Below are 72,089 nucleotides of genomic sequence, written 5' to 3' on the forward strand. Positions count from 1 at the left end.
ATAGCCAGATGTTATTAATTGGTTTTGATACAGAAATGAATGAACTAGTTTTGCTATTTTGTTTCATAAAAGTAACACTTTTGGTTTTCGATAAATCTTTCCTGAAATATTGAGGGACGTTTCTATTTTTGCTGAGTTTACTAAGCTAGATAATCTTTCGTGTTTAGTGCTGTATCAGTGTATCCACAAGCGGATACAGGGGAGGCGCACCCGGAGCCCCATCCCCTAAAATCGTCAAAGATTACATTTTATTCAATTTAATTAGGACAAATTTGTACAAAATGCACAATTTTGGACTAGATATTGTTAAAATATTCTTGGGAGGTGTCCCCCTACACACACTTTAAACAAAATAATTTTGGTTCTGAGGGAGGAGCGCAAATCAAAAGGTTACGCCCTCTCAGTTACGTCCCCCCCCCTCTTATTTCAAATCTTGGAACCGCCCCTGGCATCTCACTATGTGTCGGGTCCGTTGCTCAGTTTACACTTCGTGGGTTCGCGTTCCCGGTATTGCTCCGTAATAGTTGTCATGAGAAAACAATTATCATGTTTCTCATCGTTTGACTTGAGAGAATACATGAAAATACGAATGTGTCGCTCAACCACTTCACAGCGTTGATTCCCTTAACAATACTTTGATGATAAAACACTTCACACCAGGGGAGGCAATTTGGGAGTATATGGTTCTTGAATTGTATACGAGCTTAAGATTATAAGTATCTTCCATGGCCGAGAGTGTAAGATAGGTTCATTCCGACCCGAGCGTAGGGTGTTTTGCGGAGACGAGGTTTACCGAGAAATAATTAATTAGCGTTCTAAATATTGCCACAAGACAAGCTTTTCATGATGCTATAGACGATAATCTTCATCAAGGGAGGTAATCACAATGTGGTGACCATTAAAAAGGAGTTCCATACGGGCATTTTATCTTCGCCCGTGGGCAAGATAAGAATTTCTAGCATGGTTAAATTATTGGATCTACTTCTCTGAGGTGAGAGAAAAGTACGTCAATTCACTTGTTGAATTTCAAAAAGTTTACAACGGGCCATAACCTTATCATTCATATAAGTGCGTTTGGTTTCTGACATCAATTGTACACATTTTGAGTAAATACCTTGAGTTGTTTCAATGTCATTATGGGAAAAACATAAGACATGTGGACGAACGGAGGGTCAGATGGACAGGGTGAGTATTGTAGGACAGACTTGTAGCGGGGTCATTAAGCTATACGATTACTTTAAATATTGGAAGAAAAGGTAAATGTGTGTACATCAGATATGTGTTCAATATATTTAAATTTGAATAAAAAATGTATTCATGTATGAAAGGATGTTTAACTAGATAGTCTTTCTTTTGCGAACACGTGAACTAGTGTAAATCCCAAGTGAATGCCTATTTATTTCGTTGACCTTTCGAATGAGGTGACACCAACATTCATTGATATTTCGATGCATGCGTGGTACGTTATGCGTCTCTTGTTTAGTGTATGTGTGGTGTGCTTAAGTGCTTTTGACCAAGGTCTTTGTTTGGCTACATGTCCCTGTAGATGCAATGGCATTGCAGCTCTTCCACTCAAAGCCGTAGTGCAGACATTTAAGCCAATTAGATATAATCTACATCATGATCATATTCAGTTTGAGGACTATGATCAAGCCGTGACACAATCTAGGAACATGTTGTTTTAGTGAATGTCACCATGACCTGAACTTTGTACCATTTTTCTCACCATGGCTTTTAAAGTTTGATTGAAAAGGCAGGTGAAAACATAAAAAGTAAGGGTATAACACCAGGATCGCTCGCTGTTTCTTCAACTCTGACACCTAAATATGACTGGAAATTGTGGTCACTCTTAACTCACATCACTTATGACATTTCAATACACTATGAAGTGATGGAATACCACGGGGTGAGGCATAATTTACATAATGGGTGAGTGCAAACCTTTATAAATGCTTAAATCAACAAAACATGGTTTGAGTACTCAACAGTCAGTCATTCACACAATTTATCATTCCTCAAAAAAGATTTCCACTTCATGGTCTTTGACCTTGACCTGTGACCTCAAATCAATAGGGGCCATTAACTGAACCAATATTTACTCAACGGTTTAGGACTCAACAGCAAGTCATTCACAAGTTATTAAAGGCAAACGAGCGTTTTGTGACCATGACCTTTAACTTACACCCCATAACTGTATTCAGTCAACCATGGCTTTCTGTGGTGAACATTTGTGCCAAGATGTGTTAAATTTGGTTCATAACTGAAAACATAACAAATGAATAGCAGAATGCAGAATCCAACAGATGTATACTCCGTAAATCGATCTTTGTATGTCAAATGACCAATGTAACAGCAATCATAAAGAACAACGTTAGAAGTTATATAGAGTTTATTAAAGCTTTCTTCCCTGCATATTTAAATGCAAAGTATTGCACATATGACATGACATATCAATTGGTCCCATTGTGGGTCTGGTCAGCATTTCCATTTTCAACAGTGTCTGTTTTCAAAACCTGAAAATAAAATGAAATGGGTCAACTAAAAGATACGAACAGGTTTAAACAGGTCATTACATTTTTAATTGTGATAACGGCATTAAAGCTTATGCTTAACTTCTAAGCTATATTCAAATACATTCACGAAGAGAGATTATTCAGAAGCACATGTAACATCCAAAGCATGACACATTGACAGCTAATAGATACAACACAGTCCAACCTCCTTACCACAGGCTTGAAGAAGTTTTACATTTCTATCACTCACTAAGCCTCACTTTTACTCCCAAATAAGCAGTACCAAAATTAATTCAATTGAAAAAGATGAATATATATTGAAAACAATGATTCTTATGAAGGATACCATGTTTAATTTGAAAGAAATGTCAGAAAACACCGTGTATTGAACCGTATGAGGTGATAGTTGATTACAGTAAATCTTTTAGGACCCATCAGTCATTTATTTGTGCGTTTTCAGCTATTAAATAAACAGTTACAATCTTGCTATCAGTAATTAATATTTTCCATAAATGCATTATTCAGTAAGTAGCTAAATGTTTATCAATCAAAATTTATGTTTGTTATACATGGGTATGTATTGATTTTAAATATCACTTTAAGGCAAGAGTATGTTATATGTGCATATTTGTGACACACACACAAAATAAAAGAAACACAGCAATGTGACGAAATCAGGTTTTCAATGATTGACAGAAGACCTTCAGTCTGCGTCTTTTTTTCTATTTTTAGTAACACTGACCTTGACCCTAGGGACCCCAAACGCAATCCCACAAAAAGGTCTCCATAAACTCTTCCTTCATACCAAGTCAAGATATGTGAACCCGCACTAAAGTTATTCAGTTTCAACTGTTTTTTTTTCTATTTTTAGTAACAGTGACCTTGACCCTAGGGACCCCAAACGCAATCCCATGAAAGGTATCCATAAACTCTTCCTATAAACCAAGTTTGGTCAAGATATGTGAACCCTGATTAAAGTTATTCAGTTTCAACCATTCTCCTTTTTTCAGAAACAGTGACCTTGACCCTAAGGACCCAAAGTGCTATCCCATAAAAGGTATTCATAAACTCTTCCTTTATGCATAGTTGGGTCAAGATATGACAACCCGAACTAAAGTTATTCAGTTTCAACTCTTTCTATTTTTAGTAACAGTGACCTTGACCTTGACCCTAGGGACCCCAAATGCAATCCCAAAAAAGGTATTTATAAACTCTTCCTTTATACCAAGTTGGGTCAAGATATGTCAACCCTAACTAAAGTTATTCAGTTTTAACTGTTTTTCTACTTTAAATAACAGTTACCTGGACCTTAACCCTAGGGACCCCAAATGCAATCCCATGAAAGGTATCCATAAACTCTTCCTTTATACATAGTTGGGTCAAGATATGTCAACCCTAACTTAAGTTATTTAGTTTCAACCATATTTCTATTTTTAGTAACAGTGACCTTGACCCTAGGGACCCCAAACGCAAACCCATTAAAGGTATCCATAAACTCTACCTTTATACTAAGTTTGGTCAAGATATGTCAACCCATACTAAAATTATTCAGTTTCATAGGTGAGTTTGACGCCGCCCAGCCGCCGGCTCGCCTTAACAACTACGTTTGTCATTCTAATAACCAGGTTATAAGCCTATATACTGATGTTTGCCAATACATCTAGCAAAATGTGCCTGTCAATCAGTTTAGCACAGCACACTAACATTGCAATTTTTAATTGATGACGATGTCATCGATGACTCGACATTCAAACAGTTTTGAGGTCCTGTTTGTTGTTATTGGCATTTGAAATTGTAGTGTGGACTATTAATCAGTTTTGTAGCCACCAAAATCTATCAGATGTTTGTCTAAGTGCAGTCTAGCAGTTCAAAGTTAGCGGTTATATCATGTGATACTTGTTACAGCAACTTAAATCTTTCAGCAGAAAACTATGGATAAGGGAACTCTTGTCTCTTATACCATTCGATGCTTCAATAACCCAAAAATGCTTAAGGCCATTTGCAAACAATATGAAAACTATTACTTAGCACCTACCTTTCTAGCAAATTCAGGCAGTATAAAGGCAGCCCTGTGTATATCACTGTTGTAATATTTGAGCTTCATTTGAGCCACATCTTCTGTAGACAGTTCTCTAACAGGGGTGCTGAACATGGTGTCCTGAAAACAACATACAAAACATTATAAATGTAAATCTGAGAGACTCTACATCTGATGTAGGTGTCAATCTGAGATGCAAATCTGAGACTCTATATTTCATGCAACTCTGAGAGACTCTACATTACATGTAAATCTGAGAATACATTTCAAAAGATATAACAATAGCAAGGCAGAGCTAAAGGAAGTAAATTGACAGAAGACCTTTCAAAATCACAATTAACAGATGTATGTAGCTGTTTTAACCCTATAGTCCACTAAACACCACAGGGCTTATCAGCCTTTTTTACTTGAGACTAAATCTAATATCTTTGTGTGTTCATGCTGTATGAAGCCAGAAGGGCACACAGGCAAATTCCATGAAGCGCTTTCTTGCAAGTGTGCCTTGTTTCGTTCATACATCATGAACCCAGGAAAATCAAAACAATTCTTATTCTTTTGTTATATATGAAGTAAAATCATAACTCAAATTTAGTTCAATCTTCTGGAACTGATTATATACTGATAAAGACATACTTTTTACAATATAAACTTATGGAAGTATAAAGAATAGCTGATATCAAATTGTGAAATCGTATAACATTGGTATATGAAGATATGCTTATCAAATCAGAGCGCAATACTGATATAAATAATGAAGTCATTAGACGATAAAAGATCATAATTATTACTGTAAAATATACGTAGGACTGGTGTTTGAAATCTGACTTCATTTTCTATCGATAATCGAATCGAATCGGACCAAGTATTTCGATTTACTATCGGACAATAATCGAAAGTTCATAATATCAGTTAGGAATACATATTTAAACATTGTATCATCATGGTCATTTACATGGTTATACCTGTACTCAGAACGTGTGATGCTATAGTCATGCTTTTTTCAACAGTAAGTTAATATCCATATCCTTTTTCTATCTTTAATAACTTAACAAAAAACATAACAACAAAACACATTTTTAATAATTACACATCATTTGCAGAACGATGCACACCGCATCAAGTAAGTTATCTTAGCATTTTATCCATGTAAAAGCATAATAAATATTTGTTAACCAGTTTAACATTCAATAACCTGTAATATCTAAATTTCATAAAACGTTCACAAAAAAAGTAAATTTGTTAATAACAAACGATACCAAAAAGAAAAATTGACATTTACTCTACTTTTACTGCATTTATAACAAAACATACGTAGTTACCGGAAGTAACATTAGCGACATCGATTTTTGACAACCACTATCGATTGTCGCCGACAAAGCATTGTCAGCGACGATTTATCGATTGTACTCGATAATCGTTTCATCACTAGGTAGGACATTAATATTTTATGGATTTTGTGGGTAACATGGCTTATCCACGAATTCAAGATCCCAATGAAAATTTTACCTTAAATTCTGAAATCATACTGGCTATGTAAAAAGGTATACATGTAATGTATTCATATGAATATACATGGTCGCGGTGTACAACATGTAATTATCTAAATCATTGTTTATTTTACTATTAATATGGTTTATATTATAAATTATTTAACCTCTGACAATTATAATGAATTAAAGTAAATTATTAGTAATTGCTTGTTGCAGTTTTTTGTATGACATTGCCAGTCATTGCAGAACATTAAAACAAGCTGATTGTCAACCTCCTGGTCAGCACATGTAAAACAAGCTGATTGTCAACCTCCTGTGCAGCACATGTAAAACGTACTGATTATTTACCTCGTTTGTTTGAGTGTCGCTACTTGATTTTGTTTCTTTGTTCAAATATTTAATTAATTAGTTAATTAAACGTTCTTCCTGTGTTTTAACAGTTTGCAAAAATTCTTAATTGACATTCAATGGCTCAACTTTATTATATCCTTGATTGGACCTTGATATTGTGCATCTTTATTTCTGTTCTTTAAATTCCCAATCAAGCGATAATAGACATGGGAATCTGGGCTAATTGACATATTGTCCCATTGTAGTGTCATAAACTGCATGACATACATGATACATAGCACTAGTTCAGCGAATTTGCAGACATTTAGGATCAATGTTTCGACTTTTTTATCAAAAAATGAAAATCCACAGATTTAAGTACCAACGAAATTGTCCTACTTTGACAAACGACAAGCCTATTTAAAGCCCATGAATATTAATGACAGTGACTTACATTTTGTACTGTGATCAGTAAGATATGACAATGTTGCAACACACTAACAGGTATTTTGTTGCAAACAAAAAAGCTAATTTGCCGTTGGTCAAGTGTGAATGGTAGTCATAGTATAGTCTGCCATTGTTGTAAGTCGTTTTAGAACAATCACACTTACAGGGTTTTTACTACACAGCACAAAGCCTATTTGGCCACTGGGGTATGTGGGTATAGTGGTAAAGGCGTAGTCAGACACGGGGAACAGGGATCGACAGAACGCCAGCATTCCTTTGATCAGTTCCAAGTGCAGCCATAAACATTCCCCTGTGGAATGAAATCAACAAGAAAATTAACACTTCTTCCGCTCAATATTAAGTTAATCATAAAAAATATTAAGTTGGTGAAATTATTTCCATTTTGTAGTCTTCTCCAAAGGCATAAACCAGCATTGGTGTCCAAGGTGTCTCAAGAGGCAAGGAAAAGGATCCCAATGTCTGGGAATTAACCTAGAAACATAGAGCGTCCTAGCTGTGGAAGGATATTTACACCAATAGGCTAGTTAAGTTATCACTTAAATTGCAAAACAAGTCAATTGCCACAAACTATATTAAAAATATAAGAATAATGAAATCATTTACAAGTGCAAAAAGTAGAAATATGTGTCATTTAAAAAGCAATATAATGCATAAAGTTAAAAGAATGTGGCTAAAAGAATGCAAGATACCTTTTGTGTTGTACTTGTAATCAATAAACACTAATGCTACAGAGCCCATGCTCAACTGTGCTTTTGCCAGTAGAACAAGGGGCATACAATGTAACTTGACAATTATTAATGCTAGAGTTACGGGCCTTCCTATATACTTTGTATATATGTTTTTTTTTAGTTAATGGCAAAGGTTCAAGTTTTTTGAATGAAGCCAACATGAAGCCAAAATCTAGACTTTTTCTTCCAAAAAAAAAGCTTTTTTTTTTTTTTTTAAATCTATTGAATTCAGACTTAATAACTAAATACAAATCTATCAACAGTCCATACATAGCTTGCATAAACAATAACTGGATCAATAAGAATATACCTTCAAAAGGTGCTTTCAAAGTGTGATTTCAGAATGCACCAACCTTGACAAGCTAGAATGCCATCTGGTTTGAGCGCAGTTTTCATTAACTCATAGTAGGACTTCTGAAACAACGTTGACGCTGGTCCTGTAGAAGAAAGATTATAAGAATATAAGATCAAGCTCCATGTCTCCACAGCGACTACACAGGCTGAGATCAACCCTATTTTTTCTTAATGAATAATTAAGGGGACATAACTCAATTAATTCGGTGCAAGTTTATAGGTCAAAATTCATTCATAGCATTTGCCAAGCAAGATAATTAAAACAAATACATGTGTTAACACAATGTTCAAAGTGGAATGATAGATGAGATTTCTCATTTCTGTTTTGTGTGTTTTCTTTTTCAAAAAAAAACCAGATTACTGAAAAGCATTTAAAGCCTCATCAGAAAGTTGTTGATTAATTCACAAGATAGACATAGAACAGCAATAAACAGCAACTGGTGTGTTAGTTAGCCTTACCCACAGGGTCTGAGGAGTCTGTGATGATGACGTCGTACTGACCCTGGTGTTTCTTCATAAACTCAAATCCATCCCCAACGAGGAGATTGAGCTTGGGACTAGAAAAACTCTCCGCCATCTCAGGAAGGTATTTCTTTGACACATCTATTACCATCTGAAAAAGACAGAGTAATTTAGTTTTATTCTATTTACCAAGAAAGGTAAAAAAACACTCCTATTCTGACAGACAGCACTCAATTTACTTTTTACTTAATTGAGGAAATATACACATAATAATTGATGTAAATTTTTTTGTATATATGAAATGTTATTTCACATATCATTACATAATTATACAGTAAAAATGCCGTGGATCGAACAGGCGGTCGATCAAGAACCGGCGGTCCCTCGAGGTTGGAGCCTGCTCCTGAACATTTTTCCTTCTATTTTCTTATAAAATATACTGACGCTGCATCCAAACCTAAATAAGTCGAGGAGTCAAGCACTATAACCGGTCCCAAATCATGTACAAAACCTTATGGCTCCCTCGAGGTCATAATTTCACACTTTATCCCAGTGTTCCAAAATAAACAAACAATTGCTAGGTATTTTCGCAAGTTGTAAAAAATCCAATGATAGTTTGATAATGTGTGAAAAAACGTTTATCACTGTTTACGCATGACCGATGGTAGTTGATAAAGACATTTTAGAGGATAATTATGAGTTTGAACAGTTTCGCAAGACAGACAAGATGCGCCAATCATCAATCCTTGATACTCGAAACTTAAATCTGACTAATGCCATAATATGTACTGTCATATTTAAATGTTGCTTTTTAGAAAATGTGCTTTTTGTAAAGATAAACTTAACTATTTATTCATTTATAATTGTTTTTCTTTTACATTTCATATATGACAGCCTTTGAACATATGAGCAAATTCCACAATGCAACACATAATTGGTGTCAAAGTAAACAGTTGGTTTGACTTAAAACTTAAAATACACTGAAAGATATTTCATAACAGACTTGAAAATTGAAACTCGGGTTGTTTGAAACATCGGTTCCCTCGAGGTTTCAGCTCAGACCCTGGCGTCCTTGAGAGATCACAGTTTTACTGTATATAGGTGTGCCCTAGCCTACACTTCAAGTGCAACATCAATTTTATTAATTTCTGCCTGGTTAAAATCCACAGGCTGCTAGAAACATAACAGCTTTGAACTCTTGGATGATTTTAAACCGACAATAGCAAACTGGCCAACTGAAATCTGATCACTACAGATTTTACATGAAGAAAGAATAATAATATCTATCATGAGTACAGTCTGTATTAAAAATCCAACCAGAGGACACAATTTTCTATCCTAACTGGGAAACACATGATAAATATTTTTTCGTTTCATCTCTGTACAAAATAAAATTGAAGTTTTGAACATGTTACCCATGTCAGAATAATGCAACAGGATTATAAAAATGAAACATTATTCATAGAAGCAACACCAAAAAGGTTTTAGAACCATGAATGCTCGAAATTGTTAAAAAATCACAGCCTGGAATACCATTATTTTTAAAAATTAAAGTAAACTTTACATAGAAACCCAATGCCTATGTTCACCTGGTCTATCTCACACTGGTCCACTTGCTCTACATCTGGGTGTTTTATTACTTCCCGAAGTATGCCACCATCCCCTCCCCCTATAATAAGTACCTGAAAATAACAAAGGATGACTTCTTATTATATGCCTAAAAAGGATAAAATATTAAATCAAATTGTAGTTTTACAGAAAAACTTTTTAACCATTGATTTGTGGGCCTTTAAAATATCAACAGTAACAAATACAGTTTTGCAAACAGAACTTCTTCAATTGACAAAACAAACACAGAACATCCAAACATCAGCTATAAAATTCATAGAAAAAACACACATCCTGTGAGAATTGACATCATATTCAAATTATTTAAAACATGCCATCTGACATCGTTAACAAAGGATTACAACAATTTATTGAATGCATTTAGGCATTCATCGACATTTTTTATACAAATATAACACAAGCAATATTTATGGCAACCACAAGGTTAATGAGATTAATATACAAACCCCACTCCTGGCAACCATGTTTTCATATAATTAACATGTTGTTAAGGAATTTGATAGTGGCTCTCCTGTAGAACATTTACGAGAAATTATTTTGAAATAGGACCAATTGTTCAATGTGCTAAAACTATAATTTTGAAATAGGGCCAATTGTTGTGCTAAAACCCTTATAAGTTATTCATTATTAGTTCCTAGTGCACGAAAAGTCAAAATCCAACGATAAGATACAAGTTAATGGTTGTTGTTTTTTCATACTGTCAATGCATAATGGTAAGTACAAGAAGGGCACCTACAGTTCACATATGCAAAGCTGTCGTCTGTGTCATTAGCAGCTTTGTTTACCCAATTTAATGAGAGGTTAAACCGGGGGGGGGGGGGGGGGGGGGGGGGGGTATGAAATTAACGCACATTTTGTGCAAAATACTTATAAAAGTTACATGGTCAAATATGCTATATTTCAAACATCAAATACTTCTCTAAATTTATAAGTTTTAATATTTTTGAAAACACCCTGTTTTTTCACCAACCCATTTAGATGTTCATGAATTGAAAGAATCCAATTTTGAACGTCTATTATTTTAGACTAGGCTGCCCTCAAACCACAATAACTCAAGCCGAACACATATAAGTCACTATTATACCTCAACATTTTTAACCAGAAAACAATGAACCTTTATAACAACTTACCTTACGAGGCTTTGGATGTGAATTTAAAGGTATAAGAGCCAGCATCTCCTGATATGAGAACTCGTCCCGCTCCGTGCATTGTATCACTCCGTCCAACACGAGCACATTGCCATATGTTTTGCTGAAAGAAATACAACATGAAATTCTTAATAATGAAAAAGCAGTCATACATGCCAAATCCCCCCGCGGGGGAAAAAATCCCCCGGAATTTCGATCCATCTCCCGGTCTCCCGGCGGGAGATAAAAATCCCCCGGAATTTAAATTAAAAAAACAAAACAAAAACTTTTTTTATTTTTTTTATTTTTTTATTTTTACATCAGGCAATAATGACAAAGAGTGAAACCACAGTATGTGAGTGAAACTGAATGTTAAGAAACAACTCCACAATGGTGAAATGCCAAAAGGAAACTTTTACAACAAGTGATCAATTACTTTGTAATAATTATCAAAGGCAAAGAAATATTACTATTTTGGAAGGAAGAAATTAATTATATTCATTCTTTTCTCTTATTGTCTGAAAGTCATCAAAACTGATAGAATTAAGCACAATTTTTTAAAAGACTTTGGAGGAAGGTAAATTTAATTGTCTCGAAAACATATTTTTCCAATAACATATTTTGTTCTGCAAGTGCATTACAGTATGACATGACAGTGTATCATAAGAATATGATAAAAACATAATTACATAAAATAATTCTGTATAATGAAAAAGTTAAGAGGTTTTCAAAGCAAACTATATGTGAATACATTTTTTCGTACTTGCGTCTTAAAATACTTTAAAATTTCGCCAACTTAGACCTGCTAAAAAAATCCCCCTGAATACAACCAAAATCCCCCTGAATTTTCAGCCTTTTGAACAAATCCCCCTGAATGGTCTCCAGAAAATATGGCATGTATGAGCAGTCTATGTTGATATCTTTTCCGTAAACAAAAGAATTGTTTCAGTTACCATCAAATTGAGACAAATAATAATGAACACCTCTATCATGAATTTATATATTAATTAACTGTCTATTTTACTGTTCTTGTCTGTACAAGGTCTTGGAGATCCCTGAAAAGTATTGTTTTATGCATGTTTTTAAAAATTTTAATTTAGAATACATACTGAACTCTTAAATCAGCCTCGGTATAAAACATACGAAATATGCAATTTTTTGCGTCCGTAATAATTTAATAATTTGATAATTTGCGGCATCAACATTTAAGTTAGATCATGTCTCTGACTGTGACATGGGGGCAAAACATAAGCGTGTATGACACTGCAATTTAAGTAACTATGCAACAGTCTTGTACAAGTTACATAGTGTTACTGTTTGCAAAAAAAAAAAAATGCTTAAGGTCCTTTTCATACCAGTATCAATCAATTGACATTTAAGACAAAAAAATGCCTGAATATATGCATGAAAAGAATGTATTTATTTAAAAACAACAACACTGAATTGAAACAAACAACAACATATTTTACAATAAAACATTAAAATAATAAATCAAAACATCTCTCAAAACCAACCCTGTTACAGTTAATGATGCAACTGAGGAATAATGCATTTTAGTAGTTGGTTCGTTGAGTAATAAGTTTTTTGCATTTCAGGTTTGAAATTGCATTTATTTTCGGTATATTATAAGAGTACATTTTCTTAAAGATTGGTATTTACTCTACGAGGAAAGTGATGGCCTCATGAACAGGGTCATCTCAGCACATATGGGGAAATACAGGGGCAAGTAGTCACCCTTTACAAAGATTTATAATAGAATAAAAATTCCATTTTTTTTTTGTACGTTATCATTAATAACAGTTCCCCCATCATTATAAATACGTCGATGCTATTGTCTATCTCAGATTATTATACGACCTCTTATTGGGCATCACAATTATTAATATACTGTAAATTAATGTAAAGTAGCTCGACTACCGTAAATTGGTCGTTTTAGGTGATACAACATGGCGGCGACCATGCAAAAAACGGCAAAAAAGTTTATTGGAGGCTCTGGATGCGATTCGAACACATGAAATTGAAACGACAACTCGTTTTTTGTCATGGTCTTCGCCTAAAGGATTTGGAAATCTTGGTAATGGTTTTAATATTGCTCTAACTTCGAGTTTATAGACGAAAGTCAACAAAGGAGAAACACATTTTTGGTGTCTATCTTCATAATCTTGAAAACAAATTATGAAAAATTTATAGTTGAAGCATGAAAAAGTGGTCTTATTTGTCATATTATCTATCATTCATGATCAACGCAGTTCCTCTTGTCTATCGTAAAATATTATTCTTGAAATGTTGAACTTTAGCTGTTTATCCAGATTTTTTCTTATTATCTATCGTAAAATATGTTGTTGTTTTTTAAATTTATGATAGACAATAAGAATTATTTATATTTTTCTTATTTGTCCTATAATTACATGAAAACACAAGTAGTAAGTTTCTTACAGTCAATCATGGTTTTTGCTTTACTGTAATTATGTATAATTTGTTTTCGTATTGTCTATCATAAAATATATTTATTAAAATTTATGATAGACAGTAAGAAAAATATTTCATGATAGATAATAATGAAAATAATTCCTGATAGACAGTAAGAAAAAAAATTATGATAGACAATAAGAAATATTTAATTTAAACATATGTATTAAAATTGATGATAGACAGAAAAATATTTCATGATAGACAATAATAAAAATAATTCATGATAGACCGTAAGAAATATTTTTCATGATAGACAATAAGAAATATATAAAAAAAAATTCTTATTGTCTATCATAAAATATGATAATATTTATGATAGACAGTTAGAAAAATATTTCATGATAGGCAATAATAAAAACAATTCTTGATAGACAGTAAGAAATATTTTTCATGATAGACAATAAGAAATATATATTTCATGATAGACAATAAGAATATTTTTTCTTATTTATCATTTACATAAAAAATATTGTCTATCATAAAACATGGTTTTCTTAATTGTCTTTCCTAAACATATATATTTTATTTTCTAATATAAAATGAATCTTTCATACTGGGATTAATCTTATCAATAAAAAAAATAGAAATGAACATTACTGTTCATTTAACTTTAACCATTGTTTATCTGCCATCATATGGCTTCAAGATAAGTTTAATGAATTTTATTATAATAATAAGGTAATAAGTGATACTGGTTATGAAAGTTTATCTTAAAAGCAGGGGAGAGTTCAGGAATAGACGTTAGAGAGGGCATACCTAAGGGGCGTACTCCGCTCCCCAAGAAAGGGCATACCTAAGGGGCGTACTCCGCTCCCCAAGAAAGGGCATACCTAAGGGGCGTACTCCGCTCCCCAAGAGAGGACATACCTAAGGGGCGTACCCCTCCCCCCAAGGGTCCGCTAGACGTAAGCAATTTGTGAAGACATCAGAAAGACATACAAGTGAACATAACACATTGGTGGCCTTCAAGTAGTGGTGATATTGACTTCATGGCATATCTTGCACATGTTCAAGGATTGCGTTCTGCTACAAGACTGGAGAAAATAACTTTTTTCTCAGTTTTATGGCATGTATGCTTTTCTTGTTTTCAACAAATATCACACGGATGATGGATACATTTTCACCAGTATTGGAAATTGTTGGAAGACGTGGAAACTGTTGTTTATATACGGATGAAGAAACATCAAGAGGACATAATTAAAGGAGGTTGCGCTGTTTGAATTTGTTGTTTTTATGAGTTCACATCGCCTGCACATGATGGCATTTGAAAGGTGTAGTTTATTAATTTCCACTCCTTTGAGATAGAATGCAAACTTTGAAGACTTTAGTGATGGGGCATGTGCCGGGTGTGCCATCCCCCCTCCCACGGAAGCGTTTGTGTTAACTGTTGGTCATTGCAATTGCTCATTGATCTGTGATAGACTGCAGACTGTGAGCAGAAGTTATTGATTGGCAATTGAAGCCAATTCTTTATATTATCAAAGAACATATTTGATGCAAAAATTAAAATATATCAATTGATTTTGTTAATATGTACCTTCAAATGTCCATAAAAGAAATGGTATATGATAGGGTTATTTTTGTATGACATACATAAATATCAATTAAAATATTTCTTTGATAGAGACTAACAAGTTCGTATTAAAAGGTACATATTATTGAGATGCGGACAACAGTTTCATAAACGTGATACTTTTAAGCCTAAAATCTGTTTGCTCAATAGCCTATTTCGTCAAGCTAAATAATCTGTGATAGACAACAGTTTCAACGTATTTATAAACGTTGCATTAAAATAGTTCATGATAGACTCCTAAAAAAGTATGGAATATACTATAATATAGTAATATTGCCATTCCTTTTATAACATAAAAGTAAAAAAAATATCACGACAAAGATGAACGACATTAATAATTCTGATGGCCTCAAGCAGGTCCGATCATAATTTAGGATAGACAACTGGGCCGACCTTATAAATAAGCCTGGGATTTTTTTTAATGGGGGGGGGGGCGTGGTCAAATGGATGTGTCAAAACAACGCACCCCTGTGCATTTTACTCGTATTTCAAATCTTAGGAACAACTTATCATAAACAGCAAACGAATCCCAACCCAGTCTTAAAATTTGTTTCAATTTTATCATTGCAATATTTAATGCCATCATCGTAAATCTAAATTATGCCTAATTTTAACTTTTGTCCGAAATTATTTGTCCGGATGTTCATTCAGTTTCTCATATCTACCTCTTAAATACGATAACATCTTGAAATTTTGACTTCTCATGAAAGAGGATTTCTTCTACTTGTAAAGACATAGCTTGTCCAGGCCATAACGCGTTGATCTCGCTAAACCAACCGTCTTTTATCTTGTCCATTTTGACAGCCGTTTAGCGAACACGTTCCTTCGCTAGGCGTTACTTCCGGTACAAAGATGATTTGTTCAATTCGGCCCAGTAAATACTCGTCCCAGTTACCAATAAGGTCAGTGTCCAAATCGGCCTGTTCCAATACGGCCTACTAAATGAAAACCATCTAACCAATACCGCATGAGCATATTGAAATACATTATTTGAATTGCTGGATTCAGTCACCTGTGACTGAACAAGCTATTGGTCCTTGGGCCCACAACCAATAGGGTCGGCCCAATTACCATTTCGGCCTGGTCCAATTCGGCCTACTCGTTTTCGACATACTTCTATATAGAGAAGCGTGCTTGTGGAATGCCGGTGTTGCTATTATGTTGATCACGCCAAATTTACGGATTATTAAGCGCCGAAACACATGTTTGTTTTTTTTATATATCTCCAAGGATATTAATAATGTTTTAGTGGAAAATATTGAAATAGCATAGCATATTGTCGTCCTTTCCTAGCAGCTTTCAGAACAACATTTTTTTCGCTGACTGCGACCTCTGTACGCAACCACGGCGATTCTGTGACGTTGAAGGAGACCTAACTGCGCAGCTACGGCGAGCTCACCGCGATCCCACTGCGCTCTTATCAGAACGCCGAGCAACGGCGTTTGTTTTGGGCATGTAACGCATAGCCGCGTTGCCACTGCGTTTGCACGGCGTTGTTTAATTTCACAGAGAGCCGTGAGATCGCAGGAATGATATATTCATGAAGCCGGCGGTGTCATGGCGGTCTCACGGCGACCTTTGGAGCTCCATGGCGTTTTACTGTAAGTGTTCCTACGGAGTTCCAGTTGGTGAATGTGTGCGCTCTCAAGACGCTCGCATGGCACTGTGCATATAAGTGCGTGCATCGAGTTGTAACGGCACGCGAACTGCATGTGCACTGCGCTTTCACGGCACTCACACTGCGCTGGCGGCGTACGTGTTGTTTTGCACTACCTATAACAACGATATCTTCATCAGTTCTCCATTTAATCTCTCAATTTGCTCTCAAACAGTTGACACCATGCCCGTAAAAAGAAGTGGAAATGTGAAGAAGGCAGGGAAATGGTAAATACCCACCGTAAATTCGTCCTCTAGGAATGAGGTCTACATAGTCTGAATCATCCTGTCCAGATCTGCCTGACCTTCATATATATATATATTATATATATATGAGTGGGACTCCATCCTGAAAGGCGTACGACAAGGAAAAATATAAGGACCTTTAATTTTTTACATCTTCCTAAACGACATCTTCTACTTTATCAATAATGCAGCCTTTGTATAATTATGCAGATGACAATACTCTTTCTGTGTGTGACAAAAAATCTGATGTTGTTAAGACCACTCTTGAAGAAATTAACATTTTGATAAACTGGTTTACTTCCAATCAAATGCTAACCCTAACAAATTTCAGGCAATTTCAGTTGGCTCAAGGTCTGTTAAAGAAATAAAACAATTCAATATACTTAATCACACCATTGTTTGTGAAGAGCAAGTGAAACTTTTAGGTGTTGAGGTAGATAGTTTATTAAATTTTGATGCCCAGATTTCTAAAATGTGCAAAAAAGCTGCTAAGCAATGGAATATTCTTCAAAGACTAAGCAAATTTTTGACAACCAATACTAAGCTAGCTTATTATCTTTAAAACTTTTATCAGATCCAATTTCAACTACTGTCCTGTCGTTTGGCATTTTTGTAGCATTTAAACCAACACAGAAAAAATGGAAAAGATTCAATACAGAGCTTAAAAAAAATGTTTTTAATGATTACACCTTAACTTACGAAAATCTTCTTCATAGAGTTCAATTGCCAACATTACATTTGAGTAGGGTAAGATACATTGCTATTGAAACTTACAAATGTCTGTATGGTATCTCACCGGAATATGTTCAAAACCCTGTAACTTTTAAGACCTGTAATTTTAATCTGAGATACGAAAACCGTGTAGACGTTCCATCAGTAAGAAAACAAAATATGGAAAAAACTCTAACTCTAATTATGATTGTTTACATTTATATAACATCTGTCGAACACATTCAACTACTTGTGTTTTTCTTTCGGCAAGTATTTTGTTTAGGTGTTACGAATTTACTTTTTCAATTAACATTCTTTTACAGTGATAGGTGTAATATCAAAATAACATGATACATATCATACCTCCTCTAAGCAATACTTTCAAAGGATTTTTCCTATCATGCTGGATTAATTATAGGTTTTGTTTTACAAACTACATACCGATGTACAAAGCTATTATTCCCCTGTATATTTTGCTACTTACAATTTTGCTACTTCAATGTATATGACCCTTTAAGTTATACTTTTGAAACAGCTATAACCATTTTTCAGTGGTATATCAACTATCAACGTGTGGACTGGCCGTACAGCCGGGAAAACTTGTTGGTGTTATTACTGTTCTCGATGCTCTAATCCTATTTTTCCTATTTGTTTTTGTATGCATGCTCCAATATGTGTTCAGTTTAACATATATACTTTAATTTCCAGGTCACAAGCTCATTGTTATTTTTATTTTGATATGTTATGTATGTTTGTTATTCATGTCGGAAAATAGCTCATTGGGCTAATTGCACACCAATCATGATAAAATGAATGTTTATTTGCATGTATCATTCGTTTAATTATTTTTTGGTTAGTTCATTGTCATGCAAGCGCCGATTGAAGTGATAGAAGTGCATTGGCAGCGCAATGATCGCCGTGGTTGCTCTGTATAATTGTTGTTAGAGCGCAATAAGAAATATAAGACTTATATATGAAGACGCGCCGTATAAGCGCAGTAGAGACGCAGTGTAATCTCAGAGAACGCCGTACGATCGCCGTGCAAGCGCCACCGAAAACTATCGCGTTCACACTCCAACCTCTGTGTGCGCCCAAGGCGATCCAGTGGCGTTGCAGGAGATCTAACTGCGCGGTGGTCCCATTGCGCTCTTATCATAACGCCGAGCGACGGCGTTTGTTTTGAGCATGCTCAAAGTGCGCGTCATCGCTCGGCGTTCTATACGATTCCACGCGTTAACTGGCAATGCCACTGGGTTGCTATGCCGATGCTTGCGGTTCCAATGCGCTCAAATAGGCGGTCTTGATTTTTCTTGAACGCCGAGAGAAGGCGGCCCTATATGATAGGTGTTTAAGGCCGATGGGAGACTGGAAAAAAAACTTAATGAGAACAAACATGTATAGGCGGACTTTTAATGGACCTCTTAAAAGCATTCGACTGCATGCCCAATGATCTCTTAACAAAGCCTAATGCATATGGTCTCTCATCCCCAGTATGGACTCCATCCTGTGCGGGCATACACAGATCAATATAAGGACATCTAGTCTTCAACATATTTCTCAGTGACATCTTCTACTTTTATATCACTAAAGCAGCCTTGTATAATTATCCAAATGACTATTTCTGTGTGTGATAAAAATCCTGTTGTTGTTTAAACCACTTTTGAAGAATTAAGTAGCATTTGGTAAACTTGTTTACTTCCAATCAGATGTAGGCTAACCCTGACCAATTTCAAGCAATTTCAGTTGGCTCAAAGTCTGTTAAAGCTTCACTCTCACAGATTTACCGTTTTTAAACTTTTTTCTTTTTGTCTTGGAATGAGGAAATTTGTGCGAAAATATCTGCAAACTAGTGATCAAAGACTGCTAAAAAAGATCAGATCGCAGATTTTCATATTTCCGTTCGAAAATTAATGTTTTATGGCTAAAAGCGTTATTAACGGTTTAAGAAAACGGCATAAATCATCAATTTTTGAACTTACATATAAAATTCTGCGATCTATTTTTTTTCAGCAGTCTTATATGACTGGTTTACATGCTTTTCACATAAATAGGCTCGTACCAAGAAAAATACAAAAAGAAGCTTAATATTTTTAAATCTTTTATCTGATTTAATTTCAATTACTGACCTGTTGTTTGGCATTTTTGTCACAATACCAATATATAAAAGGGCTGACACAGACTGATTAAACGTGGTGATCGTTGAAGTACATACCTCCAATTGGACGAGACTATTAATAATATGTTTAAATTGGGTATAGGATATCAGCATATTGTAGTTGTCAATCGGACAAGCTATTTTTGTCCAATGTAACCGCAATATTGACCTCAACCGGTACCATCTGCTTCTCTTGCATACTCTATTTATCAAATGGACAAGCTTTTTTGTGTCCAAGGTCACCGCCACTAAACCTTTGTCCTACAGATCTCAATAGAGGCCATATGCTGGCCATGACCAACCTCGCTACCAATTAAGTTTAAGGACAGTAAAAACAAGTGTACCATAGTTTTCAATCGGACACAGTTTAATCTGCGTACGTAATGAACGATCGACATGAGCAAAGCAATGTATACCCCTTTTCTGTTTAAAATACAAGTACAAGTTTAAAGAGTAATTTCACAAACAAGTACACGTACGCCTGTGTGGCAACCTTACTATTGAGATGAATGTGCAACCAGAACACGTTTTGATTTGGGGACGTTTTTACAGTATACCAAGCGTCTCATGAGATGGTATAACAATGCGTCTTGTGACGTAGATGAGGAAAACATCTGAAAAAGAAAATGAAAAATGTAATATGATCTATGTATTTGTAATATTTTTTGTTGCAGCTCGTTCTACCATTATAAAATATTGCATAACACTATCGTCATTGTAATGTAGTTTGCTTTGGTAAACAACCTTTAATATTTAAATGATAAAAAAATATATATTGGGATAAGTGTCCGAAATGTTTTTATTCGGACAAGAAAGAGTTTTAACACGAAGCTCTTTGTTGACATTTGTACAGAAGGCTTAGTTGGAATACAATATTTTTTAATTTGTCTTAAAAATCTGTAAGGGTATGAAGTGAAGGTCTGTGTCCATGTAGACGACCAATTTTGCTCAAAACGACACTGTAGTGTAGCAACAACCGGGGTTTTAGAACCCTAAAGAATTCTATGTGAAATATAAAAATGTTGATAAACTAGTTGTTTGAATAAAGAAAAAGCATATATATAGTCTTTGGACTTTCAAACCAAAAATGATTGAAAAAGGAATGATTGCTTTAAAAAAGAAGACTTTAAAAGTGATCAATGGAAAAAAGGCTGTGCAAGTACAGTACACTCAACGAGTTAGACCCACTTTCCGTTTTCCTCCGCGGATTTTCGCAATGAACAGTGATGTTCTTTACCAGGGTTACACAAATCATGTCCCTCGGGTCAAACCTAGCTCCACCCAAGGGTCAAGTGGCTGCTTAAACTTGTAAATTGAAATTTTGAAAATATTCAATTAATCCACATGGCCCTAACCATTGATAATTAATATGTTGCCTTATCCAGTGGTTCTTCAACAAAATTGTTCAATTAATGCCTCTGTGGCCCCGCCTGAGGGGTCTCGGGGTTTTTTATATACGTATATAGTAAAATCTTTGAAAATTTTCTTTGAAAGACGTAGACTTATAATTCTAAGAAACTACCTCAGCAACAACTTACTTCCTTAGCAACCAATGTCTTCTTATTAACCAAACTCTTCCTAAGCAACTACATACACCCATAATAACCAATGATTTCCTAAGGAACCATTGACTTCCTTAGCAACCAATGACTATCTTAGCATTAATGATCTTCTTAGTAACCAATTACTTCCTTAGCAACTAATGCCTTCCTAAAAAGCTAATGTCCTCTTTAACAACCAATGACTTTCTTAGCTACAACTCACTTCCTTAACAACCAATGACTTCCCATAACCATTGACATCCTTAACAACCAGTGACTTTCTAAGCAACCAATGATTTCCTTAGCTACTACCTTCATCGGTAATTACCATTGACTTTCTATGCAACAAATTAGTACTTTAGCAACCAATTGCTTTCTTAGCAATCACTTACTTCCTAAGAAACTGATGACCTTCCTAAGAAACTGATGACTTCCCTAGCAACCAATGACTTGCTTAGCAACCACATAACTCCTAAGCAAACATTGCATTCCTTAGCAACCATCAACTTCCTTAGCAACAACTTACTTCCTTAGCAACAACTTACTTCCTTAGCAACAACTTACTTCCTTAGCAACCACTTACTCCCTCAGCAAGCAATGACTTCCTTAGTAGCCAATGAATACTTTAGCAACTAATTACCTCCTGAGCAAACACTAACTTCCTTAGCAGCCAAGGACCACTTTATCAACATGATTTTCTTAGCAACTGAAGACTTCTTAAGCAACTAATATCTTCCTTAGCAACTAATAAACAAATGTGAACCTTAGCAAAAAATTACCTTTTTAGCAAACACTGGGCCGATTGTTCAGAACGTTGTTAAAGTTAACAACGGGTTTAACAACATTGTTGTTAACTTTTAAAGGTGAAACATTTTATGATGGGCTCATATATTTAAATAAAACAAGTACAGCTGAAAGAGTTGTCTCACCTCTTGTTAGGAATACTGAAGATCATAAGTGTGTCTGTGAAATTTACAGAGTAATATTGATTTGAAAGTTAACAACGATGACGTTAATAACGATATTAACTTTAACAAAGTTCTGAACAATCGGCCCACTAACTTCCTAAGCCACCAATTTATTTCAAAGCAACCACTTACTTCTGTAGCAACCATTTACTTCATTTGCATATCAACAGTCTACTTTATTTGCAATGAAAGAAATCGTGAGCACTGTCATCCCTGGGAACAACTTGTTTAACTCTGCTAGCAATACTTTTGGTTTCCCTTAACAACGACAGACCTTATCAACCATCAAATTACTTACTGCCTCAGCATCTTCCTTAGCAATCTTTGATCATTTTAATCAGCTGAGCAATAATTAGCCATTTTGGCCCTCTTGTTTTCGTATTATTTGCAATTGTTTTGTTTGAAGAAAAGAAAATGTAAAGTCACTGAAAATGTTTTTTTTTCATAGCTTGAAAAATAGGTCATTTTACATCTGATTTCAAAATAAAGAGCAAATATGAACTTTAAAAAAATCTGATGTACACATTGTTTTCATAATAAATTTTCCATATGGGTAATCTGCAAGCAAATACCATTCAAATTCAACACTGTATAGGTCCACCTGAGGCATCAAAATTAACATTAAGATTAATGGAGCTATCAGGGAACTAGCATATCTGTAAGTCGGATTCTTACGGTCAGTGGTCAAAATAAGCACAAGCCCACAAACTCTGCACCAGTAAAATGCTTTCCAGGCTTGCTCACATTCTTTCTTTTATAGCAGGGCTTGTTAAAAATATTGATATTAAACAATAACTTAAGAATTTGGACTTGTTCATCCAAAAGTCTAATTTCGATGACTATTAAGTGCTCACAGAATAGTCACAGACTCAGTCAAAATACACACACATAGACTATTTGAGCATTGGTGTCTACTGTCTATACAGACAAATACGGTAACTTGTATCATTATACCCCTGTTAAATGAAGTTTGAGGGGGTTTATTGGAGTCACAATGTGTTCGGTTGGTTGGTCTGTTGCAATTTTTCTTGGCCTGAGCATAACTTCAAAGCTACATGATGGAATTCAATAAAATTTCATACAAGAACCCTAACCACATTTTCGCTTATTACATACTTTATGCACTTTTACTTTATCTTGCCCGTAGCATAACTTGAAAACTACTGGATGGAATTTAAATTGACTTCATACAATAGTAAAGCACAATGATAGGAATTGCAAAGTACAAGAACCATAACCTTATAACAGTTATTGCTCTAGGCACTTTTCTTTGATGTTTGTCTGGAGCATAACTTAAACTACTGGATGGAATTTTATTAAACTTTATACTTTTGTAAAGCACAGTGAGGGGAAGTGCAGTGTGCAAGAACCATAACTCTATTTAAGCTAACTAAGTAATTTGTCACTTTTTCTTTTCCGGAGCATAAGTTGAAAACTACTGGATGGAATTCAATTAAACTCCATATAATGGCAAAGAACAATAATATGAAAAGCAGTATACAAGAACCATTCTCTGTTTTAACTAACTACAGAGTTATTGCCTTTTGTTACTTTATCTTGTCAGAAGAATAACTTGTAAATAACTCAATGGATTTTAATCACACAACACACATTGGTTAAGCATGATAAGTGGAAAATGAAGTGTACAATAACCGCTGAGTAATGGCCTTTCCTGTGTCCAGGCAGAATTCACGGGTATTGGTCACCTCTGTGAGAGCTCTTGTTATTTAAGTAGGTAAGGTGTATGATTGTAACAATAGTGTTGATTTTCAAAGAATACTGTTATTGATCGGTTAATGTAGTACCAGGTTTTATTCCAGCTATATCACAGTTATTTGTAAGTACTTGAAATCAAAATATGGAAAATTCAAAGACTTTGTGGGTTTTTTTAGCTCCACTGGCCGAAGGCCATGGAGCTTATGTCGTCACAGATTGTCCGTCGTGAGTGCGTGCGTGCGTGCGTGCGTAAACTTTTACTTTAAACGACATCTCCTCTGAAACTGATAAGCGGATTTTGACAAAACTTCACAGGAATGTTCCTTTGGTGGTCCTTTACCAAAATTGCTCAAATGGTTCCGGTCCATTGCACAATATGGCCGCCAGAGCTAAAAATAGCAAAATCTTTAAACGACATCTCCTCTGAAACGGTTCGGCAGATTTTGATGAAACTTGACAGTAATGTTCCTTGGGTGGTCCTTTATTAAAATTGCTCAAATGGTTCTGGTCCATTGCACAATATGGCCGCCACAGCTAAAAATAGCAAAATCTTTAAATGACATCTCTGAAACGGATAGGCAGATTTTGATGAAACTTGACAGAATTGTTCCTTGGGTGGTCCTTAACCAAAATTGCTCAAATGGTTCCGGTCCGCTGCACAACATGGCTGCCAGGGCAAAAAAATAGAAAAACCTTTAAAGAACATCTTCTCAGAAACCGATGATCAGATTTTGATGAAACTTAACAGAAATGTTCCTTGGATGGTCCTTTATCAAATTTGCTTCAATGGTTTCGGTCCACTGCACAAGATGGCCCCCAGAGGTAAAAATAGAAAAACCTTTAAACGACTTCTCCTCAGAAACCGATGATCAGATTTTGATGAAACTTGACAGAAATGTTCCTTGGGTGGTCATTAACCAAAATTTGTTAAATGGTTCCAGTCCACTGCACACCATGGCTGCCAGAGCTAAAAAATAAAAATAAACTTTATACGACTTGTCATCGAAACCGATGACCTTTTTTCGATAAAACTTGACAGAAATGTTTGTTTGGTGCTCCTTTACTCAAATTGCCCAAATCATTTCGGTCCACTGCACAATATGGCAGCCAGAGCTATTAAAGTAAATTTTTTTTTTTAAATAACTTCTCCTCAAAAATTGATGATTGTATTTCTATGAAACTTGACGAAAATGTTCGTTAGGTGGTCTTTGCTTGAACCTTTTGGCCAGTGGAGCACAGGCACTGATGTGCCTCTTGTTTTTAAATATATAGGCAAGATTGAAATAGGGCTGATATTTCGCAAGAGGGTCTCAAAAACCTGAGTGCCTATAGGTCTTACTCTAGTAACATGTACATGAATCATGAAATATTAGAATTGCAACACGGTCTTACCACATCACTTAATCTTCCAATTATATTTTCAGAAAAAAGAAAAATGGGAACATATCGGATATTACTGGATGTGAACAAAGAACAAGAAACTGCCATCAAGGAGCTATTTTCTGTCAGAGGATGGCTGTTTCTGTGTCAGACTTTGTCAGGTACTCCAGCAATAACATATATTATTATGTATAAATGAGCTAATCATTAATATGAAATGCCAAAACCAATGTAGTTTTCTTTGTGTTTTAATTTGTTCGAAACCCGCATGTTTTTTTGATGAGTTTCAACACTGATTGCTATGCAAACATGGATGCAAACATGGATTATATCCAAACTTATTTTGGTGGCATTGACCGTACCAGATTGTTAAAAAAAATGGAATCCTAAATCTTTTATTTATTATGTCTCCCCCTCTCTGGGGAAGACATATTGTTTTTGCCCTGTCCGGTAGTCCGTCAGTCCGTCCGTACGTCACACTTCGTTTCCGATCGATAACTGGAAAACCGCATGACCTAGGATCACCAAACTTGGTAGGGAGGTTGGTCGTGAGGTGTAGAGGATCCCTATTGTTTTTGGGGTCACTAGGTCAAAGGTCAAGGTCGCGGCGACCCCCAATATAAAAAACATTTCTGCTCAAAATCTTGAGAACGGTTTGACCTAGGTTCACCAAACTTGGTAGGGAGGTTGGTCGTGAGGTGTAGAGGATCCCTATTGTTTTTGGGGTCACTAGGTCAAAGGTCAAGGTCGCGGCGACCCCCAATATAAAAAACATTTCTGCTCAAAATCTTGAGAACGGTTTGACCTAGGTTCACCAAACTTGGTAGGGAGGTTGGTCATGAGGTGTAGAAGATCCCTATTGTTTTTGGGGTCACTAGGTCAAAGGTCAAGGTCGCGGCGACCCCCAATGTAAAAAACATTTCCGCTCAATATCTTGAGAATGGTTTGACCTAGGTTCACCAAACTTGGTAGGGAGGTTGATCATGAGGTTTAGAAAACTCCTCTATTTTGGGGGGTCACAAGGTCAAAGGTCAACGTCGCTGTGACCTCTAATGTAAAAAAATATTTCCGTGCAATATCAGGAGAATGCTTTGATCTAGGTTCACCAAACTTTGAAGTGAGGTTGGTCATGATGTCTAGTTGATTTTGCGATCAGTTGGTCAAAGGTCAAGGTCACTGACCTTGAGGTGAAGAACCGGTTTCTGCTCTATAACTCAAGAACGTTTACACCCAGGAACTTCATACTTGGTATGCCAGTTAGTCATGACTAGTTGATGGCCCCTATTGATTTTGGGATCAGAAGGTCAAAGATGAAGGTCACAATACTGTGAGGTAAAAAATGGTTTCCGCTCAATAACTAAAGAATGCTTCCACCCAGGAACTTAATACCTGGTATGCCAGTTGATCATGACTAGTAGATGACCCGTATTGATTTTCAGGTCAGTAGGTCAAAGGTGAAGGTGACCTTGAGGTAAAATAACAGTTTCCGCTGATTTACTTAACACAACTTCGGCCCAGGAACTTCATACTTGGTTTGCTAGTTGGTCTTGATTATAAGATGACCACTATTGATTTTGAGGTCAGTAGGTCAAGGTCAATTTCTTTGTCACCAGTACGTACGTCACACTTCTTTTGGCTCAATAACTTATGAAAGCTTGGACCCAGGAACTTCATACTTGGACCCAGGAACTTCATACTTTGTATGCAGGTTGGTCATGACCAGTAGATGACCCCTATGTTTGTTCGTCTCCAGTCCAAAAGTACAAATTTCATGTCCATCATTGATTATTTCTCACCTACGACCACACAATGGGGGAGACATGCGCTTTTTCAAAAAAGCAATCTCTAGTTTGTCTTCCATAAAGATTCTACAGTGGCATAGAAGTAACATGTGTGATTTTTTTTATGAACTCGTTCCCAGGACTAAATAGGTCCTGGCCAAGACTAACTCTCATTCCATTGACTTACATTCCACGCCTATGTTATCCCCTCACAACAACTTACTAACACGTTCACACAACTAAGTAGTTTTTAAGCAATGTTTTTGGAATGGGTAAGTGTTGGCCACGAGAAAGTACTAATATTCACGCATGTCACCTGTAAAATTCCATGTTGGGATAATAACGAAATTTATAAGCTAGTTAGACTGTTGTTAAAGATGCATCTTATTTTGATAAATGTACTTTAATAATGTGATGAGATACACTTTTAAGTATTTTATGATCAGAAATATATTCCGAATAGTAACAAAACAAACTAAGAAAAGGGCATTACAAAACTGTATGAGCAAAGTAACAATGTACTTCATTAAAAATATATCTTTCAGACCAACACTCCCAACTAGAGAGTTTAAGCAGCCATGGCAGGGGTGATGTGAAAGATATAACCAAAACTCCAACTACAGACCGTCACATTTATGTGGACCGATTTTCTCCACTCACTCAGACACTGGATAAACAACATAAGAACAATGAAGTAGAAAGCTTGGAAGTTAAATGCGCTGATAACATCGAGGGTCAAGAAAGTCAAAGAGTCAATTCGAAAGAGAGTTCTGTTGCAAAAAGAGTAAACATTGTAAGAAATCCCACTGGTCTTATGGTTAAAAAAAGGGCCATACCTTTACCCATTCAAAGTAAAAATACAAATATTAATAATACAGCAGTAACATCTAGTACTGACATCGTACAGGAAGTCAGAGCTCCAAGATTAAAGACCAGAAAACAGAATCTGATACCGAAAGTCGATTATAATAGTCATATTGAAGAGCTTAATGATAAAGCTGATGAAAGACGTAACCCTAGTTCTACTGAGATTGAAAATAAAGAGAGAGGTAAATATATCAAACAAAAACTTATCATGAAAGTAAATGGTAGAAAACATACAGAAAAAGTTAGTGACCACACAGGAATTGCTTTACAGACTAGTTCTACTGAAAGTGGAAACTCCAAAAGAATTCCTAAAATGAAGGTTACAGGACAGAATTTGATAACAGTAGCAGATGGACAGAAATTGATACCAGTAGCAGATGGAATTAAAAAAGTTGAAGCAATGAGTGATGGCACTGATGTTCGATACAAGATAGTTCATGTTTCATTGTCTGACTCAAGATTAGGACCCAAGTTAAAGAAATTAAGTGTTGATCAAAACTTACATGGACAAAAAATCAAGCAAGAAAATGTTATAATAGCTACTCTGAAAAGGGATTTTGCGATCAGAAAAGAGAATGCCAGACCAATAGAAAAAGATAATGTGGAAACTGAGAAAAACATGGTCAAATTAAAAGAAAAAATAGTCAAAAACATTGTTGTTCAATCTAAAAAATCTAGTGACAGAGTCTTTAAGGAAATGGATCAAATTGTTGATAGTGTTTCACAAGGCAAGCAAAGATTAATTAAGGATTCTAGTGTTACAAGAATGCGTAGGCCTGCTTCAGGATTTGTAGAGCAGAAAAAGAAAATGGACAATATCCAAATTGGTATAGAAAAGTGTTCAATACCAGAAACTGATAAAAATCACAGTGCTCTTGGTTTAAAGACATGTTTGAGTAGTGTTGAAGAGCCTTCAGAAAATGGTGTGTCTAGTTTAAATAGTATTTCATTTACAAAACCGACTTACCAACACTGCCTTTTTAGTAATGGCAATAAACTTACTGTACCTGTAGACATTTTGAATAGTAAGGCATCAGCATCAGTAAAAATTGACAACAAAGAAACAGAACAATTTCAAAGTCCAAGAAATATTCCTTCAGTTATGAATGATGCAGTAAATTTTGTCAGTGAAAAATCAGAAGAGACCTCAGGCTCACTATGTATTACAAATCTTCAGAGAAAAAAGAAACTATTAGAACAAACAGCATTATCAAAAACAATGAGAAATAAAGTGCTGCAGCAAGAGGAAAAGATTGAAAATAGTGCTACAACAGATCAGACAGATATAGAGGGAAATGATCAAAACTTAAAGACTAAGGATCAATCTATGTTAGGAGGACTGTCTTTAAACACTCTGTTATCACTTACTGCATTGAAGGAAAAAGCTGACCTTCAGGCCAGACAAGATATTGGAAACACACTGGGTCAAAGGTTTAGCAGTGTCCAATTCAATACTCAAACAGAGGCACATAGTGAAAATGAACACAAAAATGCAGAAAGCTTCAGCAAACTGAAAGAAAATCAAAATATTTACGAAGCTAAAAAAACATTTAATTATACCAACAATCAAAGGCTAGTTAATGAGGCTGAGAGATTCAATTTTGCACAAAGAAGAGAGGAACCTAAGTTGCGGAGAAGTTTCAGCAATCCTGAAAGGAATACAAACAAATTTAGCAAAACTGCAACACCCGCTAGTGATAAAAATCTCAACTTAGAGAAGTCAGTTCTGAGCTTACTTCCGAAAGAAATTGCAGCAAATGTCCGAAACCAGTTAAAAATTAGAAGAACCCAGTCAGGTCCAAAGTCGGGAAGACTGATTTGCCCATACTGCCCGAATCATGGACTGGTTAATCCCATTAGTTTTATCAAACATCTTGAAAGACATGCAAAGGGGGATTACAAATGTAAAGGGTGTGGGAAAGAATTCACAGACCAAAGAAACCTCAATGCGCACATGTACAAGTCCAAATTTCAGACGTTGAGTTGTGAACTGTGTGACTTTGTTGCAAAGACAAAATGTATGCTGAAAACACATCACAGAGAAACTCATATTGAAAAGGGGATTCAGTGTCATATTTGTGCTAAATTGTTTAAAGCCCGATCTTACTTCAATGTTCATTTGCGGGTCGTCCATAAAGTTGCAGATAGTAAGACATTAGAGTGTGGACTATGCGGGACGCTTTGCAAACGACCCTTTTACCTTGCAAAACACATGAAGGAACATCACCATGGGCAAGTAGAGCCCTTGAAATGTCAATTTTGTTTAAAAACATTTAGAACTCGGAGGGATTTGATAGTACATGGGCGAATTCACAGAGAAAGAAAGTTCAAATGCACATTTTGCGCAAAGAAGTTTATGTCCAATGCTAAACTGCATATTCACATGAATGTTCATTTGGGTAAAAAGCCATTTGAATGTCCAAAATGTGACTACAAGTCGACACAGAAGGGGAATATTGATCTGCATTTAAGACGTCATGAGAGGGAAGAAGAAAAAATTGAAAAAGATAGTAGTTATGCACCAAAGAAGAAGTATTTACCAGCGGAATCTAACAATTCAACGGACAATGAGCTCATCCAGAAATCAGGTTTAACTAATCTACCAAACAGAAAGAGGTCTATTGAGCCTCTTCCAGGCATTAAAACAATGAACAGAATGATTCATACTCTAAGTGAACAGACTGAAGTGTTTGATGACTGCAATGATGAGACATTCCAAACTGAAGGTTTTAGTATACAACAGTTTTCTTCTCCCTATGATGAATATGATGAATTGGAGGATGAAAGTGAAAGTGATAATGATTACACAAGTGAAGATGAAAACTTTGATAAGGAATCTGACGGTGTCTCTAATGGTGTAAATGAACAATCGGATGAGATGCATGCTGCATTCACTGCAACCAAAGTTGTGGATCATCCACACTATGACCAAAACTTGCCATACAAGCCAAATGCAAGTCATGTGCCTCATGTTAATAGTGTTGCCAGTAATTATGAGGAAAACTTCAAAACAGAAAAATATTTTGATAATCATCAAGCCAACCAAGCTCCAAATATTGAGAATTTGAGCACATCTGACATTATTAAACAATTTGGGCAGCAAGGAGATTTAGAACTAGACACAGAAGTGTTACTAAATATTCAGAAATATGCTCATAGCTTTGAAGAACTTTTAAAGAACACTCCTTACGATGTAAACAGTCAGTATGGAAGCAAACAAACTAAGCAAGACTTTGGTGATAGCGGTGCAAGTAATGAGACTGTACCCACGCAACCTGTGGACAACCAAAGCAATTGGAATTACAACCTGCCAAATAATTCTGCCACTGGAGTAGATTATGACAATGTCGACTTGAGTGGATTTTACCAGGCAGTTCAGAATCTGGCTTATTCGGACTGTGCAAGTTACTTTGATTCAAATGGGCATACAAGTGCAATGACGAATCCAGGGGGTTCGCAGATGAATACTGATCAACAAACTAGTAATACTCATGATTACTACAACAGCATGCAAGACCCAAACAATTACCAGCCGTCCATGGGACCAGCAGATACCAGTAGTCAATTCAACAATCCATCAAACTATCCTGATCAGTTTGACTACAATACAATGAACTATATGTATAACAACCAAACTTATCATGATCATTTAAATCAAGTAGGCAGGCATCCACCTCATCCACCTCAATGTCAAGACCAGCTTCCTGAAGGGCAAGGTCATCAAGCCCAAAGTCAGGATACAAGTGAAGGTTTCTCATCTCAAAATCTGTCTCATTCATCAACAGAGCAGGATCATGCCCCTCAAGGTCAATTCCATAATCATCAATTAGAAATCCATCCCCCTCAGGGTCATTTTCAAGCACATCAGTCCGGAGATCAAGTTCAAGGTCATCTGTCTAAAGGTCAAGGACAACCACAGTTTGACCAGCAAACATACATGGACTTGCACACAAAGTCTTTCTTAGATCAGTTCCAAAGTAACACTAATTAGAAATGTAAGATTTAAGGACATTATATAATCTTACCCTTGCTAAGTTTGCATTACAAACTATATATTAATAATATTGGACAAGTACAAGGAGAATATGAATGATTTGATGAGGTCCCCTGCATTACTTTGCAGGCATATTATGATATAGAGCTCATGTTATCAATGTCATCGTCAACTGCAGCATCACACTCGTGTCTACTTTCTAATTATTCTTTTTCAATCTTGACCAAACTTGTTTACAATGTTTATTGGCATAATATCTTATCTGAGTTCGGTCAAAAGCCAGATTGCATGGATAACTCTGGAGCTATAGCCCTTTGTCAAGATATTACAGTATTTGCTTGACCACTCTTATTGAGCGTGTCTGATTCAATCCTAACCAAATGCAAATGTAGTCACAATGTGTACATGTGCATAGTATCTTAAACAACCTTATCACTCTTGATCCATTCCAGTGTTACAGCCCCTTTACTTGTCAAAAATTGACTTAATTCTCCAAGTGTATGGACCCTGAAATACTCGATCCATTTTCATTCAATCTGAGTTTTTTTTACCAAACTTGATAGTAATGTTAATTAGCATTTATAATGTTTGGAAAGGTTTGAAAACCTGGCAGATTGCAACATTCACTTCGGATTAAAGGCCTCTATTTTTTTTCAACCAACTCTACAAATATGCATAAATGTGTTTCAACTATAAACTTCAAGTTCAATAGTGACACATATCATCCCCGTAGTAACTTCATTCCCATTCTCACAATTTATAACATTTTCATTTTTCATTCCACAAACCGGGCACTTTATGCAGGTGACATATTAAATACGCAGAATTCTAGTCTTGAAATAATTAATTGCGATATAAGTGTTAATGATATATAAAAGATGTAAAATAAAAAGAATAAAAAATTTGTTCAGTTTATTAAATCCCATCTTTAAACCAATTCACCAGAGCTATGATAGAATGACAGAAATAGAGGTTTACAGTCACAGTAGCAAATAAAGAGAGGGAACAAAGGTATGACATCAAGATGAAAATATTGTGTGATGAGTTGCTTTAACAATGGATGATATTAGATCGGGGAACCTTTTCCTTGAATTATACAGTAAATAAAGTTGATATTAAATGAGGGGTCATACCATTGAAATGAATCAGTTGAATAAACACTGGTACATTGCTTATGCGGTTATATACTTACACTTTATGACCAAAATCTATACAATGGGGAGATAAGAGCGCCCCATTATATATATATAATGTCCGGGTCTAGAATTTTGCTGTCTCATGGAGAGCTAGATTCAGGTTGTTTCATTAAGAATCAGCTTGTTAAAAATCGGATGGACTTGATATGTCGGCAGGGATTACACTTTTCCACTCTTTTTGATCTTTATTCATCCAGAATCAGTGCTTTGTTGATTCATGCCATTGCTTTGGTAATACCTGGGCCTTACTGTTGTTACGTTACAAAGCACTAACTGGTAAATTATTGGCTTAATTAAAGTTAGCCTAAATGATCATTGATTTGTCAGTAATTGCCCAATAATTCTGCCGACAAATCAAATGCGTAAACTAGCCAAGCGTTAATCTATGGATATCTTATCCTGTTGTAACATTTGGCTGCTGAATTACAATAGGTTATTAACTTGAATATTGCTCCGCTTGAATGTTGGTCCAGTCTGTAGATAAACTTTGTGTGTCATTGATAATAAACTATCGGGGCTTATAGATCTTTGGTCAAAGTCGCAGCAACTGGAAATGTGAAATGCTTGTTACAATTTAACATGCTTGCCTATAGTAAGTGCCAGGTACAAGAGCTTAATGAGGTTGTCACGCTTTGCTGGTGACATTTTCATTTCACAGTGAGGACATGACCATGCTTATGGGGATTAGAAATAACATGAAACACATGTACATCACATTGAAACCAATAAAACAGTCACACGAAGTTCTTGGGCCCAAGAAATTTTTAGTTATTGAGCAGAAATTATTTTTCAGCTTAAGGACAACCCAAACATCTTTTTTTACCTATAAGATACCACAACCTTAACCTTAACCTACAGCTCTCAAAGTAATAGGGGTCATCTACTACTCATGACCAAATCATTATTCAAACACTTAGTTCCTCGACCCAAAGGATTTTCAGTAAATTGAAAGGAACTGGGTTTTTCACCTCGATGTCACCGCGACCTTCTGATCTCAATATCATAAGATGTCATCAACTGGACATGACCAACCAGCATACCAAGTATGAATATCCTGGGTCAAGCATTCTCTAGTTATTGAGTGGAAATGAAGTGTGACATATGAACTGGCAGACAATGTCTTCCCATGAATGGGGAGACATAATTATTTAAGACACCTCCATTGCTGTCTTAACTTTTTTACCATTGTATGGAAAACTTTCATAAGTCAAGAAGCTTTATGAAAAGCACTTTGGAAATGCCTCACTAAAGTAAACATCTTATCTCAGATGGTTTCCAAGTTATGGCCATTATTAGTTTTCGCAACATGACCGCTGCCACAACAATACCAATTATGAAAAATCTTTTGTTTTCAAAAACAAAGGATGAAATGAAAATTTATTCTACATTAATTACCACATACATCATTTAAAAAACTAATTTATTCATTCAATATTCTATACAAAACATTTACAATCATTATATATATCATCACACTAAATAAATAATACATTTCAGAAAAATAATGTGTACTTGCCAAACTAGTACATTCAAATATCAAATCCGAATCTAATGTACATACACTTAAGTTTAAGTACGAGAAGTACATTGTAGAAGAATAGTGTGTACAAAACATATTCACAACATGTTTTTATTATGAAAAGTTTGTTCAAATATGAAAACTTCACAATTGTGTATCGTACAAAATGGCCCTTAATAAATAAACAATTGACAAATTCATAATAAATTACAATATCATTTTAATGTGTCCGCAATGATGAGATAATGGCAAACACTTCTGTGACTCCAGGAAATGCGCTACATAATCCAAAGATGTACCAATACCAGCTGCACGGCCAGATCTCAAACAGGTAGAAAGATAGAGCCACAAATGCGCCTGCGTGGGCTGATGTAGCTGACAGGTCGTCAAGGAGTCAAATCACATGTTGAGATTCTATTTATGGAATTCTGTTTCCTTGTGTGTATTGTAACTCTGGCCATACAGTAACACCGCAACAAAATTTTAGTTGTATATTTTAGTCCCCTTATTCTAGTACTATCCTTTATATTCATTAGTACACACAATGAATCATGAGCTCTGTTAAACAATAAATTATACTACAGTGTATAACAGATTTTGAAATCTTTAATCCATATAGGAATGCTATAACTGAGTATGGCCACAACACAACACAAAAGCCATTGTCAAAAGTTCAGTGAACGCTGGAAAAGCATTACATAAGCCAAATATAAACCAGAACCTATCGCAGGGCCATTCCCTAATGATGTAGTAGGCCAGAGCTACTGATGCCCCACAGTGTGCAGACATAGCTATGTGAGAGTCAAGGAGGCAAATTTGTAACTTGACACTGATGTCCAAAATCTAACCAACATGTATCACCAGATTTATTCGAAGAAATACCTGGCAGTGGTATTTAAAACATTCATAGGGCTGGTTTAAACTTTTGCTTATACTTACAAAGTTTCAAGACCATACAGCCATGTTCAAATACATGTAAGGATTTTAGGATTAATGATCGTGCTAATTATGAAGACTTGATAGACCAGTCCTGTTTAAATGTAAATGACATTTTTCGTTCACCTCCTTAATCAAATGGAAGTCTGAGTCCTAAATAAAACATGGAAGAATGATCATAAAGATATACACGCCATCCACATTATCCTCATCTCAAATGATTGACTGACACTACGCAAGGAGAATATTTTTAATCTCAATTTTACATGCAATATTTCAGATATTTATTTCCATAAATAATTTACTGTATACATGTTGGTATTTATGTAATACAGTTATTGGAATCAAGAGTTTCTTGAACAACCTTGATTTCTAAAATTCTATGTTTACATTACACTATTATAACATTACTGGTATACACCACAAGCCAAAAAAGATAAACATAAGCTTCATGAAGGCTAGTGATCACTGGTAACATGAACTATTTCAGAACTCATACGATCAAAATTAAAACCTAATTGAAAATACTTACTAAAATTGAAAAATTCAGCTTATATTTCATTTCCAAAAGGATACAAAGTAGAGCCTGGAAGGATGAGAACATTGTCAAACCTCCAAGGAATCCAATCAACTCAATGGCAAACAGCCCCAGTGAAACGGACAGGGCAATAATCATCCTGAAACACAAAATTTGTTGTTATAAAAAAACTATAAATTCAAACAACAATTTCTAGTGATTGGTCAATATTATCAAAATAATAGTCAATCATCAATGAATTATCAACCTGCATCTTGATATCATTGATTGCTTTTGGTTTGAATTGTTAACTCATTTTGGTATAGAATATATATGATGATTCTTTTACTCGTTTCAAATTTTCTAAAATTGCGTAAAATATATAAATAAAGCATTTACGGTACATACAAGAAAAACTACAGCTGACAGAGATACTCATCTTAAAAAAATAGTAATAATTCAAAACTATATTAAAGTACATGTATTTATCACAAGTATACTCACTGCAGGTCTTTCTCATCATACTCTGCCTGCGTGTAAGATCGTGGGAGGCATGACTCTATGTTTGGTTTCTGAAATAAACATAATTTACATGAAGTACATGTTTATTAGTATTTAGTACAGGAAAAAAATAGGCAAGATTTTGAATTAATATTAACAGAACAGAACAGAATTAATATTAACTTTAAGCTAACAAGTCCCTTGCACCGGCTTTCAAAAAATAAACTATTGAAATTAGTGTCTTGTTACTCCCCCCTTAACTCATTATTTAAATGTTTAATGTCAAGTGTAAGTATTTATAACTCAGTAATCATTGTTAACAATTCTTATATATTAAATACATCCTTTTTGTATTGTAAGGCATTGATTGTATTGTAACTGCTATAATTTAATAATTACAATAATAACAATACCTTAGAAGACATTCCAAGTACTAAAGCAGGGTCTTGCAATAATTCAGTACTTTACTTGAAATTGGTTTCGTTAGGTTGGCATAATAAAGAACCTTCATTACTTAATACTCCATCATCCGAATTTGAGATGATCAATATCAGCAGAAAGTAAATTAACATATTGTGCCTTTTGTGGTGAATTTCCCATTTGTTCTGAATTTACCAAAGAAGCTGTGAGGAAGAATTTGGGGCATTAAAGGTTTTTATTCTAGATCAGTTTTCTTGTAAATAACACTATAAGGAAAGTGTCCTTATGATGTTTAAGGAATTGTAATTGTAATGTATGTAGGTAAGAACCAGCAGCCCAGTTAGCTCATTTGGGAGCTGTGATAGTGTTCCAATGGAAGTGGTTTGGAGCCCCACACCAGGCATACTTCTCCTACCAGGTTTACTTCATAATGTATAATAATTAAAACAAGAGCTGTCACAGAGACAGGGCGCTCGACTATTCCGGCGCTTTTCAGTGTAAGCATTGAAAAGTTTTGGCGAAACATGCATGGATCACTGTTAGATTAGATTTCAATGCAATACATGATGTGCTGAGATATTAACATAAATGTGGCTACATGCAAAATTTTAAGTGTAATAATAAAGGGCCATTATTTGCAAAATACAGTTATCTAACTTGGTTATTCAATTAGGTTAGGTGGTTGAATACCATTGTATAAAGTCTCAATGCAATACATCAAGTAGTTGCTGAGATATTGTCCTATGTGTGCTAACATGCAAGACCTTAACCAGAATTTCTAAGTCGCATAATAAAGGGGCAAAAATTATATAATATGAAAGATAGAGTTTTCTTGCATACCAGACATGAGTTTCCGGTCATGTGACCAGTGCTGGAAAAACTCATCTTACACCCCCCCCATGTCAGATGAGTCATGCGCAACAACTCGCCACTTTTTATCTTTTATTGTATGATTTATGAAAAGTATAATAATTAAAATTGAAAATAAATAATAGTAAAAGCGCGATTTTTAAAGGAACTATTTGACGTCAATAGTGATTTAAAATTACTGCGCTTTATGACGTCAGTACACAACGTCACACACGCTTTTTGGTGAAATGTACAAAAGTACGTTTTCTACGTCAATTTTCCCACAAATTCATAATTTTAGGTATGCAAGACTTACGCGCGTGCCCTCGAGTCAGATTTTTCGAACCGTACCGGAAACACTTGATAGATACTTATAATCTTACTTGATTAAATAAGAAGGTAAAATGGTTGGGAGCCTGTTTGTAAAGTTTCAATGCAATACATGATGTATTCGCTGAGGTATTGACTTAAAAGTGGTATGATGCAAACTAGAGTTATCTTACTGGGTTATTTAAGTAGATTGGATGGTTGAGTACCATTGTATAAAGACTCAATGCAATACATACAGTAGTTGCTGAGATATTAACCTATGTGTGCTTACATGCAAAACCTTAACCAGAATTTCAAAGTCAAAAAATAAAGGCCGATAATTTGCATTATATTCAAAAAAGTGTTATCTAACTTCATTAATTTAGTAGGTTATATAGTTGGGAATACATATCTAAAGTTTCAATGCAATACATGATATACTTGCTGAGATATTGACTTAAATGTGGTTACATGCAAAACCTTAACCATAATTTCTAAGTTGAATAATAAAGGGCAATTATTTTGCATTATATGCAAACTAGAGTAATCTAACTTGATTAATTAGGTAGGTTGGATGGTTGAGTTCCATTGTATAAAGTCTCAATGCAATACCTCAAGTAGTTGCTGAGATATTAACCTATGTGTGCTTACACGCAAAACCTTAACCAAAATTTCTAGGTCAAATAATAAAGGGCAATTATTTGCATAATAAAGGGCAATTATTTGCATTAAATTCAACCTAGAGTTATATTACTTGGTTAATTAAGTAGGTTGGATGGTTGAGTACCATTGTATCGAGTCTCAATGCAATACCTCAAGTAGTTGCTGAGATATTACCCTATGTGTGCTTGCATGCAAAACCTTAACCAAGTGGTGACGCTGACGCCGACGCTTGGGCGAGTAATATAGCTCTCCTTATTCTTTGAATAATCGAGCTAAAAAAAGGGATAAGGTTTAGGCAAGATTACAAAACCCATTGCTGATTTATCACCTCAACATCAAAAGAGCAATTTGGTTTATAACCCCAGGCCAGGATTTTATTAAATGCCACAACTCATAACCAGTCAGTTTATTGTATGCTTCCGAAGAAAATAATCTTACCCGTGACCAAAAAATTACAATAACAAGAACAAGGTGAGATATGATCGTCAGGAATCTGGCGGGTACGAGTCCTGTCACTTTCATGGTTGCTTCTTTTCTCAAAAATCTTGAAAGCTTCCCTGCCGACGGTTTTAATATGCTCTAAAACTGAAAATTCAAGATACAGTCACAGTTGTCAGTTCGTTTTATTGACAGTTTATGACAATCAAACATGTTGTATCATTATCAATATGAGGGTTGTTGCATATTTCATAAGAAAATTCAATATTATTTCAAATTCTACCTTGTTGAGTCTTGTTATGCGGCCATTAGTGTTATCGTCTCGTGCTCAAACGAGATTTCCGGTTGCGCTTGCGCATTGAGGTGGCCACGTATTTTGGGACAACATAAACAAATTTGACAATATTTAGCCGACAACATGGTAAGTATTAAGTGATTGTGTTCTAGTAAATTATAATCGAAACATTTTTCCTTCTTCTGTTACCTAGGAAATATTATAAAACATTCTTTGATTATGCACTGACTGAATTTTCGATATATATTTTGACGTGACATGTTGTCATATGTGGGTGGGGTAAAATGCTGACAGCTTATTTTTTATTCATATTGTTTCTTCTATAGTGATTAAATAATAATTTTGCTATTAAACTGTAAGCGTTCAACCATATCATGCTTAAGTAGTTTTGATTCTATGTTTAATACCATGTGTGCCTTGCTATTGGTCTGAGGACAGAGTTTCTCATGTTTTTACCCTATATATAATCAATTGACAAGGGATAGAGCACCGATTGCCCAATCGTGACACATGTTGCTAAGGCGAAATACGTATATAAAAGTATCCTATCAACCGAAAGACAAATATTAATTTTATCATTCAAATAACATAAAATAATCACATTGGATGCATATTTCTTAATTAAGCATTCTGAACAACAGCTTAATACACTGCTTTTAACCACAGCACTTTTTTTGACATTTTATGTGACGGCAGTCATAAGCCAATGAAATTGCTACTCAGAACTCATAAATGGCTGTAACAATCCCGGAACAAATCTTGTCTGGTGACTTTCGCCAGTTTTAGTGGTGAATTTCCTTCATAAACAACATAAAGTAGCCAGAGTTAATACTTATGTATCTTCACTGATCTGGATATTTATTTGCGTACAGCATAGCACACAACATGAATTTAGTAAGGTTAATTCTCATATTGGATTTTTGCCATTGCGTGTCCAAATGCATCAATCAACTTATTTTGATAGATAACTCAATACTGTGCTGATTTTGGTTACTCAAAAGTATTATTTCAGTGTTTCGAGAAATGCCAAATATGTCTTCACCCCTTGTCAATAGATTATGTATAGGGTAAACAAATCAAGAGAAACACCTGTGGTCCCGAAGCTTAGAAACCAACCTTTATGACGGGTACAAGTCCGTACAACCCAAAAAATCACATTGATCAGGGCCATGAATCTGGCATTTTGGTGCATAGAGTGATTACATTTACTGTTCTACATAAACAATAACAATGTTAATAGAATTTGAGAATTGAGTTTTGTTGCTGTTATGTTGTGCTAATTCTACTGCCAATTTCAGCCTCTTAGACTTGATATCAAGCGAAAGTTGTCAGCTCGCTCAGATCGAGTGAAGACAGTTGACCTTCATCCTTCAGAACCATGGATGTTAGCTAGCCTTTATAATGGCAATGTTCATATCTGGAACTTTGAGTCACAGGTATTTTTGTGGTCACATGTAAGAACTGAAGCAAGTGGAATTAAATACATGTGCAATCTTGCAGAATCCTTTAAAATACTGTGATATGAATTAAGTCCATTCACTGTTCTTAATGCTATTTAAACTTGACAGATAATTAAAATCAAAATGTAAATTATTTTTTAATGCATAACAATTACATAAAGTGATATGCTGGTTTGCACCTGAACCTTCTGTTGTTGAGGCGTGAAAGATGGCACATGTTTGATTCCACTTGGTTCTTTATGTTTACATGCACAAGCACTGTATCCTTACTGGAGATATAACTTGCTTTTTGTAGCATTACTATTGTTGTTTTTTGCAGCCACTTAGACTTAACACTACCCGCTTGCTAACTACTCGATCTGACCGTGTAAAATGCTCTGACCTCCATCCGGAACAGCCTTGGGTGTTGGTCAGCATTTTTGCGGGCAAAGCTCAAATTTGGGATTATGTTAGACAGGTTTGCATTTAGTTATTTTTTTCTTTAACTAATTTTAAATTTCATCAAACCAAGGTGTGTGGGTTAATCATGTTTTTCTATGAAAATACCAAAAAATGAGAACTTTTTAGATTTTGTTAATGAATTTTACTTTTAGTTTGTTATTGTTAATTTTTGTTATGTGGTGGAGAGTGTAACAAAAGTACTGGTAGTGTGTAATGGACATGTATTCGTCCATATTAAACTATTAAATAATTCTTCTGACATAATCATAAATTAATGTTAATTATAAAATCATAATGTGCACATAATTTAATTTTCATCTGTAAAAACATCTTAGTTAATGTATGATCATCTCAACTTACTAAATAATTTATCCAGAATGACGTATCTTTTGATTAGATATTGATAAACCATCAATACAACTGAACTATTATAGTTCTTGTTCGAAATATATTTATTACAAAATGTATATATAAAGTATTCACTAAATTAATGTCAATGAATAACTTGCAGTACTGATAACAAATTATGAAATACCTATTTTTCTTTTAATTAAGGATGTGTTTCTATGTTTGTTTTAACTGAACTTACAACATGTATTAGATTTGCATACATGTGTTGGCTTGCATGTGTTACTAATAACAACAGTTTATTGCCATGCAATTTTCAAAGTGCATACTTCTCATCAACTGCATGTATTTCTTAATCACTGTTTGCTACAGCTAGTATATGTTTTGATTATTTTTTTTGTTTTGAAAAGCTCTTTTAGGATGAGTGCCCTAGTGTTTAAGGTGTCTGCCTCTCACCCAAGAGGTCGTAGGTTGATCAACACAAGAGCTACTCTTTCGTGGTGTCTTAAAACAGACACCAGAACTCGTTTTTAACCAGGGAGTGGACTCAAGAGTACTTTGTATTAGCTTTCATCACCATGCATAGAAATTAGACTTTTATATAAACTAGTCCGAATTCTTATAAATTCTTGGCATCAATTTTTAAAAAAAGCCCGGAAATCATTTTACCAGTGCAGTGCTTACAGGCTTGTGCTAATTTTGACCACTGCATCGCCATTAGGCTAAAATGAATTTGTGTAAATTTAACCATACATGTAGAACACATATACATATTTATAAAGATCATATTCTGGCAGTTTGAAAGGCGCCCATTTTCGGATGCAAACATAATCTCTTTGTAGCATCTGTTCAAGATTTCAAGCTTTTTTTTTGTAGAAGATAAGTAAAATATTATGTAAAAATGTTCTTGATTGTGAAAATACAGCTTTAGTTACTAAGAATACCATATTAATAAACTTTGAAAATATATGTAGAATTAAATATAAATTAAAGCTTACAAATATTAATTAATTATTTGTTCTATTTTGAACATTCAAGGAAAGTAATACACCAGTAAGTACATTATTAAAATGTGTGCAGAAACCCCTGTTCCTTTTATACACGTAGAAAATACCCATAGACCTGGCTCAGAGTATAAACAAAATATAACAGTATATATACTAAGTTTCGTTTTAAAAATTATTTTGCGTTGATTATGGTGCGGGCCGTGAGGCTTTATTGTTATTGGTTTTATTTAATGAAATGGCTTTGGTCAAATACTTTATTTTGAGTTTATACCAAGGAGGTATTCTAAAGGTGAATTCTTGACTCAATACATGCCACATGTACAGTACATTTTGACTTTCCTTATTTCGGAAGTGTACCTGGTAATATATTATACCTGTTAACGGCATTTCTGTTCATTTTTTTTCCAAATCTTTGAATACTAAAAAAATCTTCTCATTTGTGGTTTACAGAGTTTATTCTGATAGGTATTTCTCCGTTGTACTTTTGAGCTGAACAATAAATGGTCACTTGCAAGGTGTTTGAATAATGGTATACTGGTACAAATAAAATGTGTTTTTACTGCAGCTTAAAAACCCTTGTAGGGTGAATCAGTTTTGTCTACATATAAATAAATAATGTTATTTTGTAAAAATAAAAAAAGAATGTGCATATCTCAGCTTTGTTCATGTATGATTTATAGGGTTAATTGTCAGAACTTGAAAATAAAATTACCTTTAAATTTCTCTAGCTTATTGAAATGTTCCCTGTTTCAGCAACTGATAAAGTCGTTTGAAGTATGTGACCTGCCTGTTCGAACAGCCAAGTTTGTGGCCAGGAAAAACTGGGTGCTTACTGGCTCTGTAAGTATATCATTGTCAAATGTTTACTACAAAACTGCAAGTTTATCCAAATTTGAAGTATACACTGATTTGTAAGTTCGTATTTAGACTGCTATGAATGACCTTGATGTTGATAACCTACAGGATGACATGCATGTCCGAGCATACAACTACAACACTCTAGAGCGAGTCCACCAGTTTGAAGCTCACAGCGACTACATCCGCTCAATCGCTGTCCATCCAACCCAGCCATACTTTCTCACAAGCAGTGGTAAGTTGCAATTCTCAAGTTATTATGGTAGTTGACAAGGTACAACCATATACCTGTTCAATGGAGTACAGTGCTCCAGCCAGGATTTGAAAAGGGCAGGGTGGAGTTTTGAAAAGGGCAAGCTACATGAGTCGTGTAGGGGCGATTGGGGGGTGGTTGTGGGAGGGGTCCACCCCTGTTACAAGGTTTTTTTTTCGGGGGGGGGGGGGGAGGAGGTCTCACCCTAGAATTTGTTTTGTTTTCATACTCATTTTAAATCATTTTACATGATTTTCAGACTTGAACAAAATGGGGCTTTTTCTCAAAATTTAGAAGGGTGTGTTTTAATATCAAAATTAAAATTTGTCTTATTGTCTGTGGTATAGTGTGATTGTACTTGACTGGAGTCTTCTTTAGTGCAATGTCACATATTTCTCCTAAAAATCATGTAAAATGAAGAAAAAAACAAAGACAGTTAAACATTTGAAGCAATCAAATAAATAAATACACAAAAAACAAATTATGTAAGGGACGAATCTTAATTTGGTACGTTCAGGATTGGGTACGAATGTTACATTCAGCCTGGCTGTCATTTAATTGTCTTTGGTAAAATAATGTTTAATATGCTCATGTTTTAGAATAAAATGACAATTAAAATCACTGCCCTTTCTTAAAAAGTCACTTATAAAACATTGATAAAATAACTCCTAAATTCGGTCTGACAAAATGGCGGTTTCGGCGAATTTTGACAAGATCGTGGACATGATAGGTAAACACTAGATAAAGCATCAACATATTTTTGTGGGTTACAAAGAAATTTTCATCATCAATATTTTACAAATAAACTTTCAAAACATTTACTGAATAAGTGATGTATTTGATTGTGTTAGCGCCACTTTTCCTGTGTTTATAAATCGGCAGTGACCGTCTGCTTCAAATCAACACTGTTTAAAATGGCAAGTCTCGTCTGTACAATACAATAAACAATTATTTAACAATATTTAATTGTGCTTGACAACATTTTTCACCATCCCCTCACATTTTCTATCGCATTTTACGAACTTTCATCATTGAATAAACGAGTTCTCAATGTATATTCTGATTGGCTGGTTTTCAATAGCTCCGCCTCCTGCCGATGTTCCCTAGTTGGCTTTTCCTAATTATCGGATTAAAAGATGACCGGTTATGAAAACACATGTCGTCTGCTCACTACACAAATAGCTGTCATATGACTTGGACAAGGCACATGGGAAGATAAAAGGGCAGTACGGCATATTTTAAGCAGTCGGCAATGGGGCAGCATGGTGACACCTAGCGGGAACACTATTATCATAAATATTAATAATTACGTAATTTGACTCAATTATGACAGCGGCTGCCGATCTTTAATAATGATTTCAATAGTAAAAAGGGCACTAACGGGATAATTAGCGCTTATAGAGCATTTGTGAAAAGGGCAGTACTCAAAAAAGGGGCAGGGCGGTAAGAAAAGGGGCACGGGCGCTGCGCCATTGAAAAACGGGCTAGCTGGAGCACTGGAGTATCACGTTTGCAGCCAGTCATTTTAAGAGTTATGTGTTCTCTACGTAACTTGATTGAAGTATCTATAGGGCCATGATGTTTAATGTCATATAGTTGTAGTTCAACAATTAACTTATAAATGTCCCTATCACTCCCATGTAATATGTTATTATTTTTTTTAGCTATTAATAATTATTACATTATTTGGGCTTAAAAACATTGTTTGAATGAAACATCATAAGAAGCTAGCACAAAGAAATTTGATCAGTTATGAAGTGCCATTTGTACTTTTGTTGAAGCCATCCCATTGGTACATGTACTCTGATATATTCCTGTCATTTCAGACGACATGTTGATCAAGCTATGGGACTGGGATAAGAAGTGGACGTGCACGCAGGTGTTTGAGGGGCACAGCCACTATGTGATGCAGATTGTTATCAACCCGAAGGATAACAACACATTTGCCAGCGCATCACTCGATCGAACAGTCAAGGTAGGGCATACCATGATACTTGTATCTGATCTGCCCTGCCAATTTTGCAAACAAATATCCTTACAAAGCTGAAATTATTATTTAATAAGACATGTAGCGTCAGATAAAGGTCAAAGGCAATTATTTTTACAGTGCAGGCTTGTGCTCATTTCAACCACTGAGTTTGTAATTAAAATCTATTTTTGACTTCTCTAAAATATCTCATGAGGGTTGACTTTGTAAAATTCAAGTAGGTATGTATGTCTGCACTTAACACCAGTTCTCATGAAAGCTTTGCTTCTTTTGACAGGTGTGGCAGCTAGGGTCCCCGAACCCCAACTTTACACTGGAGGGTCATGAGAAGGGTGTTAACTGTGTGGACTACTACACAGGCGGGGACAAACCGTACCTCATCTCAGGAGCTGACGACAGACTCTGCAAGATCTGGGATTACCAGGTAAGTGTTTACAGTTGACTTTTGACCCAATCATTAAGCTCCATATCTAACTTGCAAACAAATGGTGTATGGCATCCCTGTTTGTGGCCACTAGAGCTACAGTTTTTAGTTGTTGTTTTTATTCATATGCAAACAACAGCAATATCAATACAAAACATGGTAAAAGGCATACAGGTTAAAAAAATATTCAAATAGCATATGACTTAGTGTTTCATTTATGAAAAGCATTTTTCTTATTTTTCTTGTCACGTCTTGCCATGTAAGATATTGAATAGGTGAGTGGAGGGGTACAATTTTTTTTAATAATAATAGTATTTTGAATCATGGAATTATTTCAATATCTGGTGTGTAATGTCCTTGTTCTTGTACAACTCAAGTTCTTCACAACTGGTTTAGGCCATTTTAACATTTCAATTTTTAAGTGATGTACATGATGAAATTTTTGGAGAGTTCAGGATAGTCTCATTATATTATTTATAAAGATATACCGTATACATATGATATGTATATATATTATTTTTAGTAGTGAAAATATGGAGGAAAATGTTAACATTACAACAAATAGCATTTTTGTTTGTTTTTGAAGTGCCTACATAAAATGAGTTATGATATTCCGTCATTGCCCTATTTTCAGAACAAGACATGTGTTCAGACACTGGAAGGTCATGCCCAGAACATCGCAGCCGTTGCCTTCCATCCAGAACTTCCAATCATTATGACTGGGTCGGAAGATGGTACGCATAAACAACATTTTATAAAAATTCATTTTACACACATTTGTAATACTTGATTAAAAATGTTCAATTCCAACTGATTTATTAAAATTTTGCCTGCTTTGTAAATAACTGTCAATATGTTTCTGATGTAAATAAATTGTTAAAATAGCTGTCAGGAGTTGATGCAATGCGCTGCTATTCCCAAGATACTTTACATAAAAATTATGATATATGTGTGCTCCAATAATGACCAGGTACTGTGCGTATCTGGCATGCCAACACGTACCGCCTCGAGTCCACCCTAAACTACGGCCTTGAGCGTGTGTGGACCATCGCTTGTTCTCGTGGCTCCAACAATGTTGCTCTCGGATATGACGAAGGCAGCATTATCATTAAGGTAATGATTCATAAAAAAACAAATATAATAAATCCTACTTTGTTTGAACAATTGTAAACAACCATGTTATAAAAAATTCAGATTTAAAACAAGCCTTGCAAGCATTTTACCAGCGCCGGTCTTGCAAACTGGTTTCCTTTCTGACCACTTAACTATTGTAATATTTGAACAGTTAAATTATAAAATCATAAATAATTCAAATTACCATCCTCATATTTCTCCTTTCTAGTTGGGCCGTGAGGAGCCAGCCATGACAATGGACTCAAGTGGCAAGATAATCTGGGCGAAACACAGCGAGATCCAGCAGGCAAATATCAAGGCCATGGGCGATCAGGAGATAAAGGATGGGGAGAGACTGTCCCTGGCTGTCAAGGATATGGGGGCGTGTGAGATCTATCCCCAGAATATACAGCATAACCCCAACGGCAGGTGCGTTCAGACTGAGTGTACATTTATTTATCATCTTGTCTTGTTTTTCAAAGACAGAAAATCTGGTTTTTCAAAGATGGAAAGTCTGGCTACTGACTTAGCTTTCATGTATGTGGTTATTGAAAAACTCAAATGTCAGCCATGATTCAAAAACTATTCGAGTTGTTAACATTAAGCCTGCTTCACAGGATCAAAATTATAGGGAGCATATTCCATATATCCGGCTGTAATGCTCATTGAGTTATGCCACTCAGTACCATGAGAGCAGCTCCCTAAGTGATTGCACCTGCATGTAGTGCTCTTGCATTACCTTAATTGTAGAGAAATTGAAAATTGAGGTAGCTTATGGGATCAAGTAGAATCTAGGATCCCTGGAACTTTAGACTTACAACTGTTGATAATTACACTCCCATGTACAGAATATAATATAAAGAACAATCCTAATCATAATGATCCTTCCCAGGTTTGTGTGTGTCTGCGGTGATGGTGAATACATAATCTACACAGCCATGGCACTCAGAAACAAGAGCTTTGGCTCGGCCCAGGAGTTTGTGTGGAGTAATGATTCCTCCGTGTACGCCATTAGGGAGGGAAGTAGTATGGTGAAAATCTTCAAGAATTTCAAGGAACAGAAGTCATTCAAGCCCGACTTTGGGTGTGAAGGTATGGGTTTGTGCCATATTTGTATCACATCTAGGCATCCCAGAGGCATTTTAAGTCTGAACCCATAGGCATTTTAAGTCTGAACCCCGAGGCATTTTAAGTCTGAACCCTTTATTTTTAAAAAATATGGTGAGTTTTCCACTGGAAATGAATTGTGAACTTCAAATAAATTGAATTGCTATAATAGGTCAAATGACTCATTTAAAAAAAAATCAACTCGGGGGCCATAATGCTGTTATGTGATATATTTCTGTTGTAGCAGAACTTGAGTCTTGAATAAGAGTTATTAAGATTTGAACTATTATTTACTGCTTTAAAAAGCCTGATAAAATAACAGGAAATTGCAGGGTTCTATTTTCTTCAATAACTTATAAGATATCATTGACTGATCTTATGGTGCCTGATCAATGTTCCCTCTGCTTAACAGATTGTTTTGTTTTAAACAACATGATATTATCCAGATATGGAGTCTTGTCAATTAGCAGGCCATATATTCAGTGATCAACATTTGTCATGGTATGATTTTATATAACTTAATTTGTGTGTATTTATAAATGCCAGGTATTTATGGTGGAAACATGCTGGGTGTCCGCTCAGTAAGTGGTCTGGCCTTCTATGATTGGGAGTCCACGGAACTTGTACGCAGAATCGAAATCACACCCAAAAATGTGAGTATTTCTGAAAGCGTTTTTACGCTTTTGACAATGTGAGTTTATAACAAGCTTATAAATGAAATGAATAACTTTAACTTATTTGGTATGTTGACTGTCATTCTATTGTAGCAATGTTTTTCAACGGAATCTTTCAAAAGCTTTATTGACAGTTAGGGCTAGGAATGGTTTCCATAAAACAAGGTTAAATCTCTCAATATCACTTTAAGTAATAGATTTATCAATAGCAAAAATACTTGTATGCTTCAGTCTACAGACATACTGCAAATTTATGAATATCCTTTTGTAAGCAAAAACTGATGTCCACTTTTTGTGGGGTCAGGTCCCATCAATGGTAAAAAAAATGCTATGTTCTCTTGGCTTATTAAAGTAGACACTAGTACTTACGTTTCTAGCCAGGAGACTGGCACAAGTATGGTTCATAAATGTAATGTAACGGTCAAATTATATACGTAACAGTCAAATTATATACGCTAGAAATAAGTGAAAACTAAAACCAAATTAACCATTTTTTTGAAAAATTGATTTTTGAATTGTTCCCTCTTTTCTAACAGATATTCTGGAGTGAGAACGGAGAGCTGGTGTGTATCTCCACAGACGATTCCTTCTTCATCCTCAAGTATAAAGCTGAGGCCGTGGAACAAGCCCAGGATAACAAGGACTTGGTGACGGAGGATGGGATTGAGGATGCATTTGATGTGAGTACTGTTTGAGAGTGAGGTTTGATTGAATACAATTTTTGTGGGAAGAATACTTGAAATTTACATGTATGAGGAATTGTTAAGAATTACACAACTCATTTAGAAACTGACCAGTACTTGTTATTTGCTGATAGAATTGTAGGTCTTGTCTTTTATGGAATGAGGCTTGAGGAAGATATTAAATCAGTAAAAAAACAATGTTATCATGTTAGGCTTTATTGAAATATAATTTGATCAATTGATTGTATGTGTGTGTGCGTGAGTGCGTGCATGTGAAACACTGTCATCCAGGTATTTGCTTGTCATTCACATTAGATACTTTGCAATCAACTTTTTAACCCAACTTCAAATACCTGTTCACAACCCTATCATATGTCCGTGTACACTGCAGGTTGTGGGTGAGATAGAGGAGGTGGTGAAGACGGGAGTGTGGGTGGGGGACTGCTTCATCTACACGAACAGTGTCAACAGACTAAACTACTACGTGGGTGGGGAGATCGTTACCATAGCACATCTGGACAGGTATGTGCAAATACACAATGTCTTTTCCTCATATTTTAGAAGGGGTTGAAATAATAAACTGTCCAGAAAGTTAAAGGAATCCATATTTCATAAACTAGGAATTCTATAAGCTATATATTAGGAGTGATGTTAGCAGGTAAGGGTCTAATTTCTTTTCCAAATTCAAAGTTCCAGTAAATTTGCTAATCTGGAATAAAAACATTTTCGAAGTCTGATGTTTTTTATATTTTAGGATTATGCAAGTTAACAGTAGTTGCATCTATGTCCTTAAAATGATATTATAGTAATAAAAATGATTAGAGAAGTAAACCATTGTCGTACATGTACGCTGGACCATGACACACCATGACATTTTAAATTATGTCATGCACCCACAACGCCTTACCCTCGGAGTTATGTGCTTTATGTACATATTATATATATATATAGTGACTACAGTATTATGTTTTATTTGCTTAATGCATCTACAGTGGGTCAACATTCAATGGATACTCTTGAACAATAATATATATCTAGATTTATAATCGGGGCTTCAAGCTATAAGTGTGATATCGACAACGATTTTTTCATTACTGCAAATTAAAATGACGGAAGAGGCGCACTTAGCATCCAGACTATGTAGTTAATCAAGCGTGTCGCTGTTAATATCCTATATATGATTAGGTTCGGATTAACAATGGAATTTAAAAAAACAATTTAAATTTAACAGTTTGGTAATCAACAAACAGATATATCATGTAATGGTCGACGATGACATAGCATATTCATATTGTCATGTGAAAATATGGACCGATTTTAACACTTAATCAGGATAGCTGCAATTAAGCACACACTTAACACATAGATTGTTTAATTGTGTCTTCTGCGTAGATTGTTTAATTGTGTCTTCTACGACCTATCAATACACGTGATTGGACCGATTGCAAGCGTCTGCTAATTAACAGATAGGCTATAGAGTGATCAGTGTAGCGGAAAAAGCAGCTGGTCCCATGGTTACTCAGACACATTTATGACCTATTTGGGGGTAGTTTTGATTGTGTGAATGACCCATGAATATTTGTGTATTACAATTTCTACAATTTTTACTGGCCGTCATTTTGGAACGAAATTATAAAAAAAAAAAAATGAGAAAATTTCGGACCGATTTTTTTTACACTTTTTGAAACTGAAATCGGTCTGGCTTGGTCAAAATTGGTCCAGACCGGCAAATTGCCGATTTTTAGAAGCCCTGATATATACTATATGTGTTTAAATGAATGTGTCCCTTTCCAGGGTGATGTACATTCTGGGCTACATACCAAAAGATAACAGACTGTACCTCGGGGACAAGGAACTCAATGTTATCAGCTACTCCCTTCTGCTCTCTGTACTCGAGTACCAGACTGCCGTCATGAGACAGGACTTTGAGACTGCAGACAAGGTGTTACCCACAGTGCCACGGGAACATCGGACCAGAGTGGCCCACTTCCTAGAGAAACAGGTTTGCAATTTTAGTTTTATAATGGCTGTTCCAATAAAGATCAAACCACTGGTTACCTTAGGATACCGGTACCAAACTGATCGAAATGTAGAGAGGGCAAGCTTAGTATGGGAAGATGGGGTTATAAATAAATACAATTATAAAAGCTCTCACTCTTTGTCATACTATAATAAGGAATATTCTTAGCTTGTCTGATTTTCGGTAAAAGTAGTCCAGGTAGGGTAGTTATTACTATTTTAGTCATTACTATTTTAGTCCACCAATTTAAACAAACCTATTAATGTCAATTCCAGGGTTTCAAGTCTCAAGCATTGGCTGTTACCTGTGATCCGGAGCACAAGTTTGAGCTTTCTGTACAGCTGAGTGACTTGAAGACAGCCTACCAGATTGCAAAAGAACTGGAGGTATGAGATCTGTGGTGTGTTCATGTTCATTGAAGGAAATGACCAGTGTCTAGTTACCAATCAACCAAGCTGAGCTAAATGAATATATTTTGTAATTAAATAAAATGATAGATCTGTAATGTATTTCTTGGAAATTTTTATAAAAGGCCTTGATAAGTTGTTTTAGGGGCCTTTTCCCTTTCCATGCACATGTTTATGAACTTAACCATGAGCCTTGTTATTATGGATTGTTTTTGCTCCTCTTTCATTTGCTCTTCTTTTGAAATTTATGGCCTTGGAAGTTTTATCTGTTTTTTCTACTAACACTTAAGACATATGCATGTTGTCTGCATAATACTGTTCTGAAACCTTTTTACCAGCTAATTTATGTATCATTAACTACAGGGTGAACAGAAGTGGAAGCAGTTAGCAGAACTAGCAATACAGAAGTGTGAGTTTGGCCTGGCGCTTGAATGTCTTCATCATGCCCAGGACTTTGGGGGATTACTGCTGCTGGCGAGCTCAGCGGGAAACGCCGAGATGCTCGGGAAACTTGGGGAATCTGCTGAGAAGGCCGGGCAGAATAATGTTGCCTTCCTTTCTCATTTTGTCCTTGGAAGGTAAGTATACTATAGAATTTCACGCGGGTTTGATGTTCACAATTATTTGCTGATTGCAAATTTTAAACCTCTATAGGGAATTGAAAATGTTATAGATGTTAAAATAAAAAAAAAATATATATGAAATTGAAAGTGAGAAAAAGCAAGAAATCTCATGGATATTTATTGACATTTTTCAAATATTATTCTTTGCAACACACAATTAAAAGCTAAAACTATTTAACATCTCATATTACAGACTAGAAAATGCCCTAGATGTTCTTGTCAACACTGGTAGATTACCAGAGGCAGCTTTCTTTGCAAGGACCTACCTACCCAGTCAAGTCTCAAGGTATTGTGGTATTACTCAAGACCAATAGATTTACCAGTCAGTCATGCTTTTATATTTGAATTAACTGCATATCCCACATTGAGAAAAAATCCATTTTTTTTTTACATGCTTTTAATCCTCTACTTTAAATGAAAAAAATCTGCAAAAAATCTCAGAACTACTGTTAATCACACTGATTTTTATGGTAGAGATTATGTTGCTTTAATTATATAGGCAAACAACAATTTTAAACCCTTTTGCCATGCCATGAGAGAAATTTGCTTTCATTTCTTCTGTTACAGGGTGGTGAAACTGTGGAGGGAATCCTTAAACAACAAGAAAGCTGCCAGCTCCCTGGCGGACCCCACAGAGTACGAGAACTTATTCCCAGGATTTAGCGATACAGTCAAGTGTGAGCAGTTCCTTAAACCACAGAGAATGAGGAGATACCCAGCCAAGTCAAACCCACAGGTTCCTGTAAGTGAACATCGTCAGATAACACCATTTCACTATCAATATTTTATTATGTTTCATTATATACCATGGGACATTTTGCTAGAAAAACTTAATAATCATAAATAATTAAAGAGGCAGTTTCAACAGTGCTGATTGGGGACTTGGTCTTCATTGGGATCAAAGCCGGTGAAATAAAGTTTTGTATTCTTTCCAATATTTAGTGACAAAACTACGGTATGAAGTTTTAGTTTAAAAGTATTAAATTGCAACATTTAGCAATGAATATATCATTAATCAATTAGTAGACTTTATCTTTAATTACAAAGGATACATCGTGATAAACCTGGTTGCTATTGAATCTATATTTAGCTGTTGCATGCAGAGGGAAAGAGAACATATACAGGGGTTTATCTAGACTATCTAAACAATCGCTTGACTTTATTAACTTAATTCAATTACAGCCCAACTCAGAACGTAAACCACTGGAGGAAATGGCTGCTGCTGAAGAGAAAGGTGCATTCAGCTATCAGCCCCCGAGGCCAGAAGGGGAGGATGAGGACGAAGACCAGTTTGAAGAGGCGGCGGAGTCTCAACAGCCACAAAAACAAGTGGGTTATTTCCCTTGATTATAAGAAAATATGCTAGTGCAATAAAGGATCATGCAGGTGAAAAATACTGCATCTCACAAAACTTAGAAAAAAAGGCAACTTCTTATTCTATTGTGGATTGTTTAAATGGTTACTGAGACACGGTAAATCTAATTTAGCTAGATAATTTTGGGCTTTAATTTGTCTTTGAAAGAGTCTACAGTAAAAAGATCTTTGCTTTTTGAGTTTGGAAAGTAACACTTGGGATGTAAAGACTAACCATTCTTATACTTATCCGTGTAGTCTTTATGCCAACAGCTGCACACAAACCTTGTGCTGCATCATCTCATTTCAATAAGATATTTTCTTGCAAAATCTTTCCTCTGTACATATATATATATACTTTTGATATTGCAATTCTTCGACTGATTTCACTGATACTTGTACCTATCCCAATTGCCTTTTTCATCACATATTCTACATTGAACGGCAATTGTCAAACAACTATGCACATTGGATGTAGTGTAATATTTGTTCATTCATTGTGTATGTATTGTAAAATAACCTTTAACCCCAATTCCCCCATCATGCACATCCAGGATAAGGATTTAGACTGGGACAGTGATCCAGAAGCTGAAACCCAGAAACCTGAGGAAAAACCTAGTGAACCAGTCCCAGAACAAACTCCACAAGAGGTACCAGTCTAAAACGGGAGTGGTCACTCTGATTAGTTGGAGTGGATTTTTTATGTGGTTATTTTGATAGTCCGTTTGTGATGTGCATGTTCTTGCAGACACATTTTAAGGAGCCCAAATAATATTTAATATTCAAATCTACAGTTTTAAATGAGAATGGTCTGACAATTCATTAACTGAGTCAGTCTCTCTGTTAAGTTGCTAGGGCACAAATATCTGCCAGCAGTTTAGAATGACTGGCAAAAAAGGACTCCCAAACTTTACTTTAGTCACGACTATTAAGAAATCTGTTCATACTGGAAATATTAACAAGGTAATGATGACTTCATTTATGATTTCATTAGAAACTGAAATAAGTTATCAAATATGACTCACACAAAAACATCCATCTTCATAGTTGCAATAGTTTGCTTGTCGCCTTTTTATTTTCAAACTTTTCTTTCAGTGCTTATGCTATACTTACTTAACAACCACCTTCTTTTGTTTGTAGAGAGCCTATCACAGATAATGCTTCAAAGTAGCTTGTTGTAGTTTTTAGTTGAATTTATTTTGTTTGTATTTCCTTATTTGAATTCCTTACAATTAGTATTTTGCAACCAGATTTTAGATATTACAGTATTGAACAAATTTTTTGAGAGAAAAAAATCATAGACTATAGCTATTTTGGCAACTGCTTAGATAAGGTTACTCTTGTTCTGCAAGAAGCAATTGTATAGAAAAGTAGCCCCACATTTGACTTAATATCCACTTTTAAAACCAGGCTGTGAGTATTGACACTATGGCTGCAGCCCCAAGCGAAGAAAATGATGGCTGGGGTTCCAGTGAGGATGATATAGATGATGACAATGATGATAATGCTGAGTTTGTTAATGATAAAACTGAAACAGAAAAACTGGATAATGAGAAAAAAGATTTCTCAGAAGACATTTATGATGATGATATTTCTGAGTTTGAGAATGAGGTACATTTGGTTAAAGTTTAACCCTTATTTTGGGTTATTGGGATTCCTATGCTTAAAGAATTGGTGGCAATTGATGCGTGCTTTATATTTGGTTGCTTTTTTCTCAGGATGGTCAGGGTTTTTTCAATGAGAACGTGATTTTGTCTGATCTTTGCCGATATTCACCATGTGATCAATGCTTGTAAAAACATGCATGTACATTGGTTACAGTATTTTGTAGCTTCATTTCCATTTGTAGTCCCCCCTTCCACCCCCAATAACTGTTTATTTTTGATTGCAGGGAATCAGTTTCAATAGTAGAAGCATATTGATATAATTATTTATAATATTTGTTTTCCATGTTTTTTAAATAATTTGAGCAACATTTTAAACATGCCTATCTGCAATATATATCTGTCTTGCAACCTTTTAAACATTAATATAATTATTCCATATAAATCTGACATTACTTTAATATTTGAACCATAAATATATTCTATATTTTCAGACAACATTTTAAACTTACTTTAATTTTAGGCAACATCTTTGTAAGATGATAAAGCTATCATGCAACATAATACTCACTAGGGCAGATAACCCTTAGATGACAAAGCTATCATGTAACATAATACTCACTAGGGCAGATAACCCTTAGATGATAAAGCCATCATGTAACATAATACTCACTAGGGCAGATAACCCTTAGATGATAAAGCCATCATGTAACAATCTTAAACATACATTTTGACGTACATTTATTTGATATTTTTCAGGCAAAAAGTGCAGAGCCTGAGCAACCGCAGTTGGGTGCCAAGGAGATGGAGGACCTAGAAAAAGAATTGGAACTGGACCTAGAAAACTTAGACGTCAATGTTGATGTAAGGGAACTCGTTATTATATAATGAAAAAAGAGGGCTTTAATAATACTATATTGAAGATTGCTTGCATTTTGTAGGGGCTTAGTTTTCACCAGTATTTGTGATCTCTTTCAATAAACCAACTCATAATTTCCGTAATAGTGTTAAGAAAATCTTAACCTTGCCTTTGGAAGTGATTCCTATCAACATGCATCATTAATTCTGAACTTTGCAAAAACGACCTATTACAAAAGTTATCAATCAAGTTCAGGCCAATTATTAAGCAATCTACAGTATGGACTGGTTCTACTCACTGATGTTGTTAACAAGTGGTCAAGTGTTTGTATTAACCAGACTTATTCATTTGAAAATGAAGTTAATACTGTCACTACAGGAGGCTACCTCATCAATTTGTCTTATGGCTTTTAAATACAAATATATGACCTTTTTGGTTTATAAGTCATTTTTGGATATTTTGGCCCAATTTCTAGCAAAGTAATTCTCAACTTCTCTGTTGCACTGTTTGTGCTTTAGCTGGAATAAGGTATCTTTAAACTGCTTTGTTGTCTGGTGAGTACAGTGGTTAGCGCACTTGCTTCTGACCAATGCGACTAAGGCTTGATTCTTGACCTGGGCGCATATGAGTTTGGTTAGTGGTCACCAAGACAGACGAGTGGGTTTTCTCCGGGTACTCCCGTTTCCTTCACAACACAAGACCACACTCTTGCGTAACAGTGATAGAGTTTTCATAACTTTCTTCACAATCATTATCAAATAAACAATGTTTGTACTAAACTGCTGAATCTGCTGTTTTACTAAGATACCTATTATGTATCTCTATATTCAACAGTCCAATTCTGCTGCCTCAATCTGAAATACAGAGCCATACCTGTACATGGCTTCTGGTTCAGTTTATGTAAATTATTACCAATAAAAAATGTCTGATCATGTAGAAAAACTGCAAACTGTTTCACTTACTTACATGTAGTAGATTGAGGAACAAAATAACTAGGTCCTTGATGTGGACATTTTTAGGCATGATTTTTCATCTGTGTATTTTTTACCTTGTAAAAACTAATTTACAATGACAGCACTGTTTGAAAAAAGAAATACATGTTAGCAAAGTTTGTTTACATAATGGTGAAAGTATAAAGGTTATATCTCTTCCTATTTTGAGTGTGGCTTACAACATTCTCGCTATTTCTGCTCATGTAAAATCAGCAGGGAAAATGCTAACCTTAACTTAATGTCTGATTTTGATAGGCGGGTGATACAGAAGGGACGCAGGTATAAAAACAGTATAATAGGCATGGTGTTAGTAGATCATAGTCGACAAGTAAATGTCAGCTGCTCTGTTCATTTAGAAATGGATTTGTGAAACATTGGGTTGAAAACAAGTATTATGGATCACACAATTCTTTTTTGTATTTTTTTGTACAAATTTACCTTAAATTGCTTATACTAGGATGAATTAATTCATAATGTATGAGGTCATGATGTTTTTTGGTAATTTTATGGAAATGAGAGCTGACATTTATCTTTGTGTATTAACCATTAACACCCAGTTAACAGATACGTTACACATACCATTTGCCATGTTTTTAGTTTTTATTTCCTAACACATTAAGGTAATGCCTACAACTGGTGGTTTTTGCTTAACATGCCATTCTCCATGTATGTTTGGTAGTTAGTGTGTTAGTCTTTTGTTTGGTTGTCGTTTCATAGTAAATTGTTTTCCACTTAGCTTGTTTCAGTTAAAATCATCTAAAATATTTTACTATCTTGGCCATATTTATCAGTGTTCTCTGTTCAGTTGTCTACTTCCTAGTTTGATAAGAAGTTGTTTTGGTTCATAAACTAGTAAATACAATATGCATGTATATTTATTTAAATATTTGTGAAGCCAATACACCAAGTAGTTATTAAGTTGACTATGATTGTAAATCCATTTAGAGTCATATTGTGGCCACATATTTTATAAATAAATAATTTTCCACTGTTAAAGGGATAATTTTTATGAATGAAACTTTCATTGAACATTTTGTATTTAAGTTAATGTTTCTTTCCTTTCTTATTTTCAGGACATAGACTTAGATGAAAACTTGTTAGAGGATTAATAAACAGACTGTGAAACTAAATATTACAAACTTCTGTGAAAACAAATGTGAAAGACTTCTGCAGACTTTATACATCTGGATCAGACTTTATCACTGTGGGACAAAAAGGAATTGGTGTGGAGTTTTCATGAATATATTGTGCAATTGGAATACGTCATGTGAAGTGGTTCATTTCCTTGGTTTGTTAAGTATATTAGTCTATTGCAAGTAATGCCTCAATGATGATTCAGCCATCATAGGCACTTACAATACACATTCTGTTAACACTCAATAAATGCTGTGGGACAAAACGTATCTTGCATGTGTAATTCATTTTAATAGCCAAATAAAAAAAAAAATGTTGGTTTTACTTATAAAAAAAACAGTTTATCATGAATATTACTTCCTCAAAATGTCTCAGAACACTACAAAATGAGATTATAACTCAAATTTTACTTAAACAGTGTGCTTAGCTTCATCTTGTTTTAAGGAACATTTAGCCTTCTAACTTATTTTTTTACAGCAGTAATGTTACATGATGTGAATTCACACAATTTGGGAATGCACAATGTGTGTAGCAATGTTAAAGTACTTTCGTTACTTGTTTAATGGCATTACATTTCTATAATTAAAATGGCTATTTATTTAACTAATAAATGCTCGAGTATTTCGAAACTTTTTCGCTTCAAATGCACAAACAGAACACACCATGGAAACGAATGCTTTGAAGTGTTGTCTTCTACTGTATAGTTGTACACTATGATGATATGGTTATACAATATTTATTGCTGGTATTTTGAGAGAAATATTATTTGTTTCTTGTATATATAGATATTTTACATTACATTAACAATCGTTGAAGTGCTAGTAAGCATTTTATGGCTCTTTGTTATAAAACATGATTGCATGTTGCGAGACTTTAACAACATTACATGCATGTGTTTTTGATTTCTAATGTCGCATTTTGGTTGGCACATATTGTATTTAAATGAGCAACTGAATGAACAGTTACCATGGACATGCTATTACATTAGTGAAGGATGTTTCAGTGAATTCTAAAGAATATAAGATTAACATGTGTGTATTATTCTTCTGTACAGCAGGATGTATATTTCTCATTTCCGTACATACACTTCATGAAGTCAAAATAAATGTGATAAGCTAATGTGAGTGTTGGCTTACGTCGCTTGTCTAGTGGTGGCAGTATCAGTGCCTTTGTCATGAACACCTTAAATCCTTTGGCTCTGTGAAAACACAAATATATAGAGTTCATGGATACCTGGAAACGATAGAATTATTGATCTGTTACATGAATTTAAATAGCTTGAATTTCACCCGTTTAATTGTACCGGCATGAGGAAACCCTGTTAAGTGAATTCCGTGTTACATCTTTGGCTGCGATGCATTTGAGAGCTAATAATCCTGAATTTAACTGATGATTTTATTAAATGGATGTGACAGCACTCACAATGCAGGTTGCATTCTGCCAAACGTTGCATTTTGCCAAGAACAATAATTATACCTAGTAATGATATCCATATTATATGCAATTAAAGGCTGTGGATGAGAAAGAGAATGGCCACTCTTAGTGTATACTGTAGAAAGAGGTGTTACACAATTTACTATGCGCTCAGTGTGAGCTATTGCTCTGGTGTCATCAACATTTTCCTTTAAGCAATTTCACATTAACCACTGGGATGATTTCAACCAAGCTTAACAGGAATGTTTCTATAGGGGTTGTCTCCCAGATTCCTTCAGAAAAAGTGGTCCCACGCAATATTCTGGTCGCCATGGCAACCAAATGGAAACACTTCTGAGAAACCGCTGGCCCGATTTCAGCGTAATTTCACACAGAAATATTCCTTGGGTGACCCTGTATCGAATTCCCTCACCCCAAATTGATTCCTTAAAAACGTAATGGCGAGGGGACTTTTCAGTACCATTTTCTACTTTGTCTATGGGAAGCTTTGAAAATCTTAGCTTGATTTCAGAATAAGTTCACAGAATTGTTACTAAGGTGGCCCTCCGTCAAATTCCTTCACGACATGTTGATTATAAAACAAAACATAGCCGCGAGGGGCGGGGTTACTTTCAACAGTTTTTTTTTAATGTTATGAAAACTTTGAAAATCTTCTCTTCAGAAACCATTGACCCAATTTCAAGATAAGTTCACGGATATGTTTTAAGATAACATTGGATAAAATTCGCTTATCCTATTTTAGGATTCATATAAAATCATAGCCGCAAGGTGCTGGGCTAGTTTTCACTAGATATGTCTATATGAAAACCTTTGAAAACCATCTCTTCAGAAACCATTGACCCGAGCTCAAAATATGTTCACAGAAATGTTCATTCCTAAGGTAACCCTTTTATTAAAAATATATTAGCCTCCACGTTTTAACTCAATCTATCTGGCTTCTGACTCAAGCTCAACCCAGAAAAAGAGTATAAATATGCTTATTCCGGGAAACAGGCTTTAAGTACAACACGCTTAGGCCGAGCGTCAGGCAAGGGAGCTGCTGGCACCGATGTTGGAGTGGTTATCTTTATTGACGCGACGTCAGTTTGAGATAGGTCTCAATGTTGTACCATGGAGGATCACGTGATCAAAATGGACCAATGAAATCTATATTGTAAAATAATTATATACAATTTGTTTGATAGAAACAATCTTTACAAACAAACAATTATATAAACTGATTAAAGAAAAAGGTAACATCAAGAAACAAACAAAAAACGTATGTCTTCTACCGTTATTACAAACGTTTGGGCACATTTAATGGGTATTTAATAACTCGCCCCTAAAATCGTTTGCTACGTTTTTTTATAGCTTGGTTTACGAACCTTAAAACCCGATTCATCAAAGCTCAGAAAAAAGTTAAAGAGGATGTTTTGCTGATTTAAAATAATCTGAATTTTAATAAATTGGTTAACTTGTTAACAACTGTGTGATGGGATAAGAAAATTCGCGTGCTTTTCTATTACTTGTATAACAACCTTTAAAGCGTTAAATGAACTTCTTAATGTCCATTGTGTGTCATTCGTGTGATGTTGTTTAACAAGAGCCTTGAAAAACTATGAACTGACGAAACTTAGTGATTGCAATATAATTAAGACAACATTTCGTTTTAATATGTACATTGGAATGTATTTAAGGCAAACTGTTTTAATGAAAAGTCGGACGGTGCGGAAACATGTACAAACCTTCATGCAAAAAAATGCACTTAAAAGAACTTTACGGAAATGTTGTTTTTGAAATTGGCTATACATCTTTTGAAATCATTTACCGAAGAGTGGTATTCGTGAGTATATAGCTCGGACATTAAACAAGAAATGAACTCTCTCAAAATAACCGCTTGAAAACATTTCAACGCCATGCTTGGCATTGATCTTTATGTAAACAAACATTGTCTTTACGCTTTTGTGTACACTTTATGGAGAATCTTTGGCCAGACAACGTTCTTTGTGCTTTTCAGATAATGTATGTTTAACCATTTAGAGAACAATGCATTAAAACATTGAGTCAGATTCCTTTCGCAGACACGTGTATTTTCTGTTTATTTCTCTCTTAGTTTTTTACTGAAAATGATGCCTGAGCTATGATACGGTGTTATAATGTCAGCGTCATGTTTTATATCAACAGATTTGTTGAGCATACACGGATCCTTCTGGAATTATTTCCTAATGGCATCGTCATAACACCTTAACATATTTCGGTATGACGCGGTCCATGATTTTAACCCAGGACCTTCAACCGAACTTGATATTTAATTTACATCAAGGTAGATGGTAATTAATATATATTATATCGCAATCGCCGTGATAATATCTGTTCGATATCGGCTTGAGGTATAATACTATTTGATACGTTATCAGCCCAACTTGTATGGTCAAAATACAGGTCTGATATCATTTTCGACATATTTTCTATATTTAAACGGTGTATATCCAATATTGGCTACATGTAGGTTATGATTTTGCTTATATACGTCCGATATCGGTCCAATGTTTAGCCGACATTCTGTCGTTCCTACTTGTTTCTGATTGTCAAGCAATAAAGGTCCGACATCGTTCTTGATATTTATCCGATATTTGATACGATATTGGCCCGATATATATGCATTTACGATATTGTTTAAACACATCCAAAATCGTTCAGGTATATCCAGTGGACATAGATATAGTTTTGATTTAATTTTATTTGCTAAAAGGGAAATTACGAATTGTCATAGCGCTGGTGACAATGTGTGTATGTGTAACAAGTTATATTTTCAATAACTTGTGAAAACACGATGTTTTGATTCGCTAGTCGTGCTTTTATTTAGATACTGACATTTATCAGTGTCCTTGGTTAATATGTCCATCTAGTTGTGTTACGACGCCAGTACGATACCATATGTGGACGCCGCTTGTTTCTTTCCTCGTTGTAGGGATACATGGGTAGCGTTGTGTGCATAGTTAAAGGTTTCGATATATCATACGTCGCTTTACTTGGCATCAGCCCGTACCCAAGCACGCACGAACACCGACTGGCCCCCGCAGCATTCTTACAGATGCCGTGCGAGATTGGGATGAACATTCCGGAACCTCATATGTTTGGGATTATGTTTTACATTTGTATTGGTATTAAAACAAAGTTTAGGAGATGGGAAAAATTTAAAAATAATATTCAAGTTTCTATATCCGAGGTGTATTGCTCCAAATTAATTTGTAAATTACATGCACTTAGTAGCAATACATTGCAATTATACACTCAATAAAAGGGATAAAACCGTTATCAAGACCTTAAAATATGATATTTGTCATGTTAAGACGTGGATAACAATCACAGTATTCACCAGTTTAAAGAACTGCTTCTAATAAAAACGTCAAAATGTTTGCTTGCACATTTAAAACAAATCTAAAATATGACTTTAAAGATATAGAAACCAATCAGAACAAATCCTGAAACAGTCGTTATTGACCCTCTCCCAAAATCTGGTCCGTTGCAAAATTCGGTATCACACCGCGAAAGACAGACTTGGTCTGTGTCGTCCCACGCACACTTGGTGATATTGTCACGTGGTACATCCTTGGTGATTGGCAAGTACCTCTGCCACTTGGTAGGGTCAAGACCAAATGTCTTATCGTCACTACAGTCTCTCTGGTGTGCGGATTGTCCTGAAATAAAGACAAAATCATACTCGACTTAATTTACTATGACATAATTTGAATTTTAGATGTTAATTGCTTGGAGTTACTAGTTAAAGTTTAAGTAAACAGTTTGGGGATTGAGATGCAAAACATTTTAGTTTTTTTAATACTATCATGTGAGGTGCACTTTGGGGATAATAGCATTTGACAAGCGGATCGCAAATTTGTATAGAAATCTCAATACTATAGTGATAACGAGCGTTAAACAAATTTAAAAATGGGCAGTTTTCGAATTCGAACCTCAAAATAAATCGCATTAAAAGAACATCTTACCGTTTACAGTGCTGTACGTCATTATAATACAGGTGACGTTATATGGGGCCACGCATGTTTTAAACTGGATCGGACCATAGTCGGGCTTGTTTTTACGGTGGTTGATGTAGGCCTGTTCGTAGTGAGTGTAGTTCAGGCACGGGTTCTCCTTCCCAACTCCATAACAGGAATAACACTTCAAAACTGGGGCAGAAGGTAATTCAACATATTTTCAAGTATGATTTGGAACTGAATTGGAATAAACTCAAACTTGGTTTATACACGATGTAAAACTAGGCTTATAGATCCATTTAGTAAAATGTATAAGAAAATAAACCTGAGGCATTTCAGATACATTTAAATAGAATGATGCAAAACAGTAATTGGTCTATTCAGACGTTAAAATAATATTTTAGCATAAATATTATAAGATAAGTTTCGTTATCACACGGCGCTCAGATACGGCAAAACGGCTTGCAGTGCACAGGACAGCTTATAGTGGACATCGGCTTATGCATACTTTTTATTATTTAGGCAATACATATAATTGCTTATCCTCAAGAAAATGAGTAAACATTGAAAAATTCGCGCACGGAATATATTTTTGACATAGAACAGAATATTTATTAGACTTAAGCATAACAAGCTTATCGTCATATGAATGCATTATTATCATGGCATTGTAAGGTATTTCACTTTATACCAAGTCGTAAAAATTAAGAGTTAGTACGTGGAAATTTCTAGACAAGATGGGACTTTGAGATATTAAGTCGAAGAAGTTGACTTAACGTGTAAGTCGACAATAACAATTTTGATACACGCATACAATTTATTCTCAATTGATATGAATGCTTTTTCGTACAACTATGTTGTTATGTGATCACAAGAAAGAAAGAAACAAATCCGTACATGAAAACTGATTACAACCAAGATTTTTGTTACACATATGCATCAATTGACCCATTTATGTGTATATACGCCCTAGTCTAGGGCCTCGGAGCAGTACTTGGCGCTAGAAGTCGATTAACCTGAGTGCCTGATGTACATAAAGAGGATTCATGGGGGTTAAAGATGCGGGTTTTATTCGTGAAGTTTAACAATCAAATGAGCGTGATAGAGTATAAGTATCTTCCATGGCAGAGAGTGTAAGACAGGTTCATTCCGACCCGAGCGTAAGGTGTTTTGTGGAAACGAGGTTTACCAAGTTTCCGCGAAACATCCTGCGCGAGGGTTGGGATGAACTCAAAAAATAATTAATAAGCATTCTAAATATTGCCACAATACATGGTTTCTATGATGCTACTGACGACAGTCTTCAAAAGGGAGGTAATTACAATGCGATAACCATTAAAACGGAGTTCCATACGGGTACTTGTTTTCTCTTTGCCCGTGGGCAAGATTATAAGTATCTTCCATGGTCGAGAGTGTAAGATAGGTTTATACCTACAAGAGCGCATGGTGTTTTGCGGAAACGAGGTTTACCGAGTTTCTACAAAACACCCTGTGCGAGGGTTGGGATGAACCCACTCTTACACGAGCGGCTATGGAAGATGCTTTTTCTCCCACATCAGTTAAACAAAATTAAGTAAAAAGGTATTTTTTTGCTGGAACTCTTTTGTGCTTAGTGAAAATATGGATATGTGCTAATTCGTGGTTGTCATGGATATGCGTGCAGTGATTCAGATTATGTTTAAAGTCAAGTTGGTCTTTAAATAGTAATAAGGAGAGTGAAGCATTATTTTATTGAAAGGTGCGCGAAAACTGATTTATGGTGATATTTGAAGCGAGAAATAATTAATTAGCGTTCTAAATATTGCCCCAAGACAAGGTTTCCATGATGGTACAGACGACAGTCTTCAACGAGAGAGGTAATTACAATCTGGTGACCATTAAAGGGAGTTCATTACGGGCATTTTATCTTCGCCCGTGGGCAAGATAAGAATTTTTAGCATGGTTAAATTATTGGATCTACCTATCTGAGGCGGGAGAAAAGAATTTTTAGCATGGTTAGATTTTTGGATCTATTTATCTGATGTGGGAGAAATTTACCTCATTTTATGTGAAACATTTCATCACAAAAATGGCAAATAGCTCTTTAATATTAAAAATAAGTTAAGGTTTTGTCTGAAAATAACAAGTCTAAGCCAATATAAGTCATATTTGTTCTGACGAATTTGATAAAAGTCCATATCCACTACCACATCATCGGATATAAACGGACTTTCCAATCATCCTGATACTGGTGAACATTAAGGGAGATTATTTACCCTTTGGTGGCGCTGTTGTTGGGTCGGTTCGTATCGTTGGAGCTGAGCAGAAATAATATGATTATATAACTTGCATACGTTTATATTTTATAAATAGAATACGAAGAAATAATCTTTATTTTATTCTACTTAATTTCAGAACATTACATACTTTTACGAATGAGTAAATGCTTTCACTCTATTCAAAAGATTCTGTCCATTATAGAAAACTCGAACATTCATTTAGATTAATCAGAATATCACAAACATATTCAAATTTATTTTACAAGGAAATAAATAAAGGATATTCAATTAAAAACTTGTTATTTTGTTTGAAAAAATGACAAGAAAGACTAATAGTACATACTTGTTGTTTCACTCCGACATAATCCATATAAAACTGTAAAACTCAGTATGAAATAAATCATGTTTGCAGTAGAATCGAAATAAACCATTCAATTAATTCCGTGTTCAAAATTGGCTTTATGTTTATATACATACATTTAACAGTTTCGATATCAAATGATAATCACATGTTAATTGATAAACTGTGTAATGATACTGCTATCAGCAAACAATAGCCAGCACTTCTCACTGTATGACAAAGCACCTAAAAATATATACCAAACAAATAATAAGGAAGTGACATCTTCTCATTCGCTCAAGTAAGGACGAGAAAACATTAGCAAGGACTAGAGGAAGTTATTTATTTTAAATTGACTATATTATAAATTTCAATGTCATAAATATGTTATTTAAGTTGTTCGAAGTAAGATCATGCTATCTTCAGTCATGTCAAATTATTCTTTCATTATTTATGTGAAACGATTCAGAAACAAGCCCAGTAGCCAACAGTTTAAACATAAACCCAGTTTAATGGCACATAGTAAACGCCAAAGACATAGAACACAAACAATAATCAAAGCGCGAACGCGCTGAAAGACTATCTGCAGGCAAATATGTGAAAGTTGCAAATTGTATTTGAACTATGGGAATGGGTGAAGGGCACATACATAAAAGTGAAAACTGTGCCGAGGGTCAAGAGAGCTTGTGCCCAGATTGAGCGAGGAAACAAACATATCTACGAGGGTTGTCCGGAAAGTTTTGAGACTGTGTCTATATTTCAAAACATTTTTAATATAAATAAACAAACAATAAGCAGCTGTGTATATAGACTATTCACGAGTTTATTTTTGAAAAATTAAATTATATAATCTCATAATAAGGAAGAAAATGGTTGTCAAGACAACCCATCTAGCGCTTCAGGGAGCACTTTGAATTTTACTCTTTCTGAAAATTGTTCACAGTTCATATATACTACTCTTTTTTAATAATAGATGCCAAAACGTCACGTCAAGACATATGACGACAGTATGACGTCAGCTGCATCCCCCTCAATTTATTAAAGCCATCGAACTGTAGACAAGTTTGTAACGATCAATGGAAGTAGAGAGGTATATCAAAGATGTACAAAAACACTGCAACGTTGACGTCACGCACGGAGCAGCGCGCTATGATCAAAAACGGCGTTCGGAGCTGGATAGCTCCTACAAATACTTATACGTTTCTAACACGGGATAAATCAAAACCATAATGTTTAAGGGCTTTGGTATTTCAAAGGCATGGACGGTTTTAGTGACGGACATGAAAATGTGTGTGATTTAAAGCGGCAGACCGTAAGTCGTGAGTGAAAGTGGCGTAAATTCAGTGCGGGACAGGTTACAAGAAGACCGACGGAGGACAGTGAGAGAAATTGGTGACTATGTTCAGTTAAAAATGACAGTTGTTCTCGTATATCTATTTTATTGCGTCTGGTGTCATTTTGTATATGTAAACGTCAGTTGTTCACTTGTTAACCGTCGTAACACCAAATCCCCATGTGTTTCATGTTACAATGCGTGCCCCTTTCAATCGTTTCTAAAGGTTTTTCCGGTTGCTGTGATTAGATATCATACGATATGAGAGTATAATACACCATATATACCATTTCCTTTTATGAACATACACGTTTTGTTTAAGGAAAATCATTTGTTTGAACCCAACTTCAGCAATAATTATCTTCAAAATGCACAGCTTATCACTTCAGTCGACGTATCCCCCATCCCCATGTATTTGAAGTTATAACGCATGCCCCTTTTAATCGTTTCTAAAGGGTTTTCGGTGCTCTGATTAGATATTTTACGTTAGGCAAGTTTTATGAACATACACGTTTTAATTGTTTAAGGAAAATGATTTTATTGTACGGATAACTTTAGCAATAATTCCTTTCAAAATGCAGAGCTTAAAAGATGGTCGTTTTCCCGCGGTGAGGACAAACATCTGGTCAGTTAATGTATGTAGAAACTATGTTTAGAATATCGGTCGGTTAATGTATTTGAAACTTTTTAGATTGTCGGAACTTGTCTGTTCTAAGAATGAGAAAACGGTTGTGCTTTTTAAAGTTTATTGATAAATTTAATGTTATTTATGTTTTATGTAAGTATCTGTGTAGAAATAGTACTAGTGCTATTATGAATGCTTCGTACTCTTTGGATGTTTTACAGGTTTAATCTGAACTACTTTGCTTTACTAAACGCGTGCATGACTCACGGTCGTATCAGGGCATGTGTGCTTATATAAATTGACAGCCTAAAACTATGCAAAAATACACTGGAATGAAGCTTTTATGCTACTAAAATGAAAACATCTCATTAGAAATATAAAGGCCTAAAATCAAAGAATTAATAGTATCTTGTTATTGTGTAGTAGGTAAATTATAGTATTTGAAGCATTAGCAACGCGAGATACAACTATTTTGACACTCATTTTTGTTTCTTATCTCATAAAAGTAAAATAAAAAATGCACCATTACAAATAAACGTGCGTCAGGGTCACGTCAGGTTAAAATAACAAACCCTGCAGGCGATGGGACACTTGCGGTCGGTAATAATTTCTGGAACATCATGGGCTAAACTCAGGATGAATATTATTATGTTACCTTCCTATCAGAGTATTTTGATCCACATTAATCTGATAAATATAGCGATCTAAAAATAGTTATATTCTGCTAAAAATAAAACGCCGGGAAACAGAATTTCAGCGCGGAAATAGCCGAACAAGCAAAAACCCATACTCGGACTGCAATATAACCAATCTATTTTTATGGTTTCGACGTCATTCTGCTAAACATAGATCGCATTGAGACAAAAAAAGGTAAAAACGACATGAATAGAAGAAGTTTTTTGGAGGTTTGCGGTCTTAAGACTACCTGCACGCATGCGCAGATAGTATAAAAATCACAAAAAAGAAACACGGAATAACAGCACAAAACTCCACAAACAACACAATGCATATATGTATATTACATAAAAACTAGGTGTCATTCCATATTGTAAGTAAATAAGTTTGGTAATCAAGTCTTAATCATGCGACAATGTGTTATAAGTCATGTTACTTTGACGTCATTTCGTGTTCGTGACGTCAGTTGCTGTATTGCACAATATTTCGCAACCACGAAATGAAAATGTGTGTCGGATGTCATTTTGGGGGCACAGTGTGCGTATAACACGTCATAAATGCTACGTCGGAAGGCAACGTTTTGCTTTCGCGTGTGTGTTGATGTCTAGTTTCAGTTATGGTTTAAAGGGTTCCGGCGGTTAGGAAACCTGTCTCGAAAGTTTTGTTTAAAGTAACAAATGCATGGTTTTATTTCAGCTTCACCAACATGAGGGAGCTTCTGCATGTAGGCTTTATTTCTGAATTTCTACAATACAATGACACCGCCGATTGCCTGAAGTTAATGGTATTTCAAGACACGTGTTGGATCACTGTCCACCATGTTTTGTTTTTCAAAGTGAGCTAGTTTTCAGAGTGACATGGGAGTGAACGAACCCACGAAACCGCAGATGGAGGGGGTTTCGATAGTTTCAAAAACCAGTTTTGGAAACTGATTTTCATTTTATTTGAAACTGTCACAACAAATACACAGTTCGTAAAACCAATATAAAACCGAAACTAGTTTATTGCCAACTAAAACGCCCTTATAATTGCTACTTTGTCTAGACGGCAGATATCCTGTATAATTTTACAATGCCGTTAAAACAGTTTTCAGTTTATTGTATCACGAATATTGTATTGTGTATGATGACGATAATGATGTACGCTGCATCTAAAAGGACAGGGAACGGATAAACAGGATTTAGAACAAGTGAACTCCTATACTTTATTAAGTACTTTAACAACGTAAACATATCATATGTTCAAATAAATTAAAATAATAACAAACATGTAATGAGCTTAGCCATTCATCATTCTCGGCTCATTACTTGCCAACTGTTACACGAAAGTACATACTTTATGCACAAATGCATGCTTTAATTACTAAGTACATCTTAATGACACTGACTAGTAAGTATACATAATTTGTTTAAATCTCTCTCTCTCTCTCTCTCTCTCTCTCTCTCTCTCTCTCTCTCTCTCAAATTTCATTAAAATATATTAAGGTAAGCACAATACACAGCAAGTAAGTAATGTTTATCCAATGCAAGTTAAACATGGACTAGTATATTCATGATACATATGACTTTTTCAAGTCAATTGGTTTCGCGTTTAAAGTTCATTCATTATATAACTCATGCCTCAATGCATGAGCTGTACGAGGGATTGACGTGAGAGGGGGCGCAACTTAGTGGCACGACCCTTTAGCATTTATCCCTCCCTCAGAACCGAACTTAAATTGTTTAAAATGTTGGTAAGTGGTTGGGGTTACTCCACCAAGATTATTTCAACAATTTCTGGTCCGATAACGACATAAAAATATGCTTGTGCTTTTCATGACTAAAAGAGTTTTGATATAATACATATTACACAATATTGAGAACAAGAATGGTCTGAGACAATGGCAAATTAAATTGGAATAGTATGACATATAATTACATAACATGTCGTAATAACATTTGTTTATAAATCTACCCTAACATATGTTGCAAACTAAAATAATCACCAAGTTTCCCGCCTTAAATCTTACGGTCAGAAATATGTATACTACTGTTATATATAATACTACATGTGTTCGTCAAAGAGGATCACGTCATTGTATGAACGAAAACGCTCGTAATCAATTGGACGTGCCGGTCTAAACAATCATTAAAGTCAGATTAAATGGATCCTTGATTTGTCCAAACGTACGCATCATGTCATTAAAAGTGTGGTGATTTAAGCAGGGGGGCTTCGTTAAATGTTTGGCTTCTTCGATTGTCGCTTTTGTTTCCCTTGTAAAA

The 72,089-nt window shown here is 35.1% G+C and overlaps 6 protein-coding genes across 13 annotated transcripts in view; 2 read left to right on the forward strand and 4 right to left on the reverse strand.

The window, feature by feature from the left end:
* Window positions 1-2,371: 2,371 nt before the first annotated feature.
* LOC128246527 (spermidine synthase-like) lies at window positions 2,372-16,043 on the reverse strand. Its single transcript, XM_052964769.1, has 8 exons — window positions 15,850-16,043; window positions 11,143-11,263; window positions 9,973-10,065; window positions 8,381-8,534; window positions 7,921-8,004; window positions 6,983-7,128; window positions 4,549-4,671; window positions 2,372-2,513 (listed from the first exon to the last, which is right to left on the reverse strand). Exons 1-8 carry the CDS (start codon window positions 15,978-15,980, stop codon window positions 2,451-2,453), a joined length of 915 nt encoding a protein of 304 aa, XP_052820729.1. The 5' UTR covers window positions 15,981-16,043; the 3' UTR covers window positions 2,372-2,450.
* A 4,487-nt stretch (window positions 16,044-20,530) lies between these two features.
* LOC128246523 (uncharacterized) lies at window positions 20,531-33,103 on the forward strand. Its single transcript, XM_052964760.1, has 3 exons — window positions 20,531-20,587; window positions 25,602-25,718; window positions 27,884-33,103. Exons 2-3 carry the CDS (start codon window positions 25,613-25,615, stop codon window positions 32,194-32,196), a joined length of 4,419 nt encoding a protein of 1,472 aa, XP_052820720.1. The 5' UTR covers window positions 20,531-20,587; window positions 25,602-25,612; the 3' UTR covers window positions 32,197-33,103.
* A 1,695-nt stretch (window positions 33,104-34,798) lies between these two features.
* Window positions 34,799-39,884, reverse strand: LOC128246529 (transmembrane protein 107-like). 2 transcript variants are annotated; one of them, XM_052964773.1, is made up of 5 exons: window positions 39,831-39,884; window positions 39,548-39,694; window positions 36,872-36,939; window positions 36,427-36,527; window positions 34,799-35,289 (listed from the first exon to the last, which is right to left on the reverse strand). In XM_052964773.1, the coding sequence occupies exons 2-5, from the start codon at window positions 39,629-39,631 to the stop codon at window positions 35,135-35,137; spliced, it is 408 nt and encodes a 135-aa protein (XP_052820733.1). In that variant the 5' UTR covers window positions 39,632-39,694; window positions 39,831-39,884; the 3' UTR covers window positions 34,799-35,134. The 2 variants fall into 2 exon arrangements, with proteins under 2 accessions (XP_052820733.1, XP_052820732.1); XM_052964772.1 differs by having other exon boundaries at window positions 35,150-35,705.
* Window positions 39,871-60,305, forward strand: LOC128246524 (coatomer subunit beta'-like). Of its 7 annotated transcripts, none has more exons than XM_052964761.1 (24): window positions 39,871-39,968; window positions 41,141-41,278; window positions 43,130-43,144; window positions 43,852-43,938; window positions 44,062-44,188; window positions 46,033-46,181; window positions 46,471-46,617; window positions 47,252-47,351; window positions 47,588-47,730; window positions 47,960-48,159; window positions 48,623-48,822; window positions 49,384-49,490; window positions 50,048-50,191; window positions 50,586-50,716; window positions 51,989-52,196; window positions 52,490-52,600; window positions 52,985-53,199; window positions 53,438-53,530; window positions 53,812-53,986; window positions 54,427-54,573; window positions 55,152-55,247; window positions 56,961-57,065; window positions 58,308-58,331; window positions 59,126-60,305. In XM_052964761.1, the coding sequence occupies exons 1-24, from the start codon at window positions 39,966-39,968 to the stop codon at window positions 59,159-59,161; spliced, it is 2,901 nt and encodes a 966-aa protein (XP_052820721.1). In that variant the 5' UTR covers window positions 39,871-39,965; the 3' UTR covers window positions 59,162-60,305. The 7 variants fall into 7 exon arrangements, with proteins under 7 accessions (XP_052820721.1, XP_052820726.1, XP_052820725.1 ...); XM_052964762.1 differs by lacking the exon at window positions 41,141-41,278 and adding an exon at window positions 41,622-41,759 and having other exon boundaries at window positions 39,909-39,968; XM_052964766.1 differs by lacking the exon at window positions 55,152-55,247.
* Window positions 60,306-63,814: 3,509 nt separating this feature from the next.
* Window positions 63,815-67,481, reverse strand: LOC128246528 (uncharacterized). The gene is made up of 4 exons (XM_052964771.1): window positions 67,199-67,481; window positions 66,853-66,894; window positions 64,607-64,789; window positions 63,815-64,300 (listed from the first exon to the last, which is right to left on the reverse strand). Exons 1-4 carry the CDS (start codon window positions 67,284-67,286, stop codon window positions 64,041-64,043), a joined length of 573 nt encoding a protein of 190 aa, XP_052820731.1. The 5' UTR covers window positions 67,287-67,481; the 3' UTR covers window positions 63,815-64,040.
* A 3,537-nt stretch (window positions 67,482-71,018) lies between these two features.
* The window catches only part of LOC128246526 (uncharacterized), a 25,496-nt gene continuing 24,425 nt past the window's right edge, over window positions 71,019-72,089 (reverse strand). Inside the window, exon 12 of the mRNA XM_052964768.1 lies at window positions 71,019-72,089. This exon is cut by the window's right edge and continues 768 nt beyond it. The gene's annotated coding sequence lies outside the window, so the exon portion shown is untranslated.

The sequence above is a fragment of the Mya arenaria genome, chromosome 9, assembly GCF_026914265.1.
Source record: "Mya arenaria isolate MELC-2E11 chromosome 9, ASM2691426v1".
Taxonomy (NCBI): Eukaryota; Metazoa; Mollusca; class Bivalvia; order Myida; family Myidae; genus Mya; species Mya arenaria.

Bases quoted from the DNA above. Each gene is read 5' to 3' on its own strand.
- LOC128246527 (XM_052964769.1), bottom strand. From the start codon at position 15,980: ATGGACAAGATAAAAGACGGTTGGTTTAGCGAGATCAACGCGTTATGG. The intron at 10,066-11,142 runs GTAAGTTGTTAT...TGTTATTTTCAG, and splicing joins CACATCCAAAGCCTCGTAAG to GTACTTATTATAGGGGGAGG. The intron at 8,005-8,380 runs GTAAGGCTAACT...TTTCTTCTACAG, and splicing joins AGACTCCTCAGACCCTGTGG to GACCAGCGTCAACGTTGTTT.
- LOC128246523 (XM_052964760.1), top strand. From the start codon at position 25,613: ATGGGAACATATCGGATATTACTGGATGTGAACAAAGAACAAGAAACT. The intron at 25,719-27,883 runs GTACTCCAGCAA...TATATCTTTCAG, and splicing joins TCTGTGTCAGACTTTGTCAG to ACCAACACTCCCAACTAGAG.
- LOC128246529 (XM_052964772.1), bottom strand. From the start codon at position 39,631: ATGAAAGTGACAGGACTCGTACCCGCCAGATTCCTGACGATCATATCT. The intron at 36,940-39,547 runs GTAAGATTATTT...TGTTTATTTCAG, and splicing joins TTGTAATTTTTTGGTCACGG to AAACCAAACATAGAGTCATG. The intron at 36,528-36,871 runs GTGAGTATACTT...TTTGTGTTTCAG, and splicing joins TATGATGAGAAAGACCTGCA to GATGATTATTGCCCTGTCCG.
- LOC128246524 (XM_052964761.1), top strand. The intron at 49,491-50,047 runs GTGAGTATTTCT...CTTTTCTAACAG, and splicing joins TCGAAATCACACCCAAAAAT to ATATTCTGGAGTGAGAACGG. The intron at 57,066-58,307 runs GTAAGGGAACTC...TGATTTTGATAG, and splicing joins ACTTAGACGTCAATGTTGAT to GCGGGTGATACAGAAGGGAC.
- LOC128246528 (XM_052964771.1), bottom strand. From the start codon at position 67,286: ATGGTTTATTTCGATTCTACTGCAAACATGATTTATTTCATACTGAGT. The intron at 64,790-66,852 runs GTAAATAATCTC...CTTCTGCCCCAG, and splicing joins AACAACAGCGCCACCAAAGG to TTTTGAAGTGTTATTCCTGT. The intron at 64,301-64,606 runs GTAAGATGTTCT...TCTTTATTTCAG, and splicing joins GACGTACAGCACTGTAAACG to GACAATCCGCACACCAGAGA.